General features: G+C 37.0%; 1 pseudogene; it reads right to left on the reverse strand.

Annotated features, from left to right (window-relative positions):
* Window positions 1-43,124: 43,124 nt before the first annotated feature.
* On the reverse strand, window positions 43,125-45,111 carry Ighl5 (immunoglobulin heavy chain like 5; annotated as a pseudogene).
* Window positions 45,112-72,089: the final 26,978 nt, after the last annotated feature.

Raw genomic sequence — 72,089 nt, forward strand, 5'->3', positions numbered from 1 at the left:
ATGATCACTCTTCTTTCGGTACTATTGAGTGACGACACCTGCATTGTCATGACACTGAGAACCGGGCATAAGCTTACAAGAGTTAAGAAGAAACATGGCTCGAATATGTGTTTCTTCTTAAATCTTGCAGGTCTACACATGGTTCTCAGTGTCATGACAATGCAGGCATCATCAAATGGAGGTTCCACCGATATTGGGAAAGAGAGGAGAACCTGTCTAGATAATCCCAGGAAGCCTGCTGGTGAAGAAGGAGGAATGCATTGGGGAAAATGGGCCAGGAAAGATCTTAGAAAGCAGGATTCAGTAGGACCACGGGAAATGAAAGCACATGCAAAGAAAAATAAAGATTTGGACTAGTTGTGAGTAAACCTTGTAAAAAGGGACAAGGCAATAATGGTAAAATGATACTGTATAATGTGTTTCTTCTTAAATCTCACAGTGCTATGCCCGCTTGTCAGAGTCGTGATGAAGCAGTTGTTGTCAACTGAGTATACATTGGTCTTACATACTCCATAGTACAATGACTCCCCTAGATTCTTTCCTACAAGTGCTGACAGACTTTCTGGCACTGGCGGCTTCTTTCAGCCTCATACCTTTAAACATGCTTGCACCTTCCATGATATAAGATGCCTTCCCTACATCTTGTCTCACAGGCCTTGTTCTTCCTGATTATGATGAGTAACAGAAGTACATTCAGTGGAAATAATCAAAATAAGGCTAACAAACTTGAAGAGACACACAAGACAGCAAGGTGTAAAATGAAAGTCTATTGCTGTTTTGACTGTTGGAAGGTGTCTGTTCAAGGAAACATTAATCCTGTAAAATAGTTCCACAGAAGAAAATAATAGTAACCTTTGCATGACTTAGTCTCAATCTGAACAGTATACACACACTGTACATAAAAATTGAAAATTACTTTGAAAACTTTCCCTCTGAAAAGCTAGATGAACTCGAAAAAGATAACCTACAATATTACATTATCTACCTAAATTAAGTCCTCAAGGTATAAATAATGAAGAGTTGAATCTTAAATGAATCGATAGTGTTCTTAGAAGTGTCTCCTTAATGTAAAACCCAGAAACACAGAATGTCACTAGTGAACCTGTCAGTCTTCCAAGAAATATTCCTTATCAGTTCTTCCTAATTTGCCCCATTTCATAGGGATTGACAGATTACTTTCAAATTCATTTTATTACTCATGTATTATTTTGATACAAAAGTTAGTAGATTACTAGGCAGAAGGAAAGGCCATCCAGAGACTGCACCTCCTAAGGATCCTTGCCATCCACAGACACCAAACTCTGACATAATTGATCCGTAATACCAAGAAGTGTTTGCTGTGAGTAGACTGGTATAGCTGTCTCCTGAGAGGCTCTGCCAGTACCTGACCAATACAAATGCAGATACTCAAAGCCAACATCAGACATCAAAGCCCAAGGACTCCAATTAAAAATTAGGGGAAGGACTGAAGGTGTAGAAGCACTTTGCAACCCCAAAGGAAGGATAATTATATCAATCAACCATTCACTTCCAGAGCTACCAGGGACTAAACAACCAACCAAAGAGTATTCATGGATAGACTTATGACTAAAGGTACTTGTGTAACAAAGGATTTCTTTATCTGGAACCAATAGAAGGTGAGGCCCTTGGTACAATAGAGGCTCCAGGATTAAGCAGATTAAGGGGATTCTAGAGTTTTGACATAGGAGTGGGTGAGTAGGTGAGGAGAGCACCTTCATAGAGGCAAAGTGGATAGGGGATAAGGTGGGAGGTTTGTGGTATGAAAACTGGAAAGGAGGACAACATTTAAAATGTAAATAAATAACAACATCAAAATAATGAAAAACTGGATTTAAATTTATTCAATGAATATAGATACAAAAATTCCTAACAAAGAACTTGCAATTCAATTTTAGGGATCTACTAAGGAGATGGCACATCATGTTCAAGTAAACTTTTTGTATGAAATACAAGTTTGTTTCAATGTACATATATCAAAGGATGTAATATGTCCAATAAATACAAAAACAAAAATTACTTATGTTTTCCCATTTATGCTGAAATAATCCTTGGAAAATTTCAACATGCATTCATGAAAAACAATCTGGAATCTTCAGGAATCAATATAATGGATTTCAAATAATCAGGTCTATATAGAACATGATAATAGCCAAAAGTATATTAAATGATGACAAAATGAAAGCATTTACTCTAAAATTAGGAACAAAACAAAGACATACGATTTCTATTTCCTTATTCAATATTGTTGTCGTGGTCTTAGATAAAGCACTTAGAGAAGAAAAAAACAAAATGTAAAAAGAATAGGATAGGAAGAATTCAAACTACCCCTCTTTTCAAGACTCATGTTGCTTTACATAGAGAATACTATTGAAATTAACAGAAAAACTTTCAGACATAATAAATACAGTAAAGGTTCAGAATCCAAGTCCAGGTGCACAAACAAATGTAACATAAAGAGTCAATACAACAAGTTATCCCTACTCCCACATGACAAGTCAAATAATAGTGAGATCCAATGATAAATACATAGTGATTGTAAGTTTCAAAGGTTACTTACCAAACCAGGTATTTTTTATTATGGTTGGTGAAAAGGATATATATATATATATATATATATATATATATATATATATATATGTATATATATATATATATATACATATATATATACATATATATACTCAAATTATATACATATGTGTATATATGTATATAATAGTTATATATGTACACACACAAATATATATTTCAATATATATATAATATAATATATATATTTCAATTTGTCCTTCCTCATTTCCTCCTAGACTATCTTCATTACCTCCACTCCTTCTGCCTCATCCCATGAGCTCCTGCAATTCTTTTCAGAAAAATCAGCCCACATATCAATATCAACCAGCCATGGCACATCAATCTGCGGTGAATCTAAACATTCTTCTCCTCTTAGTGAGAGACCAAGCAACCCAACGTGAGGAAAATGACTCAAAGACAGGCAGCAGCATCAGAAACAGCCCCTACTTACTCTGTGAAGAGTGCCTCACACAAACAAAATTGTAAAACAGTAACATATGTGGAGATAACATATGTGCCAAAAGACAAGTCAGATCATGAATGCTCCCTGGTTGTTAGGTTAGTCTCTGGGTCCCTAGGAGCACAGGATGGTTAGTTTTCTGGGTTTCATTTGGTTATCTCTGATCCCTCTGGATCCTACAATTATTCCTCCTCTTTTTCACAGGATTCCTGAGACTCCTAAAGTTTGCCTGTGGGATTCTGTATTTGTCTCCATCAATTGCTGGGTGAATCATCTCTGACATTAAGCTTGTCACCAATCTAAGAGAATAGTAGAATGTAATTAGGGATCATTTTCTATGATAGGTCTCTGTGCTATCAAGTCTCTGGGCACTGGAACACCAGTTAGTGTCAAAGGGATGGATCTCCCTCTTGGTGCATGTATCTCATGTATCTCAACCAGTAATTGGATGACCACTCCTACAACTTCTCTTCAACCTTTACCCAGCACATCATGCAGGAAGGACAAAATGGAGGTGAAAAGTTTTATGAACTGTGTGGTGTACCAGTCCCAACATTAGAAGTCTTGCGTGATGGCAGAAGATGGGTGATTCAGGCTGTTTTACATAATTGCTGGGAATCATATCTAAGGTAATCCTCAAAACATTTTGGATATTTTCATTGGACTACATTTACTACTCATCCTTGAGATTTCTCATAATTCTACTTGTCTCTCCAAGTTTCTGTTTGGCTTCACTGCTCAGACACCGAATTTGTCCTGTTCCAACTCCCATGCCACCTACCAAAGTCCTCCATCGGTCCACATTCCCTGCCTATTCTTTTTCCCCTTCACAGTGTGAGCCTTCCTTGTCATTTATCTTCCCTGGGTAGGTAGAATATATAATTTATTATTACTTCATAGATATTATCCACTTATTAAGTACTATGTAACATGCTTGTCTTTCTGTGTCTGGGTTACCTCACTCATGATGATATTGTCTTCTTCCATGCCATTTGACTGTAAATTTCATGGTGTAATGGTTTTTAATAGCTTAGTATTCTACTATGTAAATGAATGACATTTTATTTTTCCATTAACTAGGTAAGAGTAATCAATTCTGTACCAGCTTCTGTTCTGTATACAACAGATGGAATTGCTGTGAACATATTTGAGCAAGTATTATGTGGTTTTTTTGGTGTAACTTTAGGGTATATGACCTGGTGTGGTACAGATTGGTCTTAAGGATTGCCAGTTCTTTGAAAAAGCATGATATTGATTTATATGGTGGCAATACAAATTTACATTCTGACCAGCAATGAAGGAATATTCTCTTTGACAGCATGGGCTTTCACTGTGGTTTTGACCTTGAAAGTTGATTCTTCTGATAAGTGTAATATGAAATCAAATCTCAGAGTAGTTTTGAATTACAGCTTTCTTACCTAGGACTGTTGAACATTTCTTTCTCATGTACTTTGGTCTCTACTTTTGAGAATCCTATGTTTAGATCTGTACCATTTTTCTACACTTATTTATTTATTCACTTTACATTCAAGTAGATCACAACCACGCCTCCAATTTTTCCTCACATTACCTCCATCATTAGCTCCTTCTTCCATTGACCCCTTCTCCTTTCCTCAGAGAAGGGGAAACTCCCCTTGGCTATCATCCTACTTTGGAACATCCAGTTTCAGCAAATCTTCTCATACTGAAGCAAAATATGGCTGTCTACCTAGAGCAAGGGGTTCCAATGGCATGTAAGACAGTGAGAAGCAGGATCCAATCAAAATGTTAAGAGACTCACTTGAAGACAAAGATGCATGCCTGGTACAAAGGTGTAGGAGGCCTAAATTTACCACCTGCATAGTGTTTGTTTGGTGGAACAATCTCTTGACCCAACCGAAGCCCAGGTTAATTGATTCTGTAGTTATTCTTATGTTATCCCTCAGCTTTCTAGCTGGCCCATTTCCTCTGACACGCCACCACAAACACACACATACACACACACACTTTTACAAGATAGCAGGTTTCTGCCTGGTGTTTAGATGTGGTTTCTGCATCTGTTTCCATTATCTCCTTGATGAAGTCTCACATGTGACAATTATGCTAGGCTTCTGACTGTAAGATCAGTAGAGTATCACATACAGTGGCAGGGGTTTCCTTTCTTACATGTGATCAGTCTCAAGTGGGACAGAAATTGGTTCTTCATTCCCTTATGTCCAACGATCAGCCTGTCTGTTTTTGTTCCAATAGCATGCAATTAGTTAGTTTTGATCTGTACTACAGCTTTAACTTATGGATGGTGATATATCCATAGGTTGTTTTCTTTTGACTGTTTTAGATATTATGAGGGTTTTGTTTGTTTGTTTGTTTTGCTGAATGAAGTTGAGCATTTTCCTCTCATGTTCTGTAAGGAATTGTTTTAGAGGGCTGGAGAGATGGCTCAGTGGTTAAGAGCATTGACTGCTCCTCTAGAGGTCATGAGTTCAATTCCCAGCAACCACATGGTGGCTCACAACCATCTGTAATGTGATCTGGTGCCCTTTTCTGGCCTGCAGTCACATATGCAGGCAGCATGCTGTACATAACATAAATATAATTTTAAAAAAAAAGGAATTATCTTAGAATTTTTTAGGGATTGTATTGTATCTATAGGTTGCTTGTGGCAAGATGGCAATTTTTATTATTTTAATCCTACTCATCTCTGAGCATGGGAGATCCTTCAATCTTCTAATGTCTTCTGCAATTTAATTCTTAAGAGACTTGAAGCTCTTGTCATCCATATCCTTTATACTAGATTAAAGTTACATCACTATATTTTATCTAATTTATGGATATATGAATTGTGCTATTTCCCTGATGGTTTTCTACACCAATACATCGTTGGTATACTGATGGCTTTTGCTTTTTTACAACTGATTTCCATATGTTTAAAGTCAGAGCCTGTGGCAATATATTGATTTTTATGTATTTCTCATACTGGAAATTTAGTGATGATGGGTTTCTCAGTCTTTGCATGGTTTTATTGTGTATATTCTCCTGTATTTTTAATGACCATATTGTTTTCTATAGTGTTTCTGTAAGCATATTTTTCTTTCACATATTAGAAAGTGAGATTTTTATCTATTCTCTATTGTGAGGATTTTGTTGAAAATAAATATGCTTCTATTGTAACTGGGGATCAAATAACATGAAGATTTCTTTTTGTTTTTTTTATTAAAGCCCAGTCTTAGAAATCAAAATCTTTACTAAAATTTCCTATGGAAAAATTATTGGTGTAATATTATCAAGTGGAATATTGCGTTTTTTCCCCAAGTGTAGTTTCTAACTCATCAAGGATTTCTAGATCCAATTAGAAGACATAAGTTCATATTCTTGTGCAATGTCTGAAGCCATGAAAGTAAAACAGAAACATTGCCAAGTTAACAGGTTGGGGAATAACACAGAGGGGAAAATACAGTATAAGTTTTCTGACTGGAGACATAATAATAAGAACATTCTCTAATAAAGAAGTGTGTAAAATAACAGTAAGAAATATGAAATTTTCACAAGGATTCATAATAACTATTTACCTTAAAACTATAATAATAATAATGTAAGTGTGTAGATAAATGTATGTAGTATAAATGAATATATCTTACCTGAAATGTCAATGGTCTCTGCAAGAGTCAAATATCACTTAAAAATTCTGAATTCAGGAATAAGAAGACTTCTTTTTAGTTGTTAGTTATGGCTGTCTAAAAGACTCCCCAAATAAACTGATTCTGTTCCAGAACTAAAGAAAAACAGAACTCTTGGATCAATTGTGAGAAGTTGATGTACTTGAATCTAAGCATATTTTTAATTTTGAAAATCAACCAGATTTTGATAGTTGTTTCAATAATTTCTCCTACCACAATCAATTAATAAAATTTCTTCTTTCCACAGTCACTTATTAGCATTTGTTTGTGGTTTTTCTTGATAATAGGCATTCTTACTGGATTTAAATGAAATATAAAAATAGTTTAAGTTTGACTTTCCTTCATCGTTAATGAGAATGATTTCTTTTAATTTTCAGTAAACAATATGAGAAAGATTGCCAACCCTACATTTTATGGAGATTAGTTCCTAGAATTTATAATATTAAAACAGAATTTGCAGAACCCAACCAATAAATCAAGGAGGTTGACATTTCACAGAACATATGATTCACAGAAGAATATATTGAGGTTTACAATACATACATGAGTAAATTATCTATGCTCTTTGCACTTATGTCCTTTGTCTTGCTTGGCCCCTCCTTAATTCTATTTTTCCTATTTCTCATCTTTGTACCTGTTCATCTTTCAACCTAGTATATATATATATATATATATATATATATATATATATATACTCTATATGATCATGTAATATAGGTTTTTCAGTCCTTCCCACTGCACTTAAAAAACAAACAAAGAAGCAAACAAAAAACCTTCCAAGCATGTTCCTCATAGTTTTCTAAACCTGCTATTTTACAAAATCCAACATCATGAGAGTCTACAGATGTGCCATTCATAATAGACTTTTACCTTTTATAACAGTCAATATCTCTGAATATTTCTTACATGTCTACCTACAGACTCAACATATGATGGAATATTCTCAATTGAAATTCACTCCTCTGATATGATTTTAGCTTTTATGAAGCTCTTATAAAGCATTCAGAACAGATAAGTTTGACACAGATGATGTATCACCTGATATACAATCAGTTATATATTCTCAGGTCGTTGTCCTGTTGTGAGTCTCTTCAGTAACTCTCTCCTATGGAAAAAACAAAATTAGCATCATGAACCTAAGCGTGTGAACATAGATATATGCAAGGCAGTTTGGAAGTATGGCCATTTACCAAAACAAAAACAGTAGATTCCCTGTACCTAGGGCCTATTACCTTCCTGACACAGACTTTATTCCAGGATTTCAGTATCAGGCATGAAATCCGTCCTTTGAGGCAGACCTCCAATACAACCAGAACATTGACCATTACCTCTATAACCATCATTCTTGTGACCATCATTCTGCTTTTGTACCAGGGTGTTCATCTTGCTTGACTGGTTGGTATTATAAAAACTATCATGCTTAAAATCTTACACATATCACAAAAACAAGACAAGGAAAGAGAAGCTAGAGATTCCATTTTTTCTGCTCACACTGGCTTTTGGGAGGAAGCTTTCCTTTTAATAACTGAACCTCTACATATCCCTAAGCAATATATGTCATTATCATTGTTTTTGTTTAGAAAGAAGTAGATTGTACGATATTATTGCTTAAGAAACCATAGTGTCTGGATAAAGGACACTGGAAAGTAAACCTAGAATTGGTTTATAAGCATCTGATGGTTGTTTTTATTGGATAAAAAAGAAACTATGAATACTGCAGGAAAAAAAATCACTTACCTATGGGGCTCTGTGTGAATTTTGCAAGCTACAGTTCATCCCTGCCAAGCAAGATGAGACCAGCACTGTGCTAGTGACAACATTGTTTTTTGATAACCTACCACTTTCATTGAATTTGAACACTACTACACCAGAAATAATACATGTCTGAAACTATAAAACTAGGCATCACCGGCATTTGCAGGGCACAGTGCTTAAAGGAGAATATGCTTTTGGAATGTTGTTAAATGGATGGATGTACTGACTCCTTCCTAAGTATTTCCATTTATACTTAAAATGATGATCTCACCTAAGGTCAGAAATTCTTTATATTTCCTAAGTATGAAACAGAGACTCACAGCAGTTTAAAGTATTTACTATATGATACTTGTGTGCTCACCTGTAAATGAGACATTAGTATTATATCTCATGGGATTACATTGTACCATGAAAGAGAGAGTAGAAAGAATGTATGCTCTGTGATATGAAACAGTGTATTGTAGTTTTACCATGGCCATCATAACAGTGAACAAACAGAAGTCTCCACGATCTCTAATGTGTGTGTGTGTGTGTGTGTGTGTGTGTGTGTGTGTGTGCGCGCATGCGTGTGTGTCTATGTGTGTATGTGCATTTTGAAAAATATGGTAATAAGAAGTAATGCAGCAGGATAACTATAGGTATGAAACAGTGAACTGGTAGGTGAATATAGATTTAACAATTATTACACATATATGGAACTGTAAAAACAATTAAATAGATCACCATCATAGATGGTGTTTTTCTTTTGTTCTGCTAAACATTTCCTTTGCTGCATATGCACATTAAATCTTATTTATGTACTTGAAGGTCATTAAATGAGCAGATTTTTACATCTGTCATCGTCAAAATTATATTTATTGTTTATAACATCTTTTAAGTAAATGTCACAGATTTTATCTTGCTACTAATTTTACTATAAATTCCTGTGATACATGAAGTAGAGCATGTCTATGGAGTAGCATGTGTCCTGCATGCTGTGAAGGTATCCTCCTTATCCCATAAACAGTGATTCACAATGTAGTTATACTGTCTTTGACCACATGTCTCTTACAGACACAGGGGAAACAGACTTACCAATCCATTGTCATGTAAATGAGGACATTTATGTTATTCATGTGACCAAGAAGTTACAGGAGAATAAGATTTTGCAATTAGATGAATGCTTACCTTCATTGTCTATAGAAATCAGTTTCATACCAATGCACATTTTTGAACTACAATGGTTATCATTGAAAATTCATTCAAATAATTCATATTTTTGACTGATAATGAAGTGAAGCGGCAGTATTGTAACTATTTAATCCTGTGTTAGAAGAGTATCTTTGAGATAGTTCCTGGTGGCTTACATCTATGAACAAAGGAGAGAATAACATTTATTGATTGAGCAGAATAATGAGCCATATGAAGATCAAAGTTATGGATTAAGAAACTGAATAGGTTAAATTAGAATAGGGATATATGTATGCCACTTGGACACAGTATTCTGGGAAAGGAGAGGAGGTTTGTCTCCTGTTTAAATATACGAGTACACAAATTGAGACTCATCTGGCTCATAGTTCCCCAAATCATAAAAAAATAACTGAATTAGGGAATCATCAAGGCTTTGCTGTTCATCTCAGGAGGAAAAAAAAACCCTCATTGCCATCCTGGAAATTTCTCTGAATTTTTTCTAGAGGCTGAAAAAGAATCATTTCTACAATCAGTACTGATTTCTGGATTTAGTTCATGTTAGGATTATTTGTAGTATGTAGTAAAATGCTGCCAAAAACATATTTTCATAGATTTCATATATTTCTACTAACACTAGATATAGAGAGAATTCTGGGAAATCATTAAAAAGAATCACAAGTGAGTGTCCAGAACCAGCAATAGATAAATTCCCCAGCTAATCCTCTGTGTCACTGTTCTCCATGGGTTTTCTTCGCCCCCTGCTGGTTCTGAACATTCCTACAGGGAGATTTTTGTCTTGATACTCAGGGAAGGTCCATTACTGTGTCTTGTACAGTAATAAATGGCAGTGTCTTCAGCTCTTAAACTGCTCACTTGCAGGTAGACACTGCTTTTGGAATCGTCTCGTGAGATTGTGAATCTCCCTTTTACAGACTCCGCATAATATGTTGCATAATTATAATTTTTGTTTCTTACTTCAGCCACCCATTCTAGCCCCTTCCCTGGAGCCTAACGAACCCAGTGCATGAAGTAGTCATTGAAATTGAATCCAGACGTTGCACAAGAAAGTCTCAGGGAACCACCAGGCTTCACCAATCCTCCTCCAGTCTCCAAAATTTGCACCTCACACCTCACACCTGAAAACACAGAGAATCTTGGTTAGAACACTGTGAAACATGTCAATTGTTCCTCTTAGTATTATTCAATTGCACACACAGTACTTCTTCTCTTCATTCATCATTTACCTTTGAAAAGATCAACAAGGAATATCCAGCTCAACCACAACTTCATGGTGAGTGTTCAACTGTAATTATCAAACGGCAATATTTGTGAGTTTAAGGCTAGGCTCCTCTTCCAGTCCTATATATGATCAGGGTTGTGATAGTTTTCTTGAGTAGTGAGAGGCCATATTTGCCTATTTTCCGGCTATATTTCCATATTTTGATTCTATATCATGAGTTCATGGGTTGGGGGAGACTGAGATGAGACAGTTAATAGTGCAGACATCTGCAATGCTGTAAGTGACAGAGAAGTATTTTAATTTCAAAATATTATTTATTGTCATGAGGCTGTACCTCAGTTAAGAGTACTGGCTTGCATTTATGAAGCCTTATGTTCATATCCAGCACGACATGAATGAACGCAAGATGGGAGTAGAACCATCATATTCTTAAACATCTCCAGGGTGTTTTGAACTATATCTCTGGAAAGGGAAAGAAAGAGAAAGAAAGAAAGAAAGAAAGAAAGAAAGAAAGAAAGAAAGAAAGAATTTAAGGAACAAAGAAAGAAAGGAAGAAAGGAAGGAAGGAAGGAAGACAAAGGGAAACAAACTTATTATCTTTTCATGATTATAGTCATAGTCATGTAGCGCCCTTCATGTTTTTTTGTTTTGTACATTTAAAATTTTCTGCTCTTAAAATTATTAAATACATTTATTCAAAAGTATAACATGAAATTTTTAAATGACACATTTAGGGGAAATGGTAGAAATATCAATGATTAATGAAAATCTACATAAAATTATGAAAATTTGTTTGAAGTCATATTTCAGCACAACAGTGTACCATATATTATGTTTCAAGTTGGACACTTAGTATTGGAAAACATTCATAACAAAAAATATTATGTTGGATTATCATTGACCGATAAAAATTATTCTTCGAAAATCTGTGTTTACCCATAGCTCCTAAGAGACTAACCTCACAGTTATCATTATGTGGGCTGGCTACATTCCATCCCAAATGTATGACTCAGCTATATGAGAACTCCTATCCTCACACCACCATTTAAATTTCCAGACCTACTTTATTTCTTGGTCTTACAGTGACTTCCCTGAGCCAGCACTCAGAATTTTGGTTTTATACCAAATTCTTCTCAGCACAAACATCTCAATGACTTGCCTTTTCCTCAGCGCTTGATAGCCCCTGATCCTCTATACCTCACTGGCCTCTGTCTTCTCTGTGACCTTCTTCATCTCACATTAGTTTGACTCTGCTCATTCCCACACAGTGGTACTGTGGTCTTGCATGTCTGAACTACTGGTACCTGTCAATCTGCTAAATTCTAGAGCCTTCCCCTTTGTAGTTTTTCACCTCAGTTTGATGTGAAATGCATGATTACCCAGTATCTTCTACCTCAATACCTAATAATAGGCTTGCTCATTTCTCCCAAACTACAAGCCATTTTTCTCAAGGATCTTCCAAGAATTTCAAAGTAATCTCTGCAGCTTCTTACCTGAGAAGCCTCCATGGTTACACACCAAATACAGCATACTAAAATAGGACCTCCAAATTCAGAGATCTACACCACAAGACAAGAGAAAGGAGGACATGTAAGACATGTGCTATCTATCTCATGGATTCTAGCAGATTATGATAACAAGAAAATGGATGGAAGTTGCAGTCCTCAAAAAAAAGTTTCTCAAAAAGAAATTGCAGTACCCATTCATTAACTAGTCATTTTCTGAACATTGTGCATACAGATATAGGAATAAGTGCATTTTGTTATTTATTCATTGAGATTTTAATATTACACTATATTCCTCCATTTATTTTCCTCACTCAAGACCTTTCCATCTATCCTCTTTGCTCTGCTTCAAATACACACCCTCCTTTATATTATGTTTTTTCTATATACACACACGCAAAGAAACACAGACACACACACACACACACACACACACACACACACACAAATGCACATTCCTTATTTGTCTTTAGTGGTTTGTGTAGGGTTGAAACTTTGTAAGCTTTCCACCGTTCATGTCATTATATCTTCTGTGATTACAAATGTTAAAAAGTGAAAGTTACTTATATCCATTTCCAAATGATATAATATCATGTATAAAAAAATCACCAAATTCTATCACCATACTTCTGGAAATGTGATTCTTCCCTAGAGACAATGTGCATGGAAGAAAAATTTTCGTGGACTTTGGTTTACCAACAATCCTAAATTTGTTTCTGATAATTATCCTCTCTTTCACAACACAGCAAACTACAATCCTGAAGTTTCATAAACACATTCTTCTTATGTGCCTTTCCTGACTTACACCTTTGCATGCTGAACCATGGTCCAGAAATCTCACTTCTTGTCACATGTTAATCCACGGTCCACATAATTCCTTGCCCAAGATAAAGTGGTGTGTGGTTTACACACCTCCCAAACACTGGCAAACCTCCACACTGCTTCACACTCAACAAACAGTAAGTCCCCCAGACAATAATTGTAAAGGAAAATTTCATATAAGAAGTCCTCGTATTTTTCATATATGTTTTGTTCTTTGTTTTCTTAGAAATATATTTGGTGCTATGTAAACCAAAGAAGATAAGGAAAGGTACTCTTCTGTGTGTCTACTTTTCTCAAACAACATTCATTAAAACACCAGAGTCTTGGGGTCAAATGACTTCTACCTATCTTTAATCTGGTCAAAGTAGTGTGTCTGTGGTCAGAAATATGGTTGAATTCACAAATTTCAAACTCCAATAGTATTTGGGTTTGAAAGTGATAGGTGAGATCGCTATTAATGATGGGGTCCTAGTCATCAGTACAATCTTTAGTGATCAGATCCTTCAAATAGTTCTAAGAAAAATTTGAACAGTTTTTGAGTATGTGTGCCATTTGATTTGTTTGTTTTCATATGCTGTGACATGGTTCTTTCACAAAGGATCTGGTCATTCCAGAAGACATAATACTAAATGTCTTTCTGCCCCTACAGATATCTAAGATTCACTAGCGATTATACAGGGCTTTAACATCATCCATGTTCTCCTGCTGCTTTCAAGTGATATTTCTGCCAATATTAAAACTTTCAAGCAATTTAGATGAACAGGTTTGCTGTGGGCTCAAGTGCATCATATCAGAAATCTTGACATTCATCTCTTGCCACAGATACAGCAGTATAGGTCTATGCCTGAGTATTATAAACACAAGTATTTTACCTAAGCACTTATTTCTACTTCATTCACCTCAGAGGCTATATTAATAATGTTTCTGACTTATTCTAACATATCCACCAGCAGATAGGCTCTTCACCAAGTTAGGCCTTGGTATCTTTTTTTAAAATTTTTTATTATATATTTCTTTGCTTATATTTCAAAAGTTATTCCCCTTCCCGGTTTCCTGTACATAAGCACACATTCTCTCCACTCCCCTTCCCCTATAAGGGTATTCCCCCTGTACCTCCCCCTTATTGCTCACCCTCATATTCCCATGCACTGAGGGTCCAAACTTAGTAAGACGAAGGGCTTTCCCTTCCACTGGTGCCCCAACATGTCTATTCTCTGCTACATATTCAGTTGGAGCCCTGGGTCAGTCCATGTATAATCTTTCAGTAGTGGTTTATTCCCTGGAAGCTCTAGTTGTTGGGTATTGTTGTTTTTAATGGGCTTGAAAGCTCCTTCATCTCTTTCAATACTTCCTCTAATTCCCCCAAAGGGGCTCCTATTCTCAGTTCCGTGGTCCTGCTAGCATTGACCTCTGTTTTGGACATTCTCTAGATTTGTCTCTCAGGAGACATCTACATCCACTGGCTTTCCGCTTGCATTTTTTTTAGCTTCATCAATCTTACCTAGCTTTGGTGGCTGTATATACATGGGCAACATGTGTGTCAGGCTCTGTATGGTCATCCCTTGAGTTGCTTCTCTAAACTTAGCCTTCATGTCCCCTACAATGAATATTTTCCCCTTTGAAGAAGGAGTGGGAACATCTGCATTTTGGTCATCCTGCTTCATCCTGTGGTCTGCAGAGTACATCTTGGGTAATTTGAGCTTTTTGGCTAATATCCATTTATCAATGAGTGCATACCAAGTGTGTTTTCTGTGATTGAGTAACCTCACTCAGGATGGTATTTTCTAGTTCATTCCATTTGCCTATGAATTTCATGAATTCCTTGTTTTTTATAGCTGAGTAGTACTCCACTGTGTAGATGTAGCATATATTTTGAATCCATCCATCTATTGAATGGCATCTGGGTAATTTCCAGCTTCTGGATATTATAAGTAAGGATGCTATGAAAATAGTAGGGCATATTTCTTTGTTCTATGTTGGAGCACCATTTCCTATCCCTTCCCTGAACCCCACACAGATGCTATGGATAAAACAAAAGAGTTTTCCTTCTCAGTAGATGTCATGCCTAAATTACTGACTACATTTTGATGTACAGATGGTGATGTGATGGTGATGACAATGATGGCACTAGAAATTTCAAAAACTCTCAAATTATCTGAATTTACATTTGCCTGTTTGATATTGTATTATAAATATTTACCTTTTCAGCAGATTGCATATAATCAAAATTAACTAAAGGGAATGTACTTCAGAATTACATATTGATGTTTATTGAAGCACCATCTCCAAAAACTAAATTATAAAAATAAACTTCATGTCTGCCTAACGTGATTTCTTCACAGAGACAAGATTGTATGTAATACAATAGTTTGAAAAGGAAATTTCATAAAGGGAATTGCATAAAAGGAATTAAATCATTCTTAGGAAAATTGATATACCTGAAAATGACTTTATATATTATTATGTGAGTCTCTCTATATAGTTATTAGATGGTCTGTAGTTACATATAATGATGTATGCAAATACATTATGATGAATAAATGAAATTGTCTAGTAAGGTAAAGGGAAGTTAGGAATACCAAGAAGAATAGGATAGAAATGAGGGAAACATGCACAGTATATAATAGAACATGATTGAAAATTTGAAATATGTACTTATTTTTTATTGGATATTTTATTTATTTACATCTCAAATATCCCCTTTCCTGTTTCCCCTCCACAAAGCCTCTATTATATCTCTCCTTCCCCTGCCTTTATGAGGGTGAATCCCGAACAGGCCATCCACTCCCACTAAGGCATCGAATCTTTATAGGACTAAGGGCCTCTCTTCTCATTGATGTCTAACAAGGCCATCCTCTGCAATATATGTAGCTGGAACTACGGGTTCTTCCGTGTTTACTCTTTGGTTGGTGGTTTAGTCTCTGGAGCTCAGGGGCCAGGGTTCTGTTTAGTTGATAATGTTGCTGTTCTTATGGAGTTGCATACTCCTTCACGTCTTTCAGTCCATTCTATAATTCCTCAATTGGGAACCCCATTCTCAGTTCAAAGTTTGTCTGAGAGTATCAGCTTCTGTAATTGTCGGGTTCTGGCAGAGTCTCTCAGGAGACACTTACATCAGCTTTCTCTCAACAAGCACTTCTTAGCATCTGTAAAAGTGTCTGGGTTTGGTCTCTGTATATGAGATGGATTCCGTGGTGGTGCAGTCTCTGGTTGGCCTTTCCTTCAGTATCTGCTCCATACTTTGTCTCCCTATATTTTCCTGTGAGTATTTTGTTCCCCTTCTAAGATGGAATGAAGCATCTACACTTTTGTCTTCCTTCTTCTAGAGCATCCTGTGGTTTGTAAATTGTATCTTGGGTATTCTGAGATTTTGGACTAATATCCACTTATTAGTGAGTGCATACCTTGTGTCTTCTTTTGTGACTAGGTTACCTCACTTGTTCTTACAATGATTTTGTTTATTTTAAATTTTCATTCATGTGTGAATTACGTTATGATCATAAATCACCTCATGATATCCCTCAGGCTCCTCTTGGGACCTTACAAAAAACACTCCCAAAGTTTCTGACCATGTCTGATTCATTAATTAATAACACATTGAATGATTGGGTTGTTCTTTATGCACATAGGTAAGTCATTCAGTAGTTCATAAGGAACCTACTGAATCTTTCTAAAGAAGATGAGTATATTTTATCATCAGTCATTAAACACCAAAATACCCTCAGCTCAGTGTGAGCCTTCAGGTTTTCCTCCAAATCCAACTTTGTTTCTTTTTTTCCTTTTTTGTTTTTTTTTCTTTGTTTGTTTGTTTGCCTTTGACGTGGTAAGCTTTCTTAAACCCAGAAATACAAGGTTGATTTGGCATGAATGTATGTTAAATACAAATACATAAAATGATTAAAGGCACAAAAGACACCATCATCTTTTTAGGTAAGCCCATCTCATGTAAGCCCTCCCTTTCCTTCCTCATATTTGGTCTGATGATTCTCTCTGGATTTTTTTGGCTGTCATGATAAAATTGCCCTGTTAATATCTATCAGAAAGTTCTGTTTCTCAGTTTACAATGATATTATTTCAGTAAGAATATTTTTACAATAATATTAGCATGTCTACAGCATTCAAAGGTGAGGTGTAAAGGACAAGTTCTTTGACATGAAGCAAAATGGTGAAAAATTTTGAGATACACTAACCAATGTTTTCTCTAATCCTAATAGGTTCCTCTGATCTTTTCTCAAAGCATAATAGAGCCTCACTAAGTGACCTGTACTATTCCTGTAGCATGCAGGCACAGGACAGGAGGAAGCACGGCCTGTGTGGACCAGAGACTGACACCTGTAGCTGTACCTAAATCAATTGTCTGTGTACAGAGAGATAAGAATGGTCAGAAATTTCAGTTATGAGCAGATGCACTTAACATATAGAACCAAGATAGTTAGTAGGGAAACTTGCATTTGGATACTGTCATCAACCATTTGAGAGAAAGCAACAATCACACTTTCCAGAAAAGTGTATTTGTATCACAGTGGACACAGCAAAACAGATGAGAGACTGTGTTTCCACTGGTCAAGAAGAATTTTTGCATTGGATCAGGAAAAAAATACAAAGATGTTTCTAAATCTAGAAATTGAAAGTAACGTAGGTCCAGAAGAATTTGAACAATACTTCCCAGGACAAAGACAATCATTTCTTCATTTAAACTAATGCAGTTCCATTGCTTTGATAAAGGGTGACTTATAAAAGAGTTTATTCTGGCTTAGAGGCCATCTCCAAGTCACTGCTAAAGAGTCTTTATGCTGGACTACTTTGGAAAGTGGTTGTTTCTTCAGTGTTTCAGGAAATAAGAACCAGATGTATTCTTCCGAAATCCATACAGTATTCTCAGGCAGATGACTTATTAGTGGCACGAACAGGAAGCGCAAGATCATACTATAAATTAGAACATGAGAGATAGATAATTAGCATTGCTTTGGCTGTGAATAGACTATGGACCCTTGATGTTTATGTGCAGTGCCTTCCTTTGCCCATGTCTACCTGAATTAAGTGTATGTGGCTTATAACTCCTGCAGCAGAAAGATAGTGTCTGCAGGTTCTGGTAATGATCTGCTGACCCTCTCCAAGTCCTGTTCCTGTAATGTATGTGAATAAGCTCAGTATCGTGAGATATTTAAAATATAGGTTATTACAGAGTCTCTATACTGACGACCATGGCATGCCTTGTAAACAGTAAAGCTCCAAACATGGGCACTTTGGAGATTTCATAACTATGGAAGGCAGCTTTAGAGTGCTGCAGATGCTCTGAGAAGTCATCTGCATGAGAATACAGTTTTGTGAAGCCTGAATCAGGTTCTTATTCTCATCCAGGTCTTCCTTCATCTTTGATTCATGGATTCAGCTGTATTCTTGTTTAGTAATAGTTCCCGCTTGGCTGTGGTGTCCAAGTGAGTTCATCGCACTGCTAAAACCCATGTTGGTAAGCTTTCAATTGTGATTTTCAGCTTTGGTTGTTCATCTCATACACTTCAGTCCTAAGAACATAGGTTCTGGCCACGAGATCTCACGTGACAGATCTTCATCTGAAAATTTAGACTCAAAATCAAATATAGTTTCTAAAATCACAAAATAGACATCTTACGTTTTTCTTTTTTGTTGTTGTTGTTTTCTTAAATATTTTTCCTTGTTTTCTTTTTTCCCAGTGATTATTTTGCATTTAGATTGTTGCTGCTTTTATTATTTATTCATTTATTTATTTATTTATTTATTCATTCATTCATTTATTCAATTGCTTGTTTATATATTCACTGTAACATTCTAGAGAGTATGTATAAATATTTATTTCTTTGGAGTGAGTCTTTTATCTTCAAACACTAACAATTGTTAGAGTCAACTAAACAGAAATACTGGAGGCATGGTTGTCTGTCTCCAGTGGCAGCTTTTCACACGACAATTACCCAGCCCAGGTGCATTTTCTACCTTTAAACACTCTAGAGTAAAACCACTGATCTTCTTACCTTTTCTGACAGTGTGATAGAGACTGACGATAATGCTTCTATTACATTGATTCAGAACTTTTTGTAGAAGATATATATATATATATATATATATATATATATATATATATATACAGTTGGTTTATAGGTCTCATCCATACCCTAATTATGCTAGCCAAGTGGTTCTCAATATTCTTTATACTAGACAATAATATGGTGCCACATATTGTGGTGATCCCTAAACATAAAATTTCTTTTGCTGGTACTTAATAACTGTAATTTTGCTACGATTGTGATGTGTAGTGTAAACATCACATGTATAGATGATTTTAGGCAACTCTTGTGAAAAAATAGTTACAAGCCCAAAGGGGTCATGACCCAGAGCGTGAGAACTGCTGTCCTAGTCAAATACATAGGGTTGAATGTTTTCTTTGCTACTGATTAGACTTAACATGTCAATCTTTCTCTTAGATGTTCTGTCATCCTCATGATATGGCTTTGACACGTTGTTTCTTGCACAGTAATACAAATCCACATTCTTAAGGCTGCTAATGTGCAGATACACAGTGCTGACAGGAGTGTCTACAGAAAAGGCAAACCATTATGTGAAGTCTTTAACATATGACTGATTTTCAAGTCTCACTTTTGAATTAGCTCATCACTTTCCTGGTGCCTATTTCACCCAGTCAATTTCATAGTTTGTGAAGGAATACTCAGAATCCTAGCAGGAGATCTTCACGACTGTCCAGGCTAATTCATCTCAGATCCAGACTGAAGAGGCTCTACCTGTGATTGGTCATCTATGAGGAGAATACAGGGAGGTGAGTGTTTCTAGGTATTTCCTTGTTTTTTGTTTGATTTTTTTGGTTTGTTTTTTTTTTTCTTTTATGTTTACTTTTTGCTTTTTTCTGTTACTCTGGGTTCTGTGTTCTAACTTTGGGTGGTACCAACTACAAAAGGAACTTCTTTTCTTCTCCCTGCTTTTTGAGATTATATCTCAGTAGTTTTCTGAGACCAATGTGGATATTCCCTTGCTGTGTGTGTCAGGAGACCCTCAGATTTTTATTCTAAAATATTCTATATTCTCTTACACACTCTGTACTAAACCTGGTATTCAATCTAAAGAATTAGTGAGCAGAGAGCCCCTGGGCAGCACCCCACGAGCGAACCTGAGCCTCGGGACCACAGGTAAGACCAAATTTTCTGCTGCAAGAAAGCTGCCTGGTGAGCTTGGGACACACGGAAGCAGAATTTCTCTAGGACCGGGCACGTTCTGTGTTTACCGGAAGTCCCACACCCGCGGATCCCGGCCCGCAGCAGCTCTCTGCTCCCAGACCCGGTGAGAGAGAGACCCAACCGCCTGGTCAGGTGGGCACTCCTGAGGCTGCAGATCGGAAGAGACCACCAACACTGCTCACCCCTGCCCACATCCCTGGCCCAAGAGGAAACTGTATAAGGCCTCTGGGCTCCCGTGGGGGAGGGCCCAGGAGCGGCAGGACCCCTGCCAGAGACACCTCCGGACCCTGAAGGAAACAGACCGGATAAACAGTTCTCTGCACCCAAATCCTGTGGGAGTGAGAGCTAAACCTTCAGAGAGGCAGACAAGCCTGGGAAACAAGAAGAGACTGCTCCCTGCACACACATCTCGGACGCCAGAGGAAAAAGCCAAAGACCATCTGGAACCCTGGTGCACTGAAGCTCCCGGAAGGGGCGGCACAGGTCTTCCTGGTTGCTGCCACTGCAGAGAGCCCCTGGGCAGCACCCCACGAGCAAACCTGAGCCTCGGGACCACAGGTAAGACCAAATTTTCTGCTGCAAGAAAGCTGCCTGGTGAACTCAAGACACAGGACCACAGGAACAGCTGAAGACCTGTAGAGAGGAAAAACTAGACGCCCGAAAGCAGAACACTCTGTCCCCATAACTGACTGAAAGAGAGGAAAACAGGTCTACAGCACTCCTGACACACAGGCTTATAGGACAGTCTAGCCACTGTCAGAAATAGCAGAACAAAGTAACACTAGAGATAATCTGATGGCAAGAGGCAAGCGCAGGAACCCAAGCAACAGAAACCAAGACTACATGACATCATCGGAGCCCAATTTTCCCACCAAAACAAACATGGAATATCCAAACACACCAGAAAAGCAAGATCTAGTTTCAAAATCATATTTGATCATGATGCTGGAGGACTTCAAGAAAGACATGAACACACTTAGGGAAGCACAGGAAAACATTAATAAACAAGTAAAAGCCTACAGAGAGGAATCGCAAAAATCCCTGAAAGAATTCCAGGAAAACACAATCAAACAGTTGAAGGAATTAAAAATGGAAATAGAAGCAATCAAGAAAGAACACATGGAAACAACCCTGGATATAGAAAACCAAAGGAAGAGACAAGGAGCTGTAGATACAAACTTCACCAACAGAATACAAGAGATGGAAGAGAGAATCTCAGGAGCAGAAGATTCCATAGAAATCATTGACTCAACTGTCAAAGATAATGTAAAGCAGAAAAAGCTACTGGTCCAAAACATACAGGAAATCCAGGACTCAATGAGAAGATCAAACCTAAGGATAATAGGTATAGAAGAGAGTGAAGACTCCCAGCTCAAAGGACCAGTAAATATCTTCAACAAAATCATAGAAGAAAACTTCCCTAACCTAAAAAAAGAGATACCCATAGACATACAAGAAGCCTACAGAACTCCAAATAGATTGGACCAGAAAAGAAACACCTCCCGTCACATAATTGTCAAAACACCAAACGCACAAAATAAAGAAAGAATATTAAAAGCAGTAAGGGAAAAAGGTCAAGTAACATATAAAGGGAGACCTATCAGAATCACACCAGACTTCTCGCCAGAAACTATGAAGGCCAGAAGATCCTGGACTGATGTTATACAGACCCTAAGAGAACACAAATGCCAGCCCAGGTTACTGTATCCAGCAAAACTCTCAATTAACATTGATGGAGAAACCAAGATATTCCATGACAAAACCAAATTTACACAATATCTTTCTACAAATCCAGCACTACAAAGGATAATAAATGGTAAAGTCCAACATAAGGAGGCAAGCTATACCCTAGAAGAAGCAAGAAACTAATCGTCTTGGCAACAAAACAAAGAGAATGAAAGCACACAAACATAACCTCACATCCAAATATGAATATAACGGGAAGCAATAATCACTATTCCTTAATATCTCTCAATATCAATGGCCTCAACTCCCCAATAAAAAGACATAGATTAACAAACTGGATACTCAACGAGGACCCTGCATTCTGCTGCCTACAGGAAACACACCTCAGAGACAAAGACAGACACTACCTCAGAGTGAAATGATGGAAAACAACTTTCCAAGCAAATGGTCAGAAGAAGCAAGCTGGAGTAGCCATTCTAATATCAAATAAAATCAATTTCCAACTAAAAGTCATCAAAAAAGATAAGGAAGGACACTTCATATTCATCAAAGGAAAAATCAACCAAGATGAACTCTCAATCCTAAATATCTATGCCCCAAATACAAGGGCACCTACATACGTAAAAGAAACCTTACTAAAGCTCAAAACACACATTGCACCTCACACAATAATAGTGGGAGATTTCAACACCCCACTCTCATCAATGGACAGATCATGGAAACAGAAATTAAACAGTGATGTAGACAGACTAAGAGAAGTCATGAGCCAAATGGACTTAACGGATATTTATAGAACATTCTATCCTAAAGCAAAAGGATATACCTTCTTCTCAGCTCCGCATGGTACTTTCTCCAAAATTGACCATATAATTGGTCAAAAAAGGGCCTCAACAGGTAGAGAAAGATAGAAATAATCCCATGCGTGCTATCGGACCACCACGGCCTAAAACTGGTCTTCAATAACAATAAGGGAAGAATGCCCACATATACGTGGAAATTGAACAATGCTCTACTCAATGATAACCTGGTCAAGGAAGAAATAAAGAAAGAAATTAAAAACTTTTTAGAATTTAATGAAAATGAAAATACAACATACTCAAACTTATGGGACACAATGAAAGCTGTGCTAAGAGGAAAACTCATAGCGCTGAGTGCCTGCAGAAAGAAACAGGAAAGAGCATATGTCAGCAGCTTGACAGTACACCTAAAAGCTCTAGAACAAAAAGAAGCAAATACACCCAGGTGGAGTAGAAGCAGGAAATAATCAAACTCAGAGCTGAAATCAACCAAGTAGAAACAAAAAGGACCATAGAAAGAATCAACAGAACAAAAAGTTGGTTCTTTGAGAAAATCAACAAGATAGAAAAACCCTTAGCCAGACTAATGAGAGGACACAGAGAGTGCGTCCAAATTAACAAAATCAGAAATGAAAAGGGAGACATAACTACAGATTCGGAGGAAATTCAAAAAATCATCAGATCTTACTATAAAAACCTATATTCAACAAAATTTGAAAATCTTCAGGAAATGGACAATTTCCTAGACAGATACCAGGTATCGAAGTTAAATCAGGAACAGATAAACCAGTTAAACAACCCCATAACTCCTAAGGAAATAGAAGCAGTCATTAAAGGTCTCCCAACCAAAAAGAGCCCAGGTCCAGACGGGTTTAGTGCAGAATTCTATCAAACCTTCATAGAAGACCTCATACCAATATTATCCAAACTATTCCACAAAATTGAAACAGATGGAGCCCTACCGAATTCCTTCTACGAAGCCACAATTACTCTTATACCTAAACCACACAAAGACACAACAAAGAAAGAGAACTTCAGACCAATTTCCCTTATGAATATCGACGCAAAAATACTCAATAAAATTCTGGCAAACCGAATTCAAGAGCACATCAAAACAATCATCCACCATGATCAAGTAGGCTTCATCCCAGGCATGCAGGGATGGTTTAATATAAGGAAAACAATCAACGTGATCCATTATATAAACAAACTGAAAGAACAGAACCACATGATCATTTCATTAGATGCTGAGAAAGCATTTGACAAAATTCAACACTCCTTCATGATAAAAGTCCTGGAAAGAATAGGAATTCAAGGCCCATACCTAAACTTAGTAAAAGCCATATACAGCAAACCAGTTGCTAACATTAAACTAAATGGAGAGAAACTTGAAGCAATCCCACTAAAATCAGGGACTAGACAAGGCTGCCCACTCTCTCCCTACTTATTCAATATAGTTCTTGAAGTTCTAGCCAGAGCAATCAGACAACAAAAGGAGATCAAAGGGATACAGATCGGAAAAGAAGAGGTCAAAATATCACTATTTGCAGATGACATAATAGTATATTTAAGTGATCCCAAAAGTTCCACCAGAGAACTACTAAAGCTGATAAACAACTTCAGCAAAGTGGCTTGGTATAAAATTAACTCAAATAAATCAGTTGCCTTCCTCTATACAAAAGAGAAACAAGCCGAGAAATAAATTAGGGAAACGACACCCTTCATAATAGACCCAAATAATATAAAGTACCTCGGTGTGACTTTAACCAAGCAAGTAAAGGATCTGTACAATAAGAACTTCAAGACACTGAGGAAAGAAATTGAAGAAGACCTCAGAAGATGGAAAGAGCTCCCATGCTCATGGGTTGGCAGGATTAATATAGTAAAAATGGCCATTTTACCAAAAGCAATCTACAGATTCAATGCAATCCCCATCAAAATACCAATCCAATTCTTCAAAGAGTTAGACAGAACAATTTGCAAATTCATCTGGAATAACAAAAAAGCCAGGATAGCTAAAGCTATCCTCAACAATAAAATGACTTCAGGGGGAATCACTATCCCTGAACTCAAGCAGTATTACAGAGCAATAGTGATAAAAACTACATGGTATTGGTACAGAGACAGACAGATAGACCAATGGAATAGAATTGAAGACCCAGAAATGAACCCACACACCTATGGTCACTTGATTTTTGACAAAGGAGCCAAAACCATCCAATGGAAAAAAGATAGCATTTTCAGCAAATGGTGCTGGTTCAACTGGAGGGCAACATGTAGAAGAATGCAGATCGATCCATGCTTATCACCCTGTACAAAGCTTAAGTCCAAGTGGATCAAGGACCTCCACATCAAACCAGACACACTCAAACTAATAGAAGAAAAACTAGGGAAGCATCTGGAACACATGGGCACTGGAAAAAATTTCCTGAACAATACACCAATGGCTTATGCTCTAAGATCAAGAATCGACAAATGGGATCTCATAAAACTGCAAAGCTTCTGTAAGGCAAAGGACACTGTGGTTAGGACAAAACGGCAACCAACAGATTGGGAAAAGATCTTTACCAATCCTACAACAGATAGAGGCCTTATATCCAAAATATACAAAGAACTCAAGAAGTTAGACCGCAGGGAAACAAATAACCCTATTAAAAAATGGGGTTCAGAGCTAAACAAAGAATTCACAGCTGAGGAATGCCGAATGGCTGAGAAACACCTAAAGAAATGTTCAACATCTTTAGTCATAAGGGAAATGCAAATCAAAACAACCCTGAGATTTCATCTCACATCAGTGCGATTGGCTAAGATCAAAAACTCAGGTGACAGCAGATGCTGGCGAGGATGTGGAGAAAGAGGAACACTCCTCCATTGTTGGTGGGATTGCAGACTGGTAAAACCATTCTGGAAATCAGTCTGGAGGTTCCTCAGAAGATTGGACATTGAACTGCCTGAGGATCCAGCTATACCTCTCTTGGGCATATACCCAAAAGATGCCTCAACATATAAAAGAGACACGTGCTCCACTATGTTCATCGCAACCTTATTCATAATAGCCAGAAAATGGAAAGAACCCAGATGCCCTTCAACAGAGGAATGGATACAGAAAATGTGGTACATCTACACAATGGAATATTACTCAGCTATCAAAAACAACGAGTTTATGAAATTCGTAGTCAAATGGTTGGAACTGGAAAATATCATCCTGAGTGAGCTAACCCAATCACAGAAAGACATACATGGTATGCACTCATTGATAAGTGGCTATTAGCCCAAATGCTTGAATTACCCTAGATCCCTAGAACAAACGAAACTCACGACGGATGATCAAAATGTGAATGCTTCACTCCTTCTTTAAATGAGGAAAAAGAATACCCTTGGCAGGGAAGGGAGAGGCAAAGATTAAAACAGAGACTGAAGGAACACCCATTCAGGGCCTGCCCCACATGTGGCCCATACATATACAGCCACCCAATTAGACAAGATGGATGAAGCAAAGAAGTGCAGACCGACAGGAGCCGGATGTAGATCGCTCCTGAGAGACACAGCCAGAATACAGCAAATATAGAGGCGAATGCCAACAGCAAACCACTGAACTGAGAATAGGTCCCCTATTGAAGGAATCAGAGAAAGAACTGGAAGAGCTTGAAGGGGCTCGAGACCCCAAAAGTACAACAATGCCAAGCAACCAGAGCTTCCAGGGACTAAGCCACTACCTAAAGACTATACATGGACTGACCCTGGACTCTGACCCCATAGGTAGCAATGAATATCCTAGTAAGAGCACCAGTGGAAGGGGAAGCCCTGGGTCCTGCTAAGACTGAACCCCCAGTGAACTAGTCTATGGGGGGAGGGCGGCAATGGGGGAGGGTTGGGAGGGGAACACCCATAAGGAAGGGGAGGGGGAGGGGGATGTTTGCCCGGAAACCGGGAAAGGGAATAACACTCGAAATGTATATAAGAAATACTCAAGTTAATAAAAAAAAAAAAGAATTAGTGGCCCTAGATGGCTGAGACTATGCATTTCATTCTCTGGGGGTCATGCTGGTTCTGTTGCTCCCCAAAAGCTCTGCTTTATATGGGTCTTCACACTGATGTCCTCCCCCATGAAACACAATATCTCACTGCTTAATCTTGTTTGTATTTCTAACACCAGAGCAGTCTATATTGCCCACTCACCAGGCAGCTTTCCTCTTCTAAGGTCAGACTAGGTGACTACCTCCTTTAAAGGATAGACTGCACTTTGCACACCTATACCTGTGCATTAATACTTACTTTCTTTTTGCTTCAAAGGGGATTCTTCTCATAAATTTCTAGGGTACTTTACAATTCCTTATCTGTGTCTGACCATTCTTGATGAAATCCGTAGTATTATAATTCATCTCTACTTAAAATTATAAAATGCATGCTCTCCCTTCACATATGTCATGTGTTTAAGCATATGTACTGTTTTTCAGAGGACCTGAGTTAAGTTTTTAGCTCATCAGTTTGTATACAACAACCAGTAACTCCAGCTTCAGATATATCTGATACCTTCAGTCTCCTTGAGAATTTGCCATGGCATGCATAGACCCACAATAAATTCATACACATACACATAATTAAAATAAAAAGAAACTAACAATAAATAACAGTTTACTGGTAAAAAATTCATGTACAGGATAGCTTTTACATCAGGTATAGATAGAAACTCTGGTATTCTTTCAAACTACCATGTTTCACTTTTAATTAGGTCCAAGATATTCCTAGTATCTCCGTCCTTTACATAACTCTGCTTATGATGACAGCTAGAATTATATGATACTATCACAATGAATTGGTGTTCTTTGTGAGAAATCACAGGTACAGATGAAAAGTTTCAAATGTGGAAAGTAGAGAGAAATATATTCTAATAATGGGCAGTTTGTTACATCTCAAAGAATCACATAATATTCTTTAGTATAATATTGCTTCACCATTTTATTACATGTGTTATTTCTAGACTAGTACATGCACATCATTCCCTTTGACTTTCCCTGTGTACCTACCCCATTATACTTCTCCTGATGGATAGTATGGACTAAGAACAGAAACATACACAAGAGGACAATACTAGAAGAAGGAGAACTAAGACAGGGAACACCAAAATGAGTACAGTAGTTCTGTGTACAGAGATTAAACCATTTTTGGTCCTCCATTGAATGGTACAGGTTCCAGCATATAACAATAAGTCCTACAAGATACACCTGAAGAGTACTGAGGGTGTTCTGCATACTGGGTACTGAGAAAAAGTACAGAGCTTACAGGAAGTGCTTTCCATATTCCTCTGTAAACTGCTTAAGGATATTATAGAAACCATGAAGATTTCACTCACCTTTATGTAGCTCTGGAACTGTCTACTATAAAGCTATTCCCAATCTGATTGTCATAGCACCATGGTAGTTTCGTATGTATTGTTATCTTAGGGATGAATGCTTCCTATTCTAGGTTACTCCATGATTTGGACTTCCGGGTGATGACAATGAAAAATTACAAAATTTTCTGGAAATTTTAAATTGTTCCTTGGAGCTATGGCTTCCTGATTTCCGCTGCTCTTGGCCCTTGTATCTAACAAGCATAAGGTGACTTCTTCCAGCAAGTGAAACAGCTGGTCTAGTAGGAGTGTTTAATTTTAGTCCTTGCCAGATGATGATGTGTTGGAGGTAGGAATAGCTGAGAAACTACCAAGCCATCTCCTTTGATATATTCATATATAATAGAGAAATTTTGTGTGTTGTCTTACTTGACTTTATGTTTGGGTTAGAGTGTGGTGATTTGTCAAAGGCAGTGGTCATTTCTTCTTCAATGTCCTTATATAAGCTTCTTGAAAAATATGTTCCATATTAGACTTGATTTTTTTTATTTCACATGAGCGGAATTAAAGGTCTGTCTTCCTACCTCCAAGATCAAGATTAGAAGTGGATCTTCCTACTTCCAATTAATTAATAATCTTTCATCCATTGTAACCTCCACTTTTGACATAAAGTCAAGTTAACAACCAAGAGTAGTTATCAAAACTATGAATCAACATTTGGAATTGTAAAGCCCAGTCTCCAAGGATATACCTTCAATACAATTCCTGAGTCTATGTATCGAGGATGTTTGTGAAATTTCATAAGGATTGAAAGAGACAGAGGACCAGGGACTTATCTGTGAGACCATGTGTCTTGGTAATTCCAGAAGCTAAACACACACATTCTTACCAATACTAGTCAAACAAAGAAAAATAAAACAGACAATACATAGTGGGTAAGGAGAAGTCAACAAGGCTCCAACTCTACAAATAAGTAGAAACAAGTTACAGGCAACTGACAATTCTGGGTATGAGAGAATTAGCACACCGTATGAAAAAAGCTTACCTTTTGATAATCAAATATCAACTGATAAGCTCTAAAGGAATTCACAATAATAACATACAGATTGGTAGATAGAGCAGGTAAAAACATAGGAACTGTGCTATTTTGAATATGTTTGGCACAGGAGAAGTGGAAGTATTAGGAAGTGATGTCTTGTTGGAGGAAGTGTGTCACTGTGTAGGTTATCTTTGAGGCTCCTAGTGCTAAAGTTCCTACTGGTGCAGAAGAGACAGTTTTCTCCAAGTAGCTTTCACATCATGAAGTAAAACTTCCAGTTCCTTCTACAGCACTATGTCTGCCTGAATGCTGCCATGCTTTCCACAATGACAGTAATGGACTAAACCTCTGATACTGTAGGCAAGGTCCAATTAAATGTTGTGCTTTATAAAAGTTTACCTTCATCATGATATCTCTTCATAGCAAACACCATCATCATCAACAACTAAAGACAAATAAATTTAACTAAGACAGAAATATATGTAAAAACAAGCATAGAATAAGAGGTCATAAATTTGAAAAAGAACAAGGTGAGTTATATGAGATGGTTTGAGGTAGGAAAGAAAAGGAAGAAATGATATTTTAGAATATATGTTACACTATAGAATCTAAACATAAAATTTAAAACATTATATCAATCAACTCTTTAGGTGAAAAATAGTTTTTCATGATAATCTTTATCTGTGTAGTTTTGATAGATGCAGAACTTACTATGCAGCCCAGGCTGATCTTAAACTCACAAATACTTGCCTGCACCTGATCCCTACTGCTGAAATTTTACTACAGTATTCAAAGTTGTCAACAATAAATAAAGTGGAACATGATGTAATGAAATACTCTATAATATCTGTTAAACTTTTATGTAATCCTAAAACAATTCCAAAATAAAATATTTGCCATAATGTAACAATTAAAAATGTAACCTCTCTAACCCACTGGTGGAGTGATCATTCAGTTTATTCCAGAAATATCTCAGTCCTAAACTCAAGCATGTCAGTTTCAGTAAGGTTTCCCCCTTATCTATGCTGGTTATTGTGAACATCTACTTTTGTGAAAATGTGTATATAAAACTCATAAATATCTGCCTGCTCCTGTCTTCATAATCCTAATATTAATGGATGGTGCCATCATTTCTCTGGGTGAAATTTAAGTATAATATTTAAAGTTGTCACCAATAAAAACAAAGGATCATGTTGTATGGAAATTCTCTGTATTAATTATATATCGCATACATATTCAATTTTCCACTCGTGTGTGTGTGTGTGTGTGTGTGTGTGTGTGTGTGTGTGTGTGTGTGTGTGAGTGTGCAGGGTCTAGAATTAGACTTTTGATCCTCTCAAGTTGAACGTACAGGTGATTTGTTGTATGTGGGCACAGAGAATCACACTCAGAACCTCTGCAAGAGGTGCAGTCATTCTTAACTGCTGAGACATTATCTCAGAACTACTGACCATTTCTTATTCTGGAATTGGCCTGCCTTCAGTTCTTTCTACTGGGTTTTGTAACCACTAATTTTAGGGAGGCTTGAGTGTCTATTTCTTGCTTGCCAGGTGAGTCATTTCTTGATGCCTCAGTGTTTGATTATTCTGCCCTCTATAATTTTTTATACAGTGGAATAAACAATAGAACCTTTGGTAGGAATGGTTTGGTGTAAAAAATCAAAATGTTGTGGGTAAAATACACTTCCCTGTTCTCCAATTTCCCTGCCCTGGTAAAGAATCAATGGACTCAGCCAACCCCAGAAAACATGAAGTTTTCAGAACATTAGAAATAAACATGTTTGAGTCTGGAATAAGGATCTGCTCACTTTGGTCTTAGAGTTTAGTCTGGAAAGGTGAAAGCATATTACAATCAACCAAAATTATTTGTACTATACTGGGTAAGATGTATCAGATTGAGACAGAAACAGCCAGTTCTGTCCTCAGATGTTGACTTGTTCAGTTAGAGGGGGCCCACTCTAGGTGGTAGAAGAAGGAAGTCTACTCATGGTCTTACCTTCCATATCGATATAAACAATAGTTCCTGAGTTCCATGTCCACTGAGCTCCCTCTGCTGGTTCTGAGAGCTCCTGCAGGGAGGTTTGTGTCTAGAATCATAAGGAACAGTTCTTACTGTGCCTTGTACAATAATAAATGCCAGTATCTTCAGATCTTATGCTGTTCATTTGCAGGTAGACTATACTTTTGGAATCATCTCTTGAGATGGTGAATCTGCCTTTCACAGACTTCCCATAGTATGTTGCATAATTATTAGCTTTGTTTCTAATTTCGGCTACCCATTCTAGCCCCTTCCCTGGAGCCTGGCGGACCCATTCCATCCAGTAGTCACTGAAAGTGAATCCAGAAGTTGTACAAGAGAGTTTCACGGACATTCCAGGTTGCACCAAACCTCCCCCAGATTCCTCCAGTTTCACCTCACACAAGACACCTGCAAGCACAGAGAATCTTTTCAGTAAGCAGTCAAAATCTTCATCCTCCCTCTCAATCACATACATTCATACACTCAATACCTATTATGATTTATTAATTACCTTTTAAAATAGCAACAATAAAGACATAAGTCAGTCGCAAGTCCATGGTGAATATTCTGTATCAGTGCTAGTCACTGAAGGAAAAGATTTGTGAGTCCAGAGTTAGGTGACTCTGTTAGAGCTTTTAGGATCAAGGCTGATATTTATGAGCAGAGGGGAACATTATTTGCATGACTCTGTGCTGTATCATGAGCTCAGGCCTGGGAGCTGTAAAGGATTCAAATAAGACACTTGTTTGAGAAGTAATAAAGGAAGAACTGGCATGACACCATCAATGTATTATTAATGTCCTGGAATTGCACCTCAGATGACAGAGAACATTTTTTATGTCTGAGTCCTGAGTTTATTCCCAACACAGCATGGAGAAGCTACTGGTGGTCACAGAAGAAAAATGTTTGAATTATGCATGTGCTATATGAACTGTGTCTCAAAAAAGCAAAGAAGTATAGATAAAAAAAGGAAGCAAATCTCTTTTAGAATATATTTCCAGGTTTTACATAATAATAAAAATATTCCTTATCACTTTCTTAAATTTTATACAGGCAAAAACTTTCATTGAGTTCACAGAAAGATAAAACAAATTCCTAGGGAATTTAGACAAGAAAGAACTTAAATGTTACCATTTAGGAAGAATTTAAACACTTCAGTGAAGTGAATCAGGGCTGCCTACATTACATTGAAGTAGTAAAATGTGGCTATAACCACAGTTAAATAAAACAGCACTACATGCATAAAGCTCAAAATTTAATCATAGAATGTCATAAAATAAATGGGAGTTTTACTTGAGATTATTTATTTATTCAAAAACAGTATGCACACTGAAAGTCCTTATGTATTACTTGATTCCTCCAGTGATGAGCTTCTCATCCACGATATGGACGACACCTTCTCTATTCAAAAGCAATGCCTAGCTCATTTGTGACCTTGCTATGTCACAAGGTAAGGCTAATTATGCATGCCATATACTTCTGTTCTGATGACTTCCTAGGATTTTCATTCTCTCATCAATAACTGTATCTGTTCTTTCACAGAGAAAGAACCTACTTGGCCCCCTAAATACTTGCCTTTCCTGCACAATCAGGTAGTTCATCCATTTCCTCTCCCACAATCTACTGTCTTTCTGTTACCTTCTTTACCGTCATTTCAGGTTGTCTTTGCTCCTACCCACATCATGATCACTCTTCTTTCTGTTCTTGCTTCTTTGAACTATTGAGTGACAACACCTTCATTGTCACAACACTGAGAACTGGGCATAAGCCTGTGAGATTTAAGAAGAAAGACGGCCCGAATATGTGTTTCTCCTTAAATCTTGCAGGCCTACACCAGGTTCTCAGTGTCATGACAATGCAGGCATTGTCAAATGGAGGTTCCACTGAGATTGGGAAAGAGAGGGCAACCTGTCTAGATCATCCCAGGAAGCCTGCCAGTGAAGAAGGAGGAATGCATTGGGGAAAATGGGCCAGGAAAGGCCTCAGAAAGCAGGATTCAGTAGGACCATGGGAAATGAAAGCACATGCAAAGAAAAATAAAGATTTGGGCTAGTTGTGAGTAAACCTTGTAAAAAGCGACAAGGTAATAACGATAAAAGGTTTTTGTATAATGTGTTTCTTCTTAAGTCTCACAGGCCTATGCCCGGTTCTCAGAGTTGTCATGATACAGGTGTTGTCAACTGAGTACACATTGTTCTCACTTACTCCATAGTACAATGACTCCTCTAGTTTCTTTCCTACAAGTGCTGACAGACTTCTTGGCATTGGTGGCTTCTTTCACCCTCATACCTTTAAACTTACCTGCACTTTCCTTGGTATAAAATGCCTTCCCTACATCTTCTCTCACAGGCCTTGTTCTTCCTGACTCTGATGAGTAACACAAGTACATTCAGTGGAGCTATAAGCAAAATAAGGCTAACAAACTTGAAGAGACATACAAGACAGCAAGGTGTAAAATGACAGTCAATTGCTGTTTTGACTGCAGGAAGGTGTCTATTCAAGGAAACATTAATCCTGGATAATAGTTCCACAAAAGAAAATAATAGTCACCCTTGCATGACTTTGTCTCAATCTGAAGAGTATACACAAATTGTACATAAAAATGTAAATTACTTTGAAAAGTTACCCTCTGAAATGCTAGATGAACTCAACAAACAATAAACTACAATATTACATTATCTACCAAAATTAAGTCCTCAAGGTATAAATAATGAAGAGTTGAATCTTAAATGAATCAATACTGTTCTTAGAAGTGTCTCCTTAATGAAAAACCCAGAAACACAGAATGTCACTAGTGAACCTGTCAGTCTTCCAAGAAATATTCCTTATCAGTTCTTCCTAATTTGCCCCATTTCATAGGAATTGACAGATTACTTTCAAATTCATTTTATTACTCATGTATTATTTTGATACAAAAGTTAGTAAATTACTAGGCAGAAGGAAAGGCCATCCAGAGACTGCACCTCCTAAGGATCCTTGCCATCCACAGACACCAAACTCTGACATGATTGATCCGTAATACCAAGAAGTGTTTGCTGTGAGTAGACTGGTATAGCTGTCTCCTGAGAGGCTCTGCCAGTACCTGACCAATACAAATGCAGATACTCAAAGCCAACATCAGACATCAAAGCCCAAGGACTCCAATTAAAAATTAGGGGAAGGACTGAAGGTGTAGAAGTGTTTTGCAACCCCATAGGAAGGACAATTATATCTATCAACCAGTCATTCCAGAGCTCCCAGGGACTAAACCACCAACCAAAGAGTATTCATGGATATACTTATGACTACAGGTATGTGTGTAGCAAAGGATTTCTTTATCTGGAACCAATAGAAGGTGAGGCCCTTGGTACTGAAGAGGCTCCAGGATTAAGCAGATTAAGGGGATTCTAGAGTTTTGACATAGGAGTGGGTGGGTAGGTGAGGAGAGCACCTTCATAGAGGAAAAGTGGATAGGGGATAAGGTGGGAGGTTTGTGGTGTGAAAACTGGAAAGGAGGACAACATTTAAAATGTAAATAAATAACATCATCAAATAAAGTAAAACTATAATTAAATTTGTTCGATAAGTACAGGTACAAAAATTCCTAACAAAGAACTTGCAATTCAACTTCAGGGATCCATTAGGGAGATGATACATTATGTTCAAGTAAACTTTTTGTATGAAATGCAAGTTTATTTCAATATACATATATCATAGAATATAATATGTCCAATAAACAAAAAAATTACACATGTTTTCCCATTAATGCTGAAATAATACTTAGAAAATTTCAACATGCATTCATGAAAAAAAATCTGGAGTCTTCAGGATTCGGTATAATGAATTTCAAATAATCAGGTCTCTATAGAACATGGTTATAGCCAAAAGTATATTAAATGAAGAGAAAATGAAAGCATTTACTCTAAAATTAGGAAGAAAACAAAGACATACACGTTGTATTTCCTTATTCAATTTTGTTCTTGTGTTCTTAGATAAAACACTTACACAAGAAAAAACAAAATGTAACAAGAATAGGATGGTAAGAATTCAAACTACCCCTATTTTCAAGACTCATGTTGCTTTACTTAAAGAACACTATTGAAATTTTCAAAAATTTTTCAGACATAATAAATACAGTAAAGGTTAAGAATCCAAGTCCAGGTGCACAAAAACATGTAACATAAGAATCAATACAGAAAGTTCTCCCTACTCCAAAATGACAAATCAAATAATAATGAAATCCAATGATAATTACATAGTGATTGTAAGTTTCAAAGGTTCCTTACCAACCCAGGTATTTTTTATTATGTTTGGTGAAAAGGACATTTATGTGTATATATATATATATATATATATATATATATATATATACATATATATATATATACATACATATATATATATATATGCCCACATGCACATTCACATTATGTACATATGTGTATATATGTGTATATGTATATAACTGTTATATCTGTACATATATATGTATATAAATTTGTCCTTCCTCCTCACCTCCAAGACTCTCTTCATCACCTTGACTCCTTCTCCCTTACCCCATGTGCTCCTGCAATTCTTTTCAGAAAAAGTCAGCACACATATCAATATCAACCAGCCATGGCACCTCAATCTGTAGTGAATCTAATTATTTCCTTTCCTCTTAGGGAGAGACCAAGCAACCCAAAGTGAGGAAACTGACCCAAAGACAGACAGCAGCGTCAGAAACAGCCCCTACTTATACTGTGAAGAGTGCCACATGCAAATAAAATTGTAAAACAGTAACATATGCGGAGATAACATATGTGACAAGAGACTAGGTCAGACAATGAATGCTCCCTGGTTGTAAGTTAGTCTCTGTGGGTCACTAAGAACACAGGCTGCTTGCTTTTCTGGGTTTCATTTTGGTGTCCCTGATTCCTCTGGATCCTAAAATTATCCCTCCTCTTCTTCCACAGAATTCTTGAGACTCCTAAAGTTTGGCTGTGGGATTCTGTATTTGTCTTCATCAATTGCTGGGTGAAGCATCTCTGACATTATGATTGTAACCAATCTAAGAGAATAGTACAGTATAATTACGTATCATTTTCTACAATAGGTCTCTGGGCTATCAAGTCTCTGGGACCTGGAATACCAGTTAGTGTCAGAGGGATGTGTCTCCCTCTTGGTGCATGTATCTCAAGCTTGACCAGTCATTGGACGGCCACTCATACAACTAGTCTTCAACCTTTATCCCACTACATAATGCAGGCAGGACAAAATGGAGGTGAATGGTTTTGTGAACTGTGTGGTGTTCCAGTCCCACCATTAGAAATCTTGCCTGACTGCAGGAGATGGATGATTCAGGCTCTTTTACATAATTGCTGCGAATCTTAGGTACGGTAAGCCTCAAAACATTTTGGATATTTTCACTGGACTATATTTATTACTCATCCTTGAGATTTCTCATAATTCCAGTTGTCTTTCCAAGTTTCTGTTTGACTTCACTGCTCAGACACATAATTTGTCCTGTTCCAACTCCCATGCCACCTACCAAACTCCTCCCTCGGTCTATCTGCCCTGTCTATACTTTTTCCCCTACACAGTGCGAGACTTCCTTGACAATTATATTCCCTGGGCAGGTAGAATATATAATTTATCATTACTTCATAGATATTATCCACTTATTAAGTACTACATAACATGTTTGTCTTTCTGGGTCTGGGTTACCTCACTCATGATGATATTGTATTCTTCCATGCCATTTGACTGTTAATTTCATGGTGTAATGATTATTAATAGCTGAGTATTCTACTAAGTAAATGAATCGCATTTTATTTTTGCATTAACTAGGTGCCAGTAATCAATTTTGTAGCCAATTTTTGTATACAACAGATGAAATTGCTGTGAACATATTTGAGCAAGTATTATGTGGTATGTTTGTGTTACTTTAGCGTATATGACCTGGTATGGTACAGATTGGTCTTAAGGATTCTCAGTTCTTTGAAAAAGCACCATATTGATTTACATAATGGCTATACAAATTTAGAGTCTGACCAACAATGAAGGAATATTCTCTTTGAGAGCATGGGCTTTAACTCTGGTTTCAACCTTGATAAGTTGATTCTTCTGATAAGTATAATGTGAAATGAAATCTCAGAGTAGTTTTGAATTACAGTTTCTCAGCTAAGGCTGTTGAAAATTTCTTTCTTATATACTTTGGTCTCTAATATTGAGAATCCTATGTTTAGATATGTACCTGATTTCTGTACATTTATTTATTTATTCACTTTACATTCAAGTAGATCACAACCATGCCTCCAACTTTTCCTCACATTATATTCATTACAAGCTCCTCATTCCACTGACACCTTCTCCTTTCCTCAGAGAAGGGGAAAGTCCCCTTGGCTATCATCCTACTCTGGAACATCCAGTTTCAGCAAATCCTCTCATACTGAAGCAAAATATGGCTGTCTACCTAGATCAAGGGTTTCCAATGGCATGTAAGACACTTAGAAGCAGGATCCAATCAAAATATTAAGAGACTCACTTGAAGACAAAGATGCATGCCTGGTACAAAGGTGTAGGAGGCCTAAATTCATCACCCACATAGTGTTGTTTGGTGGCATAATCTCGGTGAGTCAACTGAAGCACAGGTCAATTGATTCTGTAGTTCTTCTTATGGTATCCCTCAGCTTTCTAGCTGGCTCATTTCCCATGACACACACACAGCCCCACACGCCCTTTTTACAAGATACCAGGATTCTGCCTGGTGTTTAGATGGGGTTTCTAGATCTGTTTCCATTACCTCCTTGATGAAGTCTCACATGTGACAGTTATGCTAGGCTTCTGACTGTAAGATCAGTAGAGTATCACATACAATGGCAGGGGTTTCCTCTCTTACATGCTATGGGTGTCAAGTGGGATAGACATTGGTTGTTCATTCCCTTATGTCCAATGTTCAGCCTGTCTGTTTCTGTGCCAATAGCGTGCAGTTAGTTACTATTGATCTGTAGTACAGCTTTAACTCATGGATGGTGATATATCCATATGTTGTTTTATTTTGATTGTTTTAGATATTGTGAGGGTTTTGTTCGTTTTTTTCTTGGTTTTGACTAATGAAGTTAATATTTTCCTTTCATGGTCTGTAAGGCATTGTCTTAGAATTTTGTCGGGATTGTATTGTATCTATAGATTGCCTGAGGCAAGATGGCTAGTTTTATTATTTTAATCCTACTCATCTCTGCGCATGGGAGATTCTTCTATCTTCTATTGTCTTCTCCAATTTCTTACTTAAGAGACTTGAAGCTCTTTTCATCCAGATCCTTTAGGCTAGATTAAAGTTATATCACTATATTTTTGTCTAATTTATGGATACATGAATTGTGCTATTTCCATGATGGACTTCTAAACCCATTCATCATTTGGATAGTGATGACTACTGCTTTTTTTACAACTGTTTTCCATATGTTTAAAGACAGAGCATATCGCAAAATATTGATTTTTATGTATTTATCATACTGGAAATTTAGTGATGATGGTTTTCTCAGTCTTTGCATGGTTTTGATTGTGTATATTCTCCTGTTTTCTTAATGACCATATTGTTTTTATAGTGTTCCTGTCAAGCATATTTTTCTTCCACATATTAGAAAGTGAAATTTTTATCTATTCTCTATTGTGAGGATTTTGTTGAAAATAAATATGCTTCTATTGTAACTGGGGATCAAATAACATGGAGATTTCTTTTTGTTTTTTATTAAAGCCCAGTCTTGGAAATCAAAATCTTTACTAAAATTTCCTATGGAAAAGTTATTGGTGTAATATTATCAAGTGGAATATTGCGTTTTTTCCCCATGTATAGTTTCTATCTCATCAAGGTCTCCTAGGTCCAATTAGAAGACATATGTTCATATTCTTGTGCAATATCTGAAGCCATGAAAGTAAAACAGAAAAATTGCCAAGTTAACAGGTTGGGGAATAACACAGAGGGGAAAATACAGTATAAGTTTTCTGACTGGAGATATGATAAGAAGAACAGTCTCTAATAAAGAAGTGGGTAAAACACAGTAAGAAATCAGAAAATTCCACAAGGATTCATAATAACTACTTACCTTAAATCTATAATAATAATGTAAATGTGTAGATAAGAGTATGTAGTTTAAATGAATTTATCTTACCTGAAATGTCAGTGCTCTCTGCAAGAGTCAAATACCACTTAACAAAATCTGGATTTAAGCATAAGAAGGCTTCTTTTGAGTTGTTAGTTATGGCTGTCTAAAAGACTCTCCAAATAAACTGATTCTGTTCCAGAACTAAAGCAAAACAGAACTCTTGGATCAATTGTGAGAAGTTGATGTGTTTGAATCTAAGCATATTTTTAATTTTGAAAATCAACCAGTTTTTTATAGTGGTTTCAACTGTTTCTCCTACAACAATCAATTAATAATAACTCTTCTTTCCACAGACACTTAGTAGCATTTGTTTGTGGTTTTACTTGATAATAGGCATTCTTGCTGCATTTAAATGAAATATAGAAATAGTTTAATTTTGACTTTCCTTAATGGTTAATAAAAATAAATATTTCTTTATTTTTCAGTAAACAATATGAGAAAGAATGCCAAGCCTACATTTGATGGAGATTAGTACCTAGAATTTATAATATTAAAACAGAAATTGTAGAACCCAACCAATAAATCCAGGAGGTTGACATTTCACAGAACATATGATTCCAAGAAGAATAAATGGAGCATTACAATTTACATATTTATATGTGAATAAATAATTTATGCTCTTTGCACTTATGTCCTTTGTCTTGCTTGGCCCCTAATTACTTCTATTTTTCCTATTTCTCATCTGTGTCTCTGTTCACCTTTCAACTTAGAATATATACTCTATATGATTACGTAATTTAGGTTTTTCAGTCCTTCCCACTGCACATTAAAAAGAAAACAAACAAACAAGCAAACGAAACACCTTCCAAGCATGTTCCTCATAGTTTGCTAAACCTACTATTTTACAAAACCCAAAGTCCTGAGAGTCTAAAGATGGTGCCAATCATAATAGACTTTTTCCTTCTTTAACAATAACTATTTCTGAATATTTCTTACATGTCTACCTACAGACTGAACATATGATGGAATATTATCAATTGAAATTCATTCCTCTGATATGACTTTAGCTTTTGTGAAGTTGTTATAAAGCATTCAGAACAGATAAGTTTGACACAGATGATGTATCTCTTGATATAAAATCAATTACATATAATCAGGATGTAGTCCTGTTGTGCGTCTCTTCAGTAACTGTCTCCTATGGAAAAAACAAAATTAGCACCATGAACCTAAGTGTGTGAATATAGTTATATGCAAGGCAGATTGGACGTATGACCATTTAGCAAAACAAAAACAGTAGATTTCCTGTACCTAGGGTCGATTACATCCCAACACAGGCTTTATTCCAGGATTTCAGTATCAGGAAAGAAATCCCTCCTGTAAAGCTGAACTCCAATACAACCAGAACATTGACCATTACCTCTGTAACCATCATTCTTGTGACCATCATTCTGCTATTGTGCCAATGTGTTAATCTTGCTTGGCTGGTTGGTATTACAAAAACTATCATGCTTAAAATCTTACACATATCACAAAAACAAGACAAGAAAAGAGAACCTAGAGATTCCATTTTTTTGCTCACACTTGCTTTTGGGGGGATGCTTTCCTTTTAGTAGCTGAACCTCTAGACATCCCTTAGCAATATAGGTCATTGTCATTGTTTTTGTTTGGAGAGAAGTAGATTGTACAATATTATTGCTTAAGAAGCCATAGTGTTTGGATAAAGGACACAGGAAAGTCAACCTAGAATTGATTTATAAGCTTATAATGATGTGTTTATTGGGTAAAAAAGAAACTATGAATGCTGCAGGAAAAAAATCAATAACCTTTTGTGGCTCTGTGTGTATTTGGCAAGCTACAGTTCACCCCTGCCAAGCAAGATGAGACCAGCACTGTGCTAGTGACAACATTGTTTTTTGATAACCTACCACTTTCATTGAATTTGAACACTACTACACCAGAAATAATACATGTCTGAAACTATAAACCTAGGCATCACCTGCTATTGCAGGCCACAGTGCTTAAAGGAGAATATACTTTCGGGATGTTGTTAAATGGATGTATGGTTCTGACTCCTTCTTAAGTATTTCCATTTATACTTAAAATTATGTTCTCATGTTAGGTCAGAAATTCCTTTATTTTTCCTAAGTATGAAACAGAGACTCACAGCAGTTTAAGGAATTTACTATTGGATTTTTGAGTGCTCACCTGTAAATGAGACATTAGTATTATCTCTTCATGGGATTACATTGTACAATGAAATAGAGAGTAGAAAGGATGTATGCTCTGTGATAAGAAACAGTGTATTGTAGATATGCCATGGCCATCATAACAGTGAACAAACAGAAGTCAGCACAATTTGTAATGTGTGTGTGTGTGTGTATGTGTGTGTGTGTGTGTGTGTGTGTGTGTGTGTGTGTGCATTTTGAAAAATATGGTAATAGGAAGTAATGCAGCAGGATAACTATAGGTATGAAAGAGTGAACTGGTAGGTGAATATAGATTTAACACTTATTACACATATATGGAACTGTAAAAACAATTTAATATATCACCATCATAGGTGGTGTTTTTCTTTTGTTCTGATAAACATTTCCTTTGTTGCATATGCACATTAAATCTTATGTATTTACTTGAAGGTCATTATATGAGTAGATTTTAACATCTGTCATCATTGAAATTATATTTATTGTTTATAACATCTTTTAAATAAATTTCACAGATTTTATCTTGCTATTAATTTTACTAAAAATTCCTGTGATACAGGAAGTAGAGCATGTCTATGGAGTAGCATGTGTCCTGCATGCTGTGAAGGTATCCTCCTTATCCCATAAACAGTGATTCACAATGTAGTTATACTGTCTTTGACCACACGTCTCTTACAGACAAGGCGGGAAACAGATTTACCAATCCATTGTCGTGTAAATAAGGACACTTAAGTTTTTCATGTGACCAAGAAGTTACAGGAGAATAAGATTTTGCAATTAGATGAATGCTTAATTTCATTGTCTATAGAAATCAGTTTCATACCAATACACATTTTTTGAACTAAAATGGTAATTATTGAAAAGTTATTCAAATAATTCATATTTTTGACTGATAATGAAGTGAAGAGGCAGTATTATAACTAATCCTATGTTAGAAGATTATCTTTGAGATAGGTTCTGGTGGCTTACAAAGGAGAGAAATTACATTTATTGATTAGCAGAATAATGAGCCATATGATGATCAAAGGTATAGATTAAGAAACTGGATAGGTTAAATTAGAATATGGATATATTTATTCCAGTTGGACACAGTATTCTGGGAAAGGAGAGGAGGTTTTTCTCCTGTTAAAATATACGAGTACACCAATGACTCATCTTACTCATATTTCCCCAAATCACAAAAGAATAACTGAATTAGGGAATCAGCAAGGCTCTTCTGTGTATCTCAGGAGGAAAAAAAAATCCCTAATTGCCATCTTGGATATTTTTCAGAATTTGTTCTAGAGACTGCAAAAGAGTCATTTCTACAATCAATACTGATTTCTGGATTTAGTTCATGTTAGGATTATTTGTAGTATGCAGTAAAATGCTGCCAAAAACATATTTTCATAGATTTCATATATTTCTACCAACATTAGATATAGAGAGAATTCTGGGAAATCATTAAATAGAATCACAAGTGAGTGTCCAGAACCAGCAATAAATTAATTCTCCAGCTAATCCTCTGTGTCACTGTTCTCCATGGGTTTTCTTCGCCCCCTGCTGGTTCTGAACATTCCTACAGAGAGATTTTTGTCTTGATACTCTGGGAAGTTCCATTACTGTGTCTTGTACAGTAATAAATGGCAGTGTCTTCAGCTCTTAAACTGCTCACTTGCAGGTAGACACTGCTTTTGGAATCGTCTCGTGAGATTGTGACTCTGCCTTCCAAAGACTCCGCATAATATGTGGCATAATTATAATTTTTGTTTCTTATTTGAGCAACCCATTCTAGCCCCTTCCCTGGAGCCTGACGGACCCAGTTCATGAAATAATCATTGAAATTGAATCCAGACGTTGCACAAGACAGTCTCAGGGAACCACCGGGCTTCACCAAGCCTCCTCCAGTCTCCAAAATTTGCACCTCACACCTCACACCTGAAAACACAGAGAATCTCAGTTAGAACACTGTGAAACATATCAATTGTATTCCTCTTAGTATTAATCACTTGCACACGCAGCACTTCTTCTCTTCATTCATCATTTACCTTTGAAAAGAACAACAAGGAATATCCAGCTCAACCACAACTTCATGGTGAGTGTTTAATTGTAATTATCAAATGGCAATGTTTGTGAGCTTAAGTCTAGGCTCCTCTGCCAGACCTACATATGATCAGGGTTGTTATAGTTTTCTTTAGTAGTGAGAGACCATATTTGCATATTTTCAGGCTATATTTCCATATTTTGCTGCTATATCATGAGTTCATGGGTTGGGGGAGACTGAGATGAGACAGTAATGCAGATATCTGAAATGCTATAAGTGACAGAGGGGTAATTTTTGTTTCAAAGTTTTATTTATTGTCATGAGGCTGTACCTCAGTTAAGAGTACTTACATTTGTGAAGCCTTATGTTCATACCCAGCACTACATGTATTAACCCAATATGGGAGTAGAAACATCAGAGTGTTAATCATCTCCAGGGTGCTTGAACTATATTTCAGAAAGAAAGAAAGAAAGGAAGGAAGGAAGGAAGGAAGGAAGGAAGGAAGGAAGGAAGGAAGAAAGGAAATAAGAAAGGAAAGAAGAAAGAAAGAAAACAAGACACGGGGAAACAAACTTATTATCTTTTCATGGTTATTGTCATAGACATTTATCACCCTTCATGTTTTATGTTTTGTACATTTAAAATTTTCTGCTCTTCAAATTATTAAATACATTAATAGAAAAGTATAGCATGAAATTTTTAAATGACACATTTAGGGGAAATAATAGAAATATCAATGAATAATGAAAATCTACATCAAATTATGAATATTTGGTTGAAGCCATATCTCAGCACGACAGTGTATCATACATTATGTTCCCAGTTGAACATTTAGTATTGGAAAACATTCATAACAAAAAATATTATGTTGGATTATCATTGACCAATAAAAAATGCACTTTGAAAATCTGTGTTTACCCATAGCTCCTGGGAGACTAACCTCACAGGTATCATTATGTGGGCTGGCTACATTCCATCCCAAATGTATGACCCAGCGATATGAGAACTCCTGTCCTCACACCACCATTTACATTTCTTAGTTCCAGACCTACATTCCTTCTTGGCCTTTCAGTGACTTGCCTGAACCAATAGTTAGAATTTTGGTTTTTATACCAAATCCATCTCAGCACAAACATCTCAATGACTTGCCTTTTCCTCAGCGCTTGGTAGGCCCTGATCCTCTATACTTCAGTGGCCTCTCTCTTCTCTGTGACCATCTTCATCTCACATTAGTTTGACTCTGCTCCTTCCCACACAGTGTTACTGTGGTCTTCCATGTCTGACCTACTGGTACCTGTCACTCTGCTAAATTCTAGAGCCCTCCCCTTTGTAGTATTTCACCTCAGTGTGATGCGAAATGCATGACTACCCCAGTATCTTCTACCCCAATACCTAAGAATAGGCTTGCTCATTTTCTCCCAAACTACAAGCTATTTTTCTCAAGGATCTTCCAAGAATTTCAAAGTAATCTCTGCAGCTTCTTACCTGAGAAGCCTCCATGATTACACACCAAATACAGCATCCTCAAATAGATCCTCCATATTCAGAGATCTACAGCACAAGACAAGAGAAGGGAGGACACGTAAGACATGTGCTATCTATCTCATGGATTCTAGCAGATTATGATAACAAGAAAATGGATGAAAGGTGCGGTCCTCAAAAAAGAGTTTCTCAAAAAAAATTGCAGTACCCTTTCATTAACTAGTCATCTTCTGAACATTGTGCATGCAGATAGAGGAATAAATGCATTGTTTTACTTATTCATTGAGATTTTAATATTACACTATATTTCCTCCATTTATTTTCCACACTCAAGACCCTTCCATCGACACTCTTTGCTCTGCTTCAAATACACAGCCTCCTTTATATTAATTTTTGCTATATACACACACACACAAAGAAACACACACACAACACACACACACACAAAATGCACATTTGGACATTATTTATTTGTCTATAGTGGTTTGTGTAGGTTTGAAACTTTGTAAGCTTTCCGCCGTTCATGTCAGTATATCTTCTGTGATTACAAATGTGAAAAAAATAAACGTTAACTTATACCCATTTGCAAATGACATTAGATCATGTATAAAAAATCACCAAATTCGACCACAATACTTCTAGAAATGTAATTCTTCCCTAGAGACAATTTTAATCAAAGAAAAATTTCCATGGATTTTGGGTTTCCAAAAATCCTAAATTTGTTTCTGATAATTAGCCTCTCTTTCACAACACAACAAACGACAATCCTGATGTTTCATAAACACATTCTTATGTGCCTTTCCTAAATTACACCTGTGCGTGCTGAACCATGCTCCACAAATCTCACTTCTTGTCACATGATAATCCATGGTCCATATAATTCCTTGCCCAAGATAAGTGGTGTGTGTTTCACACACCTCCCAAACACTGGCACACCTCCACCCTACCTCACATTCCACAAAGGGAAAGTCTCTCAGACAGTAAGTGTAAACGAAATTTTCATATAAGAAGTCCTTATATTTTTCATATATGTTTTGCCTTTTGTTTTTCTTAGAAATATATTTGGTGCTATTTAAAGCCAAAGAAGATAAGGAAAGGTACTCTTCTGTGTGTCTACTTTTCTCAAACAATATTCATTAAAACACCTGAGGGGCAAATGACTTCTACCTATCTTTAATCTGGTCAAAGTAGTGTGTCTGTGGTCAGAAATATGGTTGAATTCACAAATTTCAAACTCCAATAGTATTTGGTTTGAAAGTGATAGGTGAGATCACTATTTAATGTTGGGGTCCTAATCATTAGTACAACCTTTAGTGGTCAGATCCTTCAAATAGTTCTAAGAAATTTTTTGAACAGTTTTTGAGTCTTTGTGCCATTTGATTTGTTTGTTTTCATATGCTGTGACATGGTTCTTTCACAAAGGATCTGGTCATTCCAGAAGACATAATGATAAATGACTTTCTGCCCCCACAGATATCTAAGATTCACTAGTGATTATAGAGGACTTTAACATCATCCATGTTCCCCGGCTGCTCTCAAAAGAAATTTCTGCAAATATTAAAACTTTCAAGCAATTCAGATGAACAGGTTTGCTATGGACTCAGTGCATCATATCAGAAATCTTGAAATGCATCTTGCGACAGAGATACATCACTATAGCGTCTATGACTGAGAAATATAACACAGATATTTTACCTAAACACTTATTTCTACTGCATTCATCTCAGAGGCTATATTAATAATATTTCTGAATTATGACCACACATCCACCAGCAGTTAGCCTGTTCATCCATTGCCTTGGTATTTTTTTTAATTTTTTATTATATATTTCTTTACTTATATTTCAAAGGTTATTCCCTTTCATGGTTTCCGGTCCATAAGCACACATTCCCTCCCCTCCCCTTCCCCTATAAGGGTATTCCACCTATACATCCCCCTTATTGCCCACCCTCATATTCCCATGCACTGAGGTTCCAACCTTAGTAAGACCAAGGGCCTTCCCTTCCACTGGTGCCCCAACAAGTCTATTCTCTGCTACATAGGCAGTTGGAGCCATGGGTCAGTCCATGTATAGTCTTTCAGTAGTGGTTTAGTCCCTGGAAGCTCTGATTTTTTGGCATTGTTGTTTTTAATGGGCCTTCAAGCTCCTTCATCTCTTTCAATACTTCCTCTATTTCCCCCAAAGGGGGTCCTATTCTCAGTACAGTGGTTTCCTGCTAGCATTTATCTCTCTATTGGATATGGTCTAGATATGTCTCTCAAGAGACATCTATATCCAATGCCTTTCTATTTTCATTTTTTTAGCTTCATTCATCTTATCTAGCTTTGGTGGCTGTATATATATGGGCCACACGTGTGTCAGGCTCTGAATGGTCATCCCTTGAGTCACTGCTCCAAACTTTGCTTTCATATCTTCTATAATGAATATTTTCCCCCTTTTAAGAAGGAGTATGAGCATCTGCGTTTTGGTCATCCTTCTTCATCCTGTGGTCTGTAGATTACATCTTGGGTAATTTGAGCTTTTTGGCTAATATCCATTTATCCATGAGTGCATACCAAGTGTGTTTTCTGTCATTGAGTAACCTCACTCAGGTTGGTATTTTCTAGTTCTTTCCATTTGCCTATTAATTTCATGAATTCCTTGTTTTTAATAGTTGAGTAGTACTCCATTGTGTAGATGTACCATATTTTTGAATCCATTCATCTATTGAAGGGCATCTGGGTAATGTCCAGCTCTGGCTATTATAAATATGGATGCTGTAAAACTATTAGGGCATGTGTCTTTGTTCTATGTTGGAGCTCCTTTTGGGTATATGCCCAAGAGAGTTTTAGGTGGGTCCTCAGGTGTAGTTCAATATTCAATTTTCTGTGGAAACTCCAATTTGCAATCCTATCAACAATGGAGGAGTGTTCCTCTTTCTCCACATCCTCACCAGCATCTGCCATCACCTGAGATTTTTATCTTAGCCATTCTGACTGGTGTGAGGTGAATCTCAGGGTTGTTTTGATTTGTATTTCCCTGATGACTAAGGATGTTGAACACTTCTTTAGGTGCTTTTTGGCCTTTCAATAATCCTCAGCTAATAATGTTCTGTTTATCCTTGTACCCCATTATTAATATGGTGATTTGTATCTCTGAAGTCTAACTTCTTGAGTTCTTTGTATCTTTTGGATATTAGCCGTCTGTCAGATGTAGGATTGGTAAAGATTTTTTTTTCCCAATCTGTTTACCATTTTGTCCTAATGACAGTGTCTTTTGCTTTATAAAAGCTTTGCAGTTTTATGAGGTCCCATTTGTCCATTCTTGATCTTAGACCATAAGTCATTGGTGTTTTGTTCAGGAAATTTTCTCCAATGCCCACATATTCAAGATTCTTCCCCACTTTTTCCACTGGTTTGGATTTATCTCCTTTGTCAAAAATCAAATGACCGTAGGTGTGTGGGTTCATTTCTGGGTTTTCAATTCTATTCCACTAGTCTAGCTTTGTGTTTCTGTAGTAATACCATACAGTTTTTATGACTATTGCTCTGTAATACTGCTTGAGTTCAGGGATAGTCATTCCCTTGCATGTCTTTTGTTGTTGATGATAGTTTAGCTATCCTGGGGTTTTTGTTATTCCAGATGAATTTGCAAATTATTCTATCTAACTCTGTGAAGAATTTGGCTGGAATTTTAATGGGGATTTCATTTAACTGTAGATCGCTTTTGGTAAAAGGGCCATTTTTACTATATTAGTCATGCCAATCCATGAGCATGGGAGATCTTTCCACCTTCGGAGATCTCCTTCAATTTCTTTCTTCAGAGATTTGAAGTTCTTATCATACAGATCTTTCACTTGCTTGGTTAAAGTCACACTGAGTTATTTTAAAACATTTGGGACTATTATGAAGGGTGTTATTTCCCTAATTTCTTTCTCGGTTTGTTTCTCTTTTGTGTAGGGGAAGGCTAATGATTTATTTGAGTTAATTTTATACCCAGCCACTTTGCTGAAGGTATATATCAGGTTTAGTAGTTCTCTGGTGAAACTTTTGGGATCACTTAAGTATACAATCCTATCATAAAAATAGTGATATTTTGACTTCTTCCTTTCCAATCTGTATCCCTTTGATCTCCTTGTGTTGTCTGGTTGCTCTGGATAGGACTTCATAAACTATTTTGAATAAGTAGGGAGAGAGTGGGCAGCCTTATCTAGTCCCGGATTTTTGAGGGATTGCTCAAGTTTCTCTCTGTTTAGTTTAATATTAGCTACTGGTTTGCTGTATATGGCTTTTACTATGTTTAGGTATGGTCTTGAGTTCCTGTTCTTTCCAGGACTTTTATCATGAAGGGGTGTTGTATTTCGTCAAATGCTTTCTCACCATCTAGTGAAATGATCATGTCGTTTTTACCTTTCAGCTTGATTATATAGTGGACTACGTTGATGGTTTACTGTATATTAAATAATCCCTGTATCCCTGGAAGGAAGCCTACTGATCATGGAGGATGATTGTTTTGATGTGCTCTTGGATTCGGTTTGCAAGAATTTTTTTTTTCTGGTGCAAAATTGGTATATTGAGCATGGAGTTGAATACATGAAAGACATAAAATGCCACAAAATAGTTTGATCGCCAGTGGTTATTTTGCCAATGTGTGTGTGTTTGCATTTTCCTGAAGGTTGGCATAAACATGTGGTCTCCCAGTTCTCCAGATGTTTACTTTTTTTCCTCCACAAAAGAGTGGCTATTTCGGTTTTCGCATTTAATTGTAGAAAATATTTTGGAGAGTTATATATGTTATATATATTTGGAGAGTTATATATGTAGCTTATGTAGTTATATATGGATTGCTTTTCTTTGAGGGAAGAATGAGAGATGCATATTTTCGTAGTAAATTGTCAGGACATAGTTGCAGCACATAGCCTATTTTGAATTGAGGAAGTAGAATTTGCATCAAAAGTTTCTGTGTAAACAAACCTTGCTCTCTTCATTTTTGTGGTTTGGGTTTTCTTTATGCTGGTTTAGAAGAGCTGCGGCTACTGACTTTGTCTATTGAGGCTCCCCAGTCTAGATCTGTTGTTAGTCTTCACGCCGACATTCCTAAGGGAAACTGGTCTAAAGTTCTTTTTCTTGTTGGGTCTTTGTGTGGTTAAGTTGTAAGAGTAATTGTGGCCTCATAGAAGGAATACTGTAGTGCTCAAATTGTAGTGTTTCCATTTCTTGGAACAGTTTGGATAGTATTTGTATGAGGTCTTATATGAAGGTCTAATAGAATTCTGCAGTGAATTCTGCAGTGAGCCAGGCCCATCTGGACCTTGGCTCTTTTTGGTTGGCAGACTTTTAATGAATAATTCCTTTTCTTTAGGAATTATGGGCTTGTTTAAATGGATTATTTGTTGCTGATTTAACTTTGGTACATGGTATCTGTCTAGGAAATTGTCCATTTCTTCCAGATTTTCAAGTTTTGATGAATATAGACTTTTGTACTAGGATCTGTTGATTTTTTAATTTCCTCTGGCTCTGTTGTTATGTCTCCCTTTTCATTTCTGATTTTGTTCGTTTGGACAAACTCTCTGGGTCCTCTCGTTAGTGTGGCTAAGGGTTTATATATCTTGTTGATATTCTCAAAGAACCAGCTTTTGGTTCTGTTGACTATTTGTATTGTCCTACTTGTTTCTACTTGGTTGATTTCAGCTCTGAGTTTGATTATTTCTTGACTTCTACTCCTCCTGGATGTGTTTGCTTCTTTTTGTTCTAGAGCTTTTAAGTGTGCTGTCAAGCTGCTGATATATCCTCTCTCCTGTTTCTTTCTGCAGGCACTCAGAGTTATCAGTTTTCCTCTTGGCACAGCTTTCATTGTGTCCCATAATTTTAGGTATGTTGTACCTTCATTTTCATTAAATTCTAAGAAGTCTTTAATTTCTTCCTTTATTTCTTCCTTGACCAGGTTATCATTGAGTAGAGCATTGTTCAACTTCCATGTATATGTGGGTGTTCTTCCATTATTGTTGCTGAAGATCAGCATTAGCCTGTGGTAGTCTGATAGGTTGCATGGAATTATTTCTATCTTTCTTTATCTATTGAGGCCTGTTTTATGACCAATTATATGGTCAGTTTTGGAGAAAGTACCATGAGGTGGTGAAAAAAAAGGTATATTCTTTTGTTTTAGGATAGAATGTTCTATAAATATCGGTTAAATCCATTTGGTTCATGACTTCTCTTAATTTGTCTATATCTCTATTTAATTTCTGTTTCCATGATCTGTCCATTGATGAGAGTGGGGTGTTGAAATCTCATACTATCATTGTGTGAAATGCAATGTGTGCTTTTAGCTTCAGCAAGGTTTATTTTAAGTATGTAGGTGCCCTTGTATTTGGATATTTTAGATACTTAGGATTAAGAGTTCATCTTGGTGGATTTTACCTTTGATGAATATGAAGTGTCCTTCTTTATCTTTTTTGATGACTTTCAGATGAAAATCGACTTTATTCAATATTAGAATGGCTACTCCAGCTTGCTTCTTTATGCCATTTGCTTAGAAAGTTGTTTTACAGCCTTTGACACTGAGATAGTGTCTGTCATTGTCTCTGAGGTGTGTTTACTGTAGGCAGCAAAATGTTGGTTTGTCATTGCGTATCCAGTTTGTTAATCTGTGTCTTTTTATTGGGGAATTGTGTCCATTGATGTTGAAAGATATTAACAACTAGTGATTGTTGCGTCCTGTTATATTTGTGTTAGGATGGGAGATTATGTTTTTTGCTTGTCTTCTTTTTGTGTTGTTACAAAATGAATAGTTTCTTGCTTTTTCTAGGGTATACTTTGCTTCCTTGGATTAGGATTTACCATTTATTGTCCTTTGTAGGGGTTGATTTATAGAGAGAAATTGTGTAAATTTGGTTTTGTTGTGCAATATCTTGGTTTCTCAAACTATATTTATTGAGAGTTTTGCTGGATATAGTAACTGGAGCTGACATTTGTGTTCTCTCAGGGTCTGTATAACATCTGTCCCGGATCTTCTGGCTTTCATAGTCTCTGATGAGAAGTCTGGTATAATTTTGATACGTCTACCTTTATATGTTACTTGATCTTTTTCCCTTAATGCTTTTAATATTTTTTCTTTGCTTTGTGCATTTGGTGTTTTGACTATTATATGACAGGAGGCATTTCTTTTCTGGTCCAATCTACTTGGAGTTTTGTAAGCTTCTTGTATGCTTATGGGCATCTCTTTCTTTAGGTGAGGGAAGTTTTCTTCTGTGATTTTGTTGAAGATATTTACTGGTTCTTTGAGTTGGGAGTCTTCAATCTCGTTTATACCCATTATCTTTAGGTTTGATCTTCTCATTGAGTCCTGGATTTCCTGTATGTTTTGAACCAGTAGCTTTTTCTGTTTTACACTATCTTTGACAGCTCTGTCTATGATTTCTATGGAATCGTCTTCTCCTGAGTTTCTCTCTTCTATCTCTTGCTTTCTGTTGGTGATGTTTGTATCTACGTCTCCTTGTCTCTTCTTTTGGTTTTCTATATCCAGGGTGGTCTCCCTTTGTGCTTTCTTTATTGCTTCTATTTCCATTTCTAATGCTTTCACCTGGTTGATTATGTTTTTCTGTAATTCTTTCAGGGATTTTTGCATTTCTTCTCTATAGACTTCAGCCTGTTTATTTATGTTTTCCTGTGTTTCTCTTAGAGAGTTCTTTATGTCTTTCTTCAAGTCCTATGTCATCATGATCAAATGTGATTTTAAATCTAGGTCTTGCTTTTCTGCTGTGTTCGGATAATCAGTGTTTTCTTTGGTGGGAGAGTTGGGTTCCAATGATGCCATGTAGTCTTTGTTTCTGTTGCTTGGGTCCTGTGCTTGCCTCTTGCCATCACGTTGTCTCTGGCGTTACCTTGTTCTGCTATTTCTGAGAGTGGTTAGAATGTCCTAAAGGCCTGTGTGACAGGAATGCTGTAGACCTCTTTTCTTTCAGCCAATTATGGAAACAGAGTGTTCAGCTTTCAGGCATGTAGCCGTTCCTGTCTACTGGTCTTCAGGTGTTCCTGTGGGTGTGTGTCCTGTATCCACCAGGCAGGTCACTTGGAGCAGAAAAGTTGGTCTTACCTTTCTTCCAGAGCCTGGAGTTGCTTCTCAGATCCATGTTTCAACTCTCTGTGAGGGCAACAACCAGAAGGGCTTGCCCTCCCTTCACTCAGGACCCTGTGCACAGGGGGCCCAGATGGAGCTAGGTGTTTTCCTCTAGAGTCAGAAATGTGGGCAGAAAGTAGTCTCCTCTGGCTTTCCAGGCAAGTCTGCCCCTCTGAAGGTCTAGCTCTCCCTCCCACAGGATTTGAGTGCAGGGAGCTGGTTGACCCGGTTCCTTCAAATCCTGGCAACAGCATTGAGTGCCCTTATTTTCCTGTTTCCAGAGGCCCTATATAGTTTCCTCTTGGGCCAGGTATGTGAGCAGGCATGGGCAGTGCTGGCAGTTTCTCCTGCCCTGTAGTCTCAAGAGTGCCCACACTTCTGGGTAGTGAGCTCTCTCCCCCATAGGGTTTAGGAGCAGGGAACTGAGGGCCATGATCAGTGAGTTTCTGGCCCCAGCTAGAGACTAGAACTACCTGGCCCTGGAAGAATGTTGACTCTCTGAGTCCTGAGTCTACCAGGCAGGTCACTTGGAGCAGAAAAGTTGGTCTTTCCTCTCGTCCACAGCCTGGAGTCACTTCTCAGATCTGGGTTTCAACTCTCCATGAGGCCAGTAACCTAAAGGGCCTGCCCTGTCTTCACTCAGGACCCTGTGCACAGAGGGACTTGATGTCACTAGGCATTTTCCTCTAAAGTCAAATATGTGGGCAGAGAGTAGTGTCGTTGGGCTTCCCAGGTGTGTCTGCTCCTCTGAAGGTCTAGTTCTCCCTCCCACAGGATTTGGGTGCCAGGAGCTGAATATTTTTCAATGATTACAGATGTTTGTGGATGTGCTCCCAGTAATGAAATATGCCAGCAGAATTTTTTGCACATATGTGGCTAAATGTAGGAAGTATAGCTGATATATAACAAAAGAAAAAATGTGTGCTACAGAAATTCAGACTCTTCATGTATATTTTGCTTTACTATCTGGATCACAAATCAGTTACACAAACTATTACAGGAGAGGAACAGCTTAGCAGAGACCATTTGGATGACAGTCTTCTGTTGTATCACTTGTCAAAATTGGTATGGTGTCCTTTGGACTGTCAGCACACACAAAAAAAGCCATCAGAGCAACATTCTCTTTTTATTTTAATAATTTTTATTAGGTCAATATCATTTTATTATTATTAAACAGAATCTTTTTTTTCTTTACATCAGATTCTGGAGGTGCTTCCTTTGTTTATTCAGCATCTCTCTTCTGCTGTGCAATAAAACTAATGCTGAACTTCACACTCCCACATTAAGGGTGGTTACTGATGGCAATCCTGACAGCAATGTGAAGAACTTTTGAATGACTAAGACATAAATTTACAAAGATATTTTTCTTCCATCATATACTTCATTAAATTAATATGTTGACCAGGACAGAATATAAAAAGATGATATGAGCTTTAACTTCCAAGTTTAACAATAATTACTAGTGAGAATTATTTACCAAGAGTTATTGTGATAAAAGCAGTCATCATTTACTCTGCAGATTATTCTGCTCTTCTTCTCTGCCTGAAGTCTGTTTCACTGATTAAAAATTTGAACAGTTCCTTGCATAAGTGTGCTATATTTGATGTTTCTGAATATCACTTCAAAACTTGCATTCCACTTACACTATTTATTTAGCCCATGTGCTTGAAGTATCCTGTCTGGAACCTCGTTGAAATTTCTGTACTCTGATACATTCACAGACTGGCAACAAATTATTTTCCCTGTGGTCAAGATTGCAATCTATAGGGAAAACAAATCATTTTGGATATATCTGTAAAGATCTCCAAGAGAAGTCACAACCCATTCCTTTTCAAAAATATCTTGAATCTGCAACAATAATTACTAAATGGTTTTTAGCAAAGCACTGATGATGACTGTGAATCCCATTATTTCAAACACTGAAGGAGATCATCATTTGTTACTATGGTCAGTGTTCTTCAATAGGCTTTTGATTTCATGGGAAGGTATTGGGAGAGGGAAAAACTATGAATGCCCAATCAAAGATAAATGGTTTGTTTCTTAACCTACCCTAATTTTAACAACAATTTTGGTGACATCCTTGGAATTAGGCATCAACAAACTATATGATAAAATATTTCTACCCAAGCCTTTCAATTTCTGCCTGTGCCCTGAACTGACCCTTTGCCACAGTTCTCTGTTCACGAATCCCAATGGGAGACATCTGGATTCTCAGATCCATCAGGACACAGGAACTGAGAAGAAGTCTGGGATAGAATCCTTCCAATTACTGTCTACACACTGAGCTCAAACAGAGCTCTCTGTACCCAGATTGACTTTAAAAAGAGCATTTCTCCCAGTAGTGCTGACACATAGTCTCACAGGAGGGTCAAGCCACTGTCAGAGGCAGCAAGACCACCTAACACCAGAGATAAGAAGATGGTGAGAAGCAAGTCCAAGAACCTAAGCTACAGAACCAAAGGGCCCTTGGCATCATCAGAACTCACTTCCCCCACTGCAGCAAGGCATGGATATCCCAACATACTGGATAATGAAACTTTTATTTAAAATCACAACTCTTAATGACGTTGGAGGACTTTAAGAAGGACATAAAGAAGTACTGAACAGAGTTTCTCTTTTTGCTCAGAACTGAACCATCCCACAGCTTGCTGTACTATAATCCTGTGGGAAAGAGGGCTGGAACTTCAGAAGTGTGGACAATCCTGAGAGCTCAAAGGAGACAACTACTTCTGCCCTGATTCCAAGAGGAACCTCCCTAGTGCCTTCTGTGCCCTCTGGGCACAGGTACCTAGGAGCACTGAGGGCAGGAACCTTCTGGATTCTGCCTGAGCCAAGAGCTGAACTGCTTGACAAACTCTGTACACAAATCACTTGGGGGAGAAAGCTGAACTCTTGAAGTGTGGGCAATCCTGAGAGCTCAGGGGAGACACCACTTCTGCTCACATTCCTGACCCAAGAGGAACCTGCCTAGTGTCTTCTGGAGACAGGAAGCTAGGAGCAGTCAGGGGCCAAACTCTTATGGTTTCTGCCTGAGCCAACAGCTTAAAACCAGTCACCAGTAGCTCTGATACAACTGAGAGCACAAGTGTCTCACCAATGGACAGATCATGGAAACGGAAAAAAAAAACTGGATATTTTTATTTACATTTAAAATACTATGCCATTTCTTGGTTTCACATTCATAAGTACCCATCTCATCTTTCCTCCCCCTTACTCTGTAAGAGTGTTACTCCTCCCCAAACATCCAGCCTTCCCACTTCCCCACCGTGATGTTGCCCTACACTGGGGGGGAAGGGGGGCTCAGACCTGTCAGGATCAAGGGCTTCTCTTCCCTTTAGGGCCCAACAAGTCAATCCTCTGCTACATAAACGGATGGAGCCATTGATCTGTCCATATTTACTCTTTGGGTAGTGGTTTATTCACTGGCAGATCTGGTTTGTTGGTATTGTTGTTCATATGGGGTTGGAAGCCCATTCAGCTCATTCAATCCTTTCTCCAACTCCTCCAATGGGGACCCAGATCATAGTTCAATGGTTTGCTGCTAGCGTTCACCTCTGTATTTGTCATGCTCTGGGTGAGCCTCTCAGGTGACAGCTAAATCAGGCTCTTTTCAGCATGCATTTCTTGGCTTCATCAATATTGTCTGTGATTGGTGTCTGTACATATATGGGCTGGATACACAAGTGAGACAGGCTCTTAATGTCCATTCTTTCAGTCTCTGCTCCAAATTTTGTTTCTATATATCTTCCTATGAATATTTTTATTCTCCCATTTACAAAGAACTAAAGCATTTGCACTAGGGTTATTCTTGTTCTTGAGCTTCATATGGTTTGGGATTGTATCTTGGGTATTATGTGTTTTTTGGGCAAAAATCCACCTACCAGTGAGTGCATAACATGTGTGCTTTTTTTGTCATTAGGTTACCTCAGTCAGAATGAGATTTTCTAGTTCCACCCTTTTGGCCTAGGAATTTCATCAAGTCATTGTTTTTGATAGAAGAATAGTACTCCATTTTACAGATACACATTTTCTGTAAATATTCCTCTGTTGAAGGGCATCTGTGTTCTTTCCAGCTTCTAACTGTTATAAATATGCCTGCTATGCACAAAGTGGGGCATGTGTACATGTTATATGTTGGAGCATTGTTTGGGTATATGCCAAGGAGTGGTTAAGCTGGGTCCTCAGGTAGTAGTATATCCAAATTTTTGAGGAATCTCCAGACCGATTTCCAGAGGTCTTGTTCCAGCTTGCAATCTCAGCAAACTTGAGGAGTGTTCCTCTTTCTCCACATCTTCTCCAGCATCTGTTGTCATCTGAGTTTTTGATCTTAGCCATTCTGACTGATGTGAGATGGAATCTCAGGGTTGTTTTGATTTGTATGTCCTTGATGACTAAGGATATTGGACATTTTTTATGTACTTCTCAGCCTTTCCACATTCCTTAGCTGATATTCTTTGTTTAGCTTTCCACCCCATTTTTAAATATGGGTATTTTATTCTCTGGAGGCTAACGTCTTGAGTTATTTGTATATATTGGCTATTAGCCATCTAACAGACATAGGATTGGCAGAGATATTTCCTTTATCTGTTGGTTACTGTTTTTTTTCCTAAAGACAGTCTCCTTTGCCTTACATAAGCTTTGCAATTTTATGAGGTCACACTTGTTGATTCTTGATCTAAGAGCATAAGTTGTTTATTGCTGTCCTGATTAGGAAATTTTCTCCAGTGCCCATTTGTTCCAGGCTCTTCCCCATGTTTTCTTCTACTATTTTGTGTATCTGGTTTTATGTGGAATCGTTGATCCACTTGGACTGAAGCTTTATACAGGGTGATAAGAATGGATCAATTTGCATTCTTCTACATGCTGACCTCTAGTAGAAACAGCAGCAATTGTTGAAAATGCTATATTTTTGTCACTGGTTAACTTTTGCTCCTTTGCCAAAGATCAAGGCACGATAACTGTCTAGGTTTATTTCTGGGTCTTCAATGCTATTCCACTGATCAGCCTGAATATCTCTGTACAATTATCATATAGTTTTTTAGCACTATTTCTCTGTGATACAGATTGAGGTCAGCAATGGTGATTCCCACAAAAGTTCATTCCTTGTTGAGGATATTTTTGCTATTCTGGGTTTTTTGTTATTCCAAATGAATTTTCATATTGCTCTTTCTAAGACATATTGAGTTGGAATTTTGATGAAGGTTGCACTGAGTCTGTAGATTGCTTTTGGCAAAACAGCCATTTTTACTATTAATCCTGCCAATGCTTGAGAGGGGGAGATCTTTTCATTTTCTGAGATCTTCCACAATTTCTTTCTCCTGACACCTCAAGTTCTCGTAATACACATCTTTTACTTCCATGGTTAGACTCACACTGAGACATTTTATGTTATTTGTGACTAGTGTGAAATGTGTCATTTCACTTATTTTTTCGCAGACTGTTTACCCTTAGAATAGAGGAAGGCTACTGATTTCTTTGAGTTAATTTTATAACAAGTCACTTTGCTGAAGTTTTATTTCATGCTTAGTATTTCTCAGGTGGAACGATTAGGGTCACTTAAGTATACTATCATATTAACTGCAAATACTGATATTTTGACTTCTTCTTTTCCAATTTCTGTCCCTTTGACCTCATTTTGTTGTCTGATTCTTCTGTGTAGGACATCAAGTACCATGGTGAGTAAGTAGTAAGAATGTGGGCAGCCTTGTCTAGTCCCTGATTTTAGTTGGACTGTTTCAAGTTTCTCTCCATTGAGTTTGATGTTGGCTACTAGTTTGCAATATCTTGCTTTTACTATTTTTAAGTATGGGCCTTGAATTCCTAATTTTTCCAAGATATTTAACAAGAAGGAATGTTGAATTTTGTCAAATGCTTTTTCAGCATCTAATGAGTTGATCATGTTTTTTTTTTCCCTTTTAGTTGGTTTGCATAGTGGATTGCATTTATGGTTTTCTGTATATTGAACCATCCCTGCATCCCTGCAATGAAGCCTACTTGATCATAATGGATGATCATTTTGATGTGTTCTTGGATTTGGGTTTTGATATGTTTATTGAGTATTATTGAGTTGATATTCATAAGTGAAATTGGTCTGAAGTTTTCCTTTTTTGTTGGGTTTTTGTGTGATTTAGGTATAAGTGCAATTGTGGCTTCATAGAAGAAAATTGATAGTGCTTCGTTTATTTCTATTTTGTGAAATAGTTTGGACAGTATTGGTACTAGGTCTTTGACAAATGTTTGATAGAATTTTGCACTAAACACATTTGATTCTGGGCTTTTTTTTTGTTGGGAAGTTTTAGTAACTGCTTCTATTTCTTTATGAGTTATGGGACTGTTTAGATGGTTTATCTGATTCTCATTAACTTTGGTACCTGGTACCTTTCTAGAAAAGGTTGATTTCATCCAGCTTTTACAGTTTTCTTGACAATAGGCTATCTTTTAGTAGGATCTGGTAATTTTTTTCTCATACTCAGTTGTTTTATCTCCCTTTTCTTTTTTGTTTTTGTTAATTTGGCCACTCTCTCTGTGGCTTCTGCTTAGTTTCGCTAAGGGTTTATTTATCTTGGTGATTTTTTCAAGGAACCAGTTCCTGGTATTGTTGATTCTTTGAAGAGTCGTTATTGTTTCTACTTGGTTTATTTCAGCTCTGAGTTTGACAATTTCCTGAAGTTTCCTGCTGTTTACTCCTGTTTGATGTATTTTCTTCTTTTTTTCTAAAGCTTTTTGGTATGGTGTAAAGCTGCTAATATATTCTATCTCCAGTTTGATTTTGGAAGCACTCAGAGCTATGAGTTTTCTTATTGGCACTGCTTTTATTGTGTCCCATAAGTTTGGGTATGCTATGCATTCATTTTCATTAAATTCCAAAAAGTCTTTAATTTATTCCTTTATTTCTTCCTTGAACAAGTTATCATTGAATTGGGCATTTTTCAGCTTCCTTGTGTATATGGACTTTCTGTCATTTTTGTTGTTATTGAAGACCAGCCTTATCCCTGGTGATCTGATAGGATGTATGGGATTATTTCAATCTTCTTGTATCTGTTGAGGCCTGTTTTGTGCCCAATTATATGGTCAGTTTTTCAGAAGGTACGATGACATTTTTTTTTTTGGTTCTTTTTTTCGGAGCTGGGGACCGAACCCAGGGCCTTGCGCTTCCTAGGTAAGCGCTCTACCACTGAGCTAAATCCCCAGCCCCTCCATGACATTTTTAAAAGAAGGAAATTCTTTTGTTTTAGGATGAAATTTTCTATATCTGTTAAATCCATTTGGTTCATAATGTTTGTTAGTTTCTCTATGTCTCTGTTTAGTTTCTGTTTCTATGCTTTGTCTATTGATGAAAGTGTGGTGTTGAAATACCTCACTATTATTGCATAAGGTGCAATATGTGCTTTGAGCATTAATAAGGTTTCTTTTATGAAGGTAGATGTCCTAGCATTTGGAGCATAGACATTCAGATTGAGAATTTGTCTAGGTGAATTTTTCTTTTAATGAATATTAAGTGATCTTCGTTATCATTTTTGATAACTTTTAGTTATATGTCAATTTACTTGATATTAAAATGGTTACTCTAGCTTGGGTTTTTTTTTTTTTTTTCTGATCATTTGCTTGGAAAATTGTATTCCAACCCTTTACTCTGAAGTAGTGTCTATCTTTTTGTTTGTGGCATTTTTGCTTTATGGAGTAAAATGCTTGGTTCTTGCTACCTATCCACTGTTAGTCTATGATTTTTTTATTGGGGAATTGAGTCCAGTGATGTTAAGAGATAATAAAGAAGAGTGATTGTCGTTTTGTGTTATTTTTTGTTGTTAGAGGTGCAATTATGCTTTACTGTCTCTCTTCTTTTGTTTTTGTTGCAAGAAAACTACTTTCTTGCCTTCCTAGGGTTATAGTTTTCCTCCTCGTGTTTCAGATTTCCAAATATTATTTTTGTGTATCTTTGGAAAGACGGTGTTTAAATTTGGTTTTGTCATGGAATATTTTGGTATCTCCATCTTTGTTAATTGAGAGTTTCCCTAAATATCTTAGTCTGGGCTGGCATTTGTGTTCTCTAAGGGTATGTATGACATCTGCCCAGGATCTTCTGTCTTTCATAGTCGCTGGTGAGAATTCTGGTGTAATACAGATAGGTATGTTTTTATATGTTATTTGATGTTTTTCCCTTACAGTTTTTAATATCCTTTCTTTTGGTGTCTATGCTTGGTGTTTCAACTATTATGTGAAAAGAATTTCTTTTCTTGTCCAATCTATTTGGAGTTCTGCCGGCTTCTTGTATGATTATGGGCATCTCTATCTTTAGTTTTGTGATATTTTCTTCTATAATTTTGTTGAAGAAATTTACTGATCCATTTTATTTGGGAGTCTTGACTCTATTCTATCCCTATTCTACTTAGGTTTTATTTTCACATTCTTTCTCTGATTTCTTGGATGTTTTGGGTTAGGAGGTTTTTGCATTTTATGTTTTCTTCAATGGTTATGTCAACGTTTTCCATTGTATTTTCTGCCCCCGAGACTCTGTCTTCTATCTCTAGTATTGTGTTGATGATGCTTGCATTTATGACTCCTGACCTCATCCCTACATTTTCTATGTACAGAATTGTCTTCCTGTTCGATTTTACATTGTTTATATTTCAATTTTTAAATCAAGGATGGTTTTGTCCAATTCCTCCACCTGTTTGTTTTTGTTTTCCTGAAATCCATTAAGGGATTTTTGTGTTTCCTCTTTAAGGGATTCAACACATTTCCCTAGCTTGTCCTGTATTTCTTTAAGAAAGTTATTATTTATATCCTTAATGTCCTCTATCATCATCATGAGATGTGATTCTTAAATCCAAATCTTACTTTTCAAGTGTGTTTGGATATCCAATATTTGCTTTGAGGAAAGAACTGGGCTCTGATGATGGGAAGTATTCTTCATTTCTGTTGCTTAGGTTCCTGTGCTTGCCTCTTACTATCAGGTTGTCTCTTGTGTTAACTTTTCTTGCTGTCTCTGACAATGTCCTGACCCACCTTTAGACTGTGTCTCGCCACCCCATCCAGTATTCGTACAGCAGGGTTTGTGTACAGGTAGCTGTGTTACTAGTTCACCTCCAGGTACTGATAGAAACATCAAGGGTCCTTTTACGGACTGCTCCTTAGTTTCTGTCTCTTGAGACCTGCAGGCAGGTCACTTTGAGCAGTAAAGTCTTCTTTCTTCTGCTCTTAAGAGTGTCAGTACTCCTGGCAACAGCCTTTCAGATCTAGGCACAAGTAGAAACTATCAGTTTCCTGCCTCTGACTCTTCCTAGTTTCCTGTGCCCAGAGGGCATGAGGCAGGTTCCTCTTGGGCCATGAATTTGAGCCAAAGTGTAGGTTTCCCCTGAGCTATAAGAGTCCAGTTCTCTCCCCCAGAGTATTTGGGTACAAAGACCTGTGGGACTAGTTCAGTTCTTGCCAAGAACAGCAACCCAGGGGGTCCTGTTCAGACTGTCCCTGGGTTTGTGTGTCCTGAGGCCTGTAGGCCAGTCACTAGACATAGAAATGTTGGATTTTCCTCTGGTCTCTTGTGTCACTATAGATTTTACCCTTGGTTGAGTGTTCTCTATATTTAGCTTCTGTCCATGTGGTCTCCTAACAATACTTGATATGTTCCATCCAATCCAAGCCTGTGTCCAGGCATATGCTCACTCAACTCATGGGAAATAGGGAATCTATCTCATTCAAAAATCCCTACAGGCGTCCTTTGCCTAACAGAGATTTTTAGTTACATGAGGTCCCATTTATTAATTGTTGTTCTTTGTGCCTGAGCTGTTACTGTTTTGTTCAGGATGTTGTCTCCTGTGCTAATGTGTTCCAGGTTATTAGCAACATTTTTCCCCACTACTTTTAGGTTTAATATAGCTACTTCTGTGTTGAAGGAATCATGGAAATATGGACTGAATATTTGCAAACTTTTTTTTTCAGATTTCCACATACAGCATTAGCCACACCTATATTTAAAGTCAGTGTTGCGTGTCCAAGTTTAGAACAAAATTCAGATATTTTTAAAGATGGACAAGTACAATAACAAAAATATGACGCACATTTTAAAGTAAATGAATCATGAAAAATACAATGTTTCCAATGTGGGCCTGTAATGCATAGTTCTCAGGGCAATAAGAAAGATCTGATACCTGTTAGGCTATTAGCTACCTCATCTTCCTCGTGATTCCTATAACCACAAGCAATGTCTCAATTTGATTACCACCAAGTCTTTGTCCTGAGTCTTAGGATTCAGAAAATTATGGTGAGAAGCCTTACCAACACTGCTTACTTTCCTTGGTATCTGAACCCGATGTTCTCAGATGAGTCATTTCTGCTGTAAGAGGTGATTTTCTTCATGAAGTTCATCTTAGATCATGTGATAGATATTACATACTATAACAAAACAGAACCCTGTTTTTACAGACATCATATATCATGTGTATTCTGACCAGTCATTAGATAAAGTGACATCACAGAAAGAAGCATCAAGAACTCAGTATCTGTTCCTACAAGGTTCTCATTCTCCATGTATGCACTGTGCCCCCTCCTGGTTCCAGTGCTACTATAGGGAGGATTTTTTCTGAGATACACTAAAGACCCTTCCATGTGTGTCTTGCACAGTAATAAGTGCCAGTGTCTTCAGCTCTTAATGTGTTCATTTGTAGATAAATGCTGCTTTTGGAATCATCTCATGATATTGTGAATCTGTCTGTCACAGACTCCGCCTAGTATGTTTCATAATTATAAGTTTTGGTTCTAATTTCAGCTACCCATTCTAGCCCCTTCTCTGGAGTATGGTGGACCAATTGCATGCAGTAGTCACTGAAAGTGAATCCAGAGGCTGCACAGGAGAGTTTAAGGATCCCCCAGGTTGCACCAAATCTCTCCCAGTCTCTACCAGCTTCACTTCACATTGGGCACCTGAAAACAAAGAGAATTTTGTCAATCAACTGTCAAAAATATCCACTATCTCTCTCAATCACATCCACTCACACATTCATTATCTCTTTTTAATCTACAACTTACCTTTTAAAAGAGCAATCAGAAAAATCCATCTCCCTGCCAAATTCATGGGGAAAGTTCTATGTTCAGTGATGATCATTAAATAGTAATACTTGTGAGTTCACAGCAGGGTGTGTCTGTCAGACCTGTAAGGTCAGGATTGCATTTTCATGAACAGCAGGGAACAGTATTTGGAGGTCTTCATTCTATATGATAACAACAGGAAAGGAGACTCAGAGGAGTCATCTTGTTGTAAATGTCTGTTATTTGATAAGGACTGGAGAGCCATTTACAAGCTCACAGAGAGCTCAAAAGCAAAACCCATGAGCAACTTGAGCCATGGAACCACTGGTAAGACCAACTTTTCTGCTCCAAGCGACCTGACTGGTGGACTCAGGACACAGGCCCACAAGAACAGCTGAAGACCAGTAGACAGAAAAGACTACATGCCCCAAATCAGAACACTCTGTTCCCATAACTGGCTGAAAGGAAACAGGAAAACAGGTCTACAGCACTCCTGACACACAGGCCTATAGGACGGTCTAGCCATAGTCAGAAATAGCAGATCAAGGTAACACCAGAGACAAGCTGATGGAGAGAAGCAAGCACAGGAACCCAAGTAACAGAAACCAAGACTACATGGCATCATTGGAGACCAATTCTCCCACCAAAGCAAACACTAAATATTCAAGCACACCAGAAAAGCAAGATATAGATTTAAAATAACATTTGATCATGATGCTGGAGGACTTCAAAAAAGACATGAAGAACTCCCTTAGAGAAACACAGGAAAACACAAATAAACAAGTAGAAGCCTATAGAGAGGAATCACAAATATCCCTGAAAGAATTCCAGGAAAACACAATCAAACAGTTGAAGGAATTAAAAATGGAAATAGAAGCAATAAAGAAACCACAAAGGGAAACAACCCTGGATATAGAAAACCAAAGGAAGAGACAAGGATCCATACATACAAGTATCACCAACAGAATACAAGAAATAGAAGAGAGAATTTCAAGAGCAGAAAATTCCATAGAAATCATCGACACAACGGTTAAAGAAAATGTAAAATGGAAAAAGCTACTCGTCTAAACATACAGGAAATCCAGGACTCAATGAGAAGATCAAACCTAAGGATAATAAGTATATAAGAGAGTGAAGACTACCAGCTCAAAGGACCAGTAAATGTCTTCAACAAAATCATAGAAGAAAACTTCCCTAGCCTAAAGAAAGAGATGCCCATAAACATGGAAGAAGCCTACAGAACCCCAAATAGCTTGGACCAGAAAAGAAACTCCTCCCATCACATAATAGTCAGACAACAAATGCACAAAACAAAGGAAGAATATTAAATGCAGTAAGAAAAAAGGTCAAGTAACATATAAAGGCAGACCTATCATCAGAAACCATGAAAGCCAGGAGATCCTGGACAGACGTCATACAGACACTAAGAGAACACAAATGCCAGCCAGGTTACTGTATCAAGCAAAACTCTCAATTAACATAGATGGAGAAACGAAGATATTCCATGACAAAACCAAATTTACACAATATCTCTCTACAAATCCATAGCTACAAAGGATAATAAATGGTAAAGCCCAACACAAGGAGACAAGCTACACCCTAGAAAATGCAAGAAACGAATCATCTTCACAACAAAACAAAGAGAAGAAAAGCACACAAACATAATCTAATATCCAAATATGAATATAACTGAAAGTAAAATCACTATTTCTTAATATCTCTCAACATCATTGGTCTCAACTCCCCAATAAAATACATAGATTAACAAACTGGATAAACAATGAGGATGATGCATTCTGCTACCTACAGGAAACACACCTCAGAGACAAAGACAGACACTACCTCAGAGTGAAAGGCTGGAAAACAACTTTCCAAGCAAATGGTTGGAAGAAGCAAGCTGGAGTAGCCATTCCAATATCGAATAAAATCGATTTTCAACTAAAAGTCATCAAAAAAGATAAGGAAGGACAGTTCATATACATCAAAGGAAAAATCCACCAAGATGACTCTCAATCCTAAATATCTATGCTCCAAATACAAGGGCACCTATATATATAAAGGACACCGTACTAAAGCTCAAAGCAAACATTGCACCTCACACAGTAATAGTAGGAGATTTCAACACTCTACTCTCATCAATGAACATATCATGGAAACAGAAATTAAACAGAGACATAGAAAGACGAAGAGAAGTCATGAACTAAAAGGACTTAACAGATACTTATAAAATATTCTATCCTGGGGTTGGGGATTTAGCTCAGTGGTAGAGCGCTTGCCTAGGAAGCTCAAGGCCCTGGGTTCGATCCCCAGCTCTGAAAAAAAGAACAAAAAATAAATAAATAAATAAATAAATAAATAAATAAATAAATAAATAAAATAGTCTACCCTAAACCAAAAGGATATACCTTCTTCTCAACACCTCATGGTACTTTATCTAAAACTCATCATATAATTGACCATAAAACTGGCCTCAACAGATACAGAAAGATAGAAATAATCCAATGTGTCCTATCAGACCACCATGGGCTAAAGCTGGTCTTCAATAACAGTAAGGGCAGAACGTCCACATAGAAATGGAAGTTGAACAATGCTCTACTCAATGATAACCTTGTCCAGGAAGAAATAAAGAAAGAAATGAAAGACTTCTTAGAATTTAATGAAAATGAGGGTACAACATACCCAAACTTATAGGACACAAAGAAAGCTGTTCTAAGAGGAAAACTCCTAGCTCTGAGTGCCTGCAGAAAGGAATAGGAGAGAGCATATACCAGCAACTTGAAGCACACTTAAAACTCTAGAACAAGAAGAAGCAAATACAGCCATGAGGAGTAGAAGGCAGGAAATAATCAGACTAAGAGCTGAAATCAACCAAGTAGAAATTAAAAGAACCATACAAAGAATCAACATAACCAAAAGTTGGTTCTTTGAGAAAATCAACAAGATAGATAAATCCTTAGCCACACTAATGAGAGGGCACAGAGAGTGTGTCCAAATTAACAGAATCAGAAATGGAAAGGGAGACATAACTACAGAATCAGAAGAAATTCAAAAAAATCATCAGATCCTACTACAAAAGCCTATATTCAACAAAATTTGAAAATCTGCAGGAAATGGACAATTTCCTAGACAGATACCAGGTACCAAAGTTAAATCAGGAACAGGTAAACCATTTAAACATCCCCATAACTCCTAAAGAAATAGAAGCAATCATTAAAGATCTCCCAACCAAAAGGAGGACAGTTCCAGAAGGTTCAGTGCAGAATTCTATCAGACTTTCATAGAAGATCTCATACCAATACTATCCAAACTTTTACACAAAATTGAAACACACGGAGTGCTACCGAATTCCTTCTAAGAACCAACAATTACTCTTATACCTAAACCACACAAAGACCCAACAAAGAAAGAGAACTTCAGACAAATTTCCCTTATGAATATCGATGCAAAAATACTCAATAAAATTCTGGAAAACCGAATTCAAGAGCACATCAAAACAATCATCCACCATGATCAAGTAGGCTGCATTCCAGGCATGCAAGGATGGTTTAATATACAGAAAACCATCATCATAATCCATTATATAAACAAACTGAAAGAACAAAGCCACGGGGTTGGGGATTTAGCTCAGTGGTAGAGCGATTGCTTAGGAAGCGCAAGGCCCTGGGTTCAGGTCCCCAGCTCCGAAAAAAAAAAAAAAAAAGAACCAGAAAGAACAAAGCCACATGATCGTTTCATTAGATGCTGAGAAAGCATGTGACAAAATTCACACCCATTCATGATAAAAGTCCTGGAAAGTATAGGAATTGAAGGCCCATATGTAAACATAGTATAAGCCATATACAGCAAACCAGTAGCTAACATTAAACTAAATGGAGAGAAACTTGAAGCAATCCCACTAAAATCAGGTATTATACAAGGCTGCCCACTCTCGCCCTAATTTTTCAATATAGTTCTTGAATTTGTAGCCAGAGAAAACAGACAACAAAAGGAGATCAAAGGGATACAGATTGGAAAAGAAGTCAAAATATCACTATATGCAGATGATATGAGAGTATATTTCAGTGATCCCAAAAGTTCCACCAGAGAAATACTAAACCTGATTAACATTTTCAGCAAAGTGGCTGGGAATAAAATTAACTCAAATAAATCAGTAGCCTTCCTCTACACAAAAGAGAAACAAGCCAAGAAAGAAATTAGGGAAATGACACCCTTCAAAATAGTCCTCAATAACATAAAATACCTTGGTGTGACTTTAGCCAAGCAAGTAAAAGATCTGTATGATTAGAACTTCAAGCATCTGAAGAAAGAAATTCAAGAAGACCTCAGAAGAAGGAAAGATCTTCCTTGCTCATGAATTGGCAGGATTAATATAGTAAAAATGGCCATTTTACCAAAAGCAATCTAGAGATTCAATGCAATCCCCATCAAAATACCAATCCAATTCTTCAGATAGTTTGACAGAACAATTTGCAAATTCATCCGGAATAACAAAAAACCCAGGATAGATAAAGTATCCTCAACAATAAAAGGAATTCTGGGAAAATCTTTATCCCTGAACTCAAGCAGTATTACAGAGCAATAGTGATAAAAACTGCATGGTATTGGTACAGCGACAGACAGATAGAACTGTGGAATAGAATTGAAGACCCAGAAATGAACCCACGTACCTATGGTCTCTTGATTTTTTGACAAAGGAGTCAAAACCATCCAAAAGAAAGAAGATAACATTTTCAGCAAATGGTGCTGGTTCAACTACAGGTCAGCATGTAGAAGAATGCAGATCGAACCATGCTTATCACCCGGTACAAAGTGTAAGTCCAAGTGGATCAAGGACCTCCACATCAAACAAGATACACTCAAACTAATAGAAGAAAAAGTGGGGAAGCATCTTGAACACATGGGCACTGGAGAAAATTTCCTGAACAAAACACGAATGGCTTATGCTCTAAGATCAAGAATCAACAAATGGGATCTTATAAAATTACAAAGCTTCTGTAAGGCAAAGGACACTGTTGTTAGGACAAAATGACAACCAACAGATTTGGAAAAGATCTTTACCAATCCTACAACTGATAGAGGGCTTATATCCACAGTATAGAAAGAATTCAAGAAGGTAGACCACAGGGAGACAAATAACCCTATTAAAAAATGGAGTTCAGAACTAAACAAAGAATTCAGAGCTGAGGAATGCCAAATGGCTAAGAAACACCTAAAGAAATGTTCAACATCTTTACTCATAAGGGAAATGAAAATCAAAACAACCCTGAGATTTCACCTAACACCACTGAGTATGGCTAAAATAAAAAACTCAGGTGACAACAAATGCTGGCGAGGATGTGGAGAAAGAGGAACACTCCTCCATTGTTGGTGGGATTGCAGACTGGTACAGCCATTCTGGAAATCAGTCTGAAGGCTCCTCAGAAAATTGGACATTGATCTACCTGAGGACCTAGCTATACCTCTCTTGTGCATATACCCAAAAGATGCCCCAACATACAAAAAAGGCACGTGCTCCACTATGTTCATGGCAGCCTTATTTATAGTAGCCAGAAGCTGAAAAGAACCCAGCTGTCCTTCAACAGAGGAATGGATACAGAAAATGTGGTACATCTACACAATGGAATATTACTCAGCTATAAAAAACAATGACTTTATGAAATTCCTAGGCTAATGGATGGAACTGAAAAATATCATCCTGAGTGAGGTAACCCAATTATAGAAAAATACACATGGTATGCACTCATTGATAAGTGGCTATTTGCCCAAATGCTTAAATTACCCAAATGCACATAACACATGAACCTCAAGGATGACCTAAATGTGAATGCATTCCTTCTTCTTTAAAGGGGACAATAATACCCTTGGGAGGAATAGGGAGGCAAGATTGATGTAAGATGGATGAAGCAAAGAAATGCAGGCCGACAGGAGCTGGATGTAGATCTCTCCTGAGAGACAAAGCCAGAATACAGCAAATACTTAGGTGAACGCCAGTAGCAAACCACTGAATTGAGAATGGGACCCCGTTGAAGAAATCTTAGAAAGAACTGAAAGAGCTTGAAGGGGCTTGAGACCCCATATGAACAACAATACCAACCAACCATAGCTTCCAGGACTAAGCCACTACCCAAAGACTATACATGGACTGACCCTGGGCTCCAACCTCATAGGTAGCAATGAATATCCTAGTAAGAGCACCAGTGGAAGGGGAAGCCCTTGGTCCTGCCATGAGTGAACCCCCCCCAGTGAACGTGATTATTGGGGGGAGGGTGGTAATTGGGGGAGAATGGGGACGGGAACACCCATACAGAAGGGGAGGGGGAGTGATTACGGGGATGTTGCCCTCGAAACCGGGAAGGGAAATTCCAATAGAAATGTAAATAAGAAATACTCAAGTTAATAAAAAATGTTTAAAGAAATCTCCCAGATAATGGTAATTTTAAACTCCTTTGAGATATGTATGATTAATATATGTCTTTCAAACAGGTTGTATAAACAGAACTGGCCCAAAAAGACCAAAAGAACCAAAAGTTAATATAATTTAGAAATATTTGCAAATCAATAATTGTGGTAGCACTATCTATAATAAATTGTGGAAACCAAATTCATTTCTGTCAAAACTTGACTGTACCAAGTAGACATGATTTTATAGGTAAACATAGAAAGTTTCATCTGAGTAAAATAAGGAATGCACATCACTTAGGAAAATGAATACAACCAAAGATACTTGAATTAAGACCATCTCAGAAATGAAGACATTACATGAGACTCTTATTAGCATTTCTTTGATATTGCACAATTGCATACATTTTTATGTGCAAAAATGTAGTACAATTAAAATTATATAGTAGAATATACGTTAAAATATAAGGGTAAAGAAACAAAGAAGAAGTTATAGGAAAATATGCATACAATACAGTATAAACTTGTTTAAAAATTATAACATCTGTAAAATTCTTGTTTTTATTTTCACAATGATTTTATTGTTTGAAATTTTCATTAGTGTATAAAATATATCATCATCATATCTACCCTTATTGTTTCAATCTTGGTTTTCTCTCTTCCTACATCATGATTTCTTATGTTTCATTACCTGATAACACAATTAGTCCAGTTAGTGATATGTGATAGTGATATATATATATATATATATATATATATATATATATATGAGTGTGTGTGTGTGTGAGTATATGTTTGTGTGTGTGTGTGTGTGTGTGTGTGTGTGTGTGTGTGGTGTTATTCTTGAATATGTAGAGAATTTCCAGAAATGTTCAAAATAAATGAGAAAAGATTTTTTTGTCATCAAGTTTCAATAGACATTCACTTCCCTATGGGCCCTCATGTATATCCTTCCTGCATGTTTTAATAATAAATCTTTTTAAAAATATTTTTAAAAATAAATACACCTTCTTTACCGTTTTGTACAGAGTACACTAGTACCAAGAACAATATATGAAACAACTTCTTTATTGTGCATTACATATTGTTTAGAAAGACAATAAACAAGAAAATACATGGCAACAAATATTGGCAAGTTTGTTGGGAACAAGGCAATGCTCAAACACTGTGGATGGGAGTATAAATTAGTGACCTGGAAAAAAGTCTGCATATTTTACCAGAAACAGTTAATATAACTATGCTGTTTTCCCACTAAGCATGTAGTCACATGACTACCTCTTATTTCTGGAGACACTGGCATACCATATTCAGAGCAGCTTTAAATTCAACCTGGAATTCTGAAACAGGATAAATAGCTAATAAAAATTGGGACATAAGACAATTGAAGATTATTCATTGTTAAAACGGAAATGAGGAAAAGTGTATATAAATAGATGAAACTGGAAAATGATTTATTGAATGAGGTTACCTAGCTCCAAAAAGACAAATGCTTCATA

Source organism: Rattus norvegicus, chromosome 6 (assembly GCF_021556685.1).
Source record: "Rattus norvegicus strain SHRSP/BbbUtx chromosome 6, alternate assembly SHRSP_T2T, whole genome shotgun sequence".
Taxonomy (NCBI): domain Eukaryota; kingdom Metazoa; phylum Chordata; class Mammalia; order Rodentia; family Muridae; genus Rattus; species Rattus norvegicus.